This window comes from Rhinoraja longicauda, chromosome 29, assembly GCF_053455715.1.
Source record: "Rhinoraja longicauda isolate Sanriku21f chromosome 29, sRhiLon1.1, whole genome shotgun sequence".
Taxonomy (NCBI): Eukaryota; Metazoa; Chordata; class Chondrichthyes; order Rajiformes; family Arhynchobatidae; genus Rhinoraja; species Rhinoraja longicauda.
Genome location: NC_135981.1, coordinates 16,174,896 through 16,246,984, shown reverse-complemented (window position 1 = coordinate 16,246,984; position 72,089 = coordinate 16,174,896). Strand labels below are relative to the sequence as shown.

The window sequence follows — 72,089 nt, the reverse complement described above, 5'->3', positions numbered from 1 at the left end:
GACGGAGAGAGAGGAAATGCTGGGGTTACTTGAAGTTAGGGAAATTAATATTCATACCACTGGGCTGGAAGCTGCCCAAGCGAAATATGGAGATGCAGGGAATGGAGTGATATGGATCACACGCAGGCAGATGAGAATAGTTTATCTTGACATTCATGTTCAGCACAGACATTGTGGGCTGAAGGGCCTGTTCCACTGCTGTGCCGTTCTATGTTATTAATATTGTTTCTGATTATTTCTCAATCAAGAAAGGAAATCAGAGCTAATTATTGTTAACTGAAATGGCAGTCAATTGACCTGGTCACCCTGAACCATTTGCCTGAGGCTGCTTCTCTGAACCTATCACTGTCTGTAAGTCATGGGGAAAGAGAGGGGGTGTTAAGCAAGATTAGGCTCCAGCACGCAATGCTGTGCAGCCAAGTAACCTGCTAACACTTACTGTCAGGTGCATGCAAGAAGACGGGCCACTTGGGGAAGAAAATAATGTGTCCCAGAACTAACAGTTGCATGAGAGAGATAGTGAGAAGTCTGAAAAGAAATTTTTGGAAGGCCATGTAAATATAACATGGAGGTTAAGTTAGCAAAATAGAAACTTGTAAAAATGTGATCATTTGTTTTAAATTTTTGCCCCCAAGATATACTTTCAAAATAAATTGATGGGGAAATTACTGAAACGAAGGAAATGTTAAGCTGAGTTTGAAGCCAGAAGCAATTAATATCCTTTCTGTTAACTTGAGGAGGTTGGATCACAAAACCCTCAGGAAATCAAACTTCCATTACCTCTTGTTTTCTTAACCTTGACTTGAAATGTAATTCAAAGTATTTTTTCTTTTGAAAACATGTTCTCCATAGTAGCCGCACATGAGAAATGAGCAATTTTCCCAAAATAATTACTTGACAAAATTCAACATTCCTTTGTGAGAATTGTAATCAGATTTTCAGCACAATCCCCAATAACACCTGCATGGTTATTTTTGACCTAGAACTTTTCTGATGTGATGGTTGGTAATCCATTGCCTAGTTTAATGAAGGGCCACATTTGTAACGAACCTCATCACACACACTCCCACAGCTCCTGTCATTCTTTGGTTATTGTCGCTGGCACATTTTGGGCAGGCAATGGGCACTTCCACATGCTCAACCCTGGTAGGAAGCAGCATGACTCCTTAACAGCATTAATGTACAGAGAGATTTTGTTGTGCAAGTCCATAGATCTCTGAAAGTAGCAACACGAGTAGATGGAGCGGTGAAGAAGATGTATGGTATGCTTGCCTTCATGGTACACAAAGGCATTGAGTGTAAGAGTCAGGAAGTTGTGATACAGCTTTGGTTAGATGGCATTTGAAGTATTGTATGAAATTCCATTGTACAAAGGGATGTGGAAACTCGGGAGAGGATGCAGAGGCGGTTTACCAGGATGTTGCCTGGATTAGAGGGTGTTAGCTATAAGGAGGGGCTGGACAAACCTGGATTGTTTTCTCTGGAACCTTTGAGGTTGACAGAAGCCTCATTCCACCTGAACAGTATCTTTTCTACAGCAGCATGACCAAAAGGTCCTTTTAATTTTTTTTGAAAATTATTCTGAGCAATTCATTCACAAATATCGTGACAAATACAAGTATTGAACGTTTAATAATATAAAGAGAACTAAAATACCTTCATGTATGACATGCACATGCCTCTCCAGGTTTCCCAAAGGAATTCTCATCGATCAGCACCTTATGATGTCTGGTAAAGGAGGCAGGGACAGGGCACAGCTGAAAACGTGAAATCTAAATTGTATCTTTAAATAAAAAGTCATTTTCTAATTTGCTTCAACTTGCTGTGCGACCAGATTTAGGTTTTTGGTTTAGGCTTAGGTTTATTGTCATCAAGTGCAGCAAGGTACAGTGAAAACGTTAGTTTGCATGCTTTCCAATCAAATCGAATAATAAAATACATAATTATAATCAAGTCAAACTCAAGTACAATAGGTAGAGCAAAAGATACAGAGTGCAGAATATAGTTCTCAGTATTACAGCGTACCAGAGACTTAGTCCAATGCCCACAATGGGGGTAGAGGTGAATTGGACAGTACCCTAGCTTGTGGAAGGACCGTTCAGAAGCCCGATAACTAAAGATAGATAACCAGTGAGGTAATGTAAAGTTCTACCACCTCTCAAAATATGAAAGCAGTTTATTTTATTTAACATCTGTAGTCACATGATATACAATATATTTTTGTAGCTTAGTGTTTTTTATCAAATAAAGCATCGCAATATTTTTTTGACTAAATGAAAACATTATCTAGAAGGTGTAAAGTGCATTGGTTGTGTAACACACTGAAAACCTTCTAAACTTAATTATATCAGAATCAACGTTTAACTCATAGCGATTCCTTTCAAAAACATAAACTTGCGTAAATCACTGAAGGGTTAGATTTCTTTGTGGTTGGGAACCAAATGGCAGATTTTATATGTATCAGTTAAAAGAATGACTCACAACATCCTGAGGGAACTCACTCCAGCCTGAGAGTGTCCTTGGAAAAAAAGCTATATTTAATACTGTTTACTTCAACATGTAGATTAAGTTTGGATCCGTGTCAAGTGGATAGAATCAAAAATTGTACAAATCTGCAATTAGGAGTCCCTTCACCAGAAGAGTTAAATATTCAATCGAAAAATTGTTGTAACTTTGGTGAGCTGTAACTTGAGTTGGAATTTTTACAATCTTCTGTTAGAAATGCAGCTGCTTGTTTTAAGAAAAGCAGATAATTTTATTGTCACTGTGGAGAGCTTTGAATCCTGCAAAAGGGATATATTTTCCTTTGGTTTCCAGCGATGTTATCAAGGAATCGCATGTTAATTATAATCAATGCAGTGCTCAATAAAATAGAGTCACAAGAACTGCAGATGCTTGAATCATGAGCAACCCACAGTGCTGGAGGAACGCAGGGAGTCAAGAGAGTTGGGAGGGTCTGGAGTGTTTCATTATCATATATGTGCGGTAATGGAACAATGAATTTCTTATTTGCAGCATCTGTGGAAGGAAATGGACAGACAATGTTTTGAGTTGAAATTCTTCTTCAGACTGATGTTGTAGGGGGAGAAAGCTGGAAAAGAGAGTTAGGGATGGGGCAAAGCCTAGCAAGTGATAGGTGGATAGAACACAAAATGCTGGAGTAACTCAGCAGGGACAGGCAGCATCTCTGGAAAGAAGGAATGGGTGACGTTTCGGGTCGAGACCCTTCTTCAGACACCATCAGTCTGAAGGCCTCGACCCGAAACATTACCCAATCCTTCTCTCCAGAGATGCTGCCTGTCCCGCTGAGTTACGCCAGCATTTTGTGTCTATCTTTGGTTTAAACCAGCATCTGCAGTTTCTTCCAACACAAGTGATAGGTGGATACAGGTAAGAGGGGGTTCCCATATCTGCCAATCATACATGCGTTCATATGATTCATAAACCTGACACCAGACCACATAGTAGGTACTTCAGTCCTTGGACTGTCGCAGCGAGACATTTCCAGGAGTACTGAGAAAATACAGCAAAGACATCACCAGGCCTCCTGGAGATGATTCTCCTCACTAGCTATCGTGAATCCCTGACCTGTACCCACTTCAAATGGAGAAGGAACAGGCTGAATGGTCCTGAGAACCACTGTAAACTACTGGAATACAGCAGAATCGGTCCAGGGACCACAGTACTTCCCAAACGTCCCATCAATCTGTCCCATCTCCAGCCCCACCTGTGGAAGACTTTAAAGTCCTAGCCTGCTCAATCTTACCCCATAGCTCAGACCCTCGAGTCCTCATAGCATCCTCATCAATCTTCTCTGGTTAAGGTTAGAGACCTTAACTAACCTTTACAGTTTAATGACATCTTTCATATAGTATTGGGTGGGTAGTTCTACAGAGTTAAACACCTACTCTTGTCCATATTGGCTGCTTTGTTTAGGCAACACCTCCTATAGATCTGTTTGATTGTGGAGAGGACAGTATCTGTGATGGACCAGGAAACATTTACCACTTTCTGCAACCTCCTTCATTCTTAGCAGTTTGAATTGCTGAACCAGGACATGATACCCTAACCAGTCAGTGTGCTCTTCTCAGTACACCTGAGAAGTTTGATAAGAGTATTCGGCAATATTTAAGCACATTTGGCTTTTTGCTACACAAGCAGCTAGTGGAATCAAGGGATGTGGGGAGAAGGAGGCACAGGTTACTGATTGTGGTTGATCAGCCATGATCACAATGAATGGTGGTGCTGGCTCGAAGGGCCAAATGGCCTCCTCCTGCACCTATTTTCTATGTTTCTCAGACAAGTCTTTGGACATAACAGTAAGTCCCTGCCTGGCAGTTTTGCATGAATCCGGCACATGGAAACCTTTCAGCAATGCTTTAACAGAGGTTTCAGCCACATCACAATTTCTGAGCGACTGTTTCTCCAGCTGTAGTAGCCCAGTATCATAAAGTCTTCCTTCCGTGGGACCATTCAAAACTATTGAAGGCCACCTAGTGTCACTGTTGACGTCCAAAATTATTGATGGTCCCGTTATTCACAGATGGGATCACTTTAAATGTTTGGGACCCAATATTTAATTTTCCAAACGTAAAATAGAACAGAGATGAACTGTCCATTGCAACACTGGTGCAAATGAATCCCTTCACGAATTCTTACAGCTTTCCAATACCTTGAAAAACTGATACAGAACAACTTACTGCAGGAAAGCTTTGTGTTTATTGTGAAGGAGGTTTGACAAACAAGGATCTAAAACAAGACTGGGTTCAAATGGGTCCCGCCAAATGGGTTTTAAAGTTTTGTTTACTCTGCTGGGCTGTATCTTTGTCTTGCTGACGCAACTGTCAGGAAGATGCATTAGCAAGCAGTGATAAACACAGAGCTCCCACCGAGCCTAAGACAGACAGCAACAGGTTCTGAAGCAAATCATCCTGCCAGCCTATTGTGCCCATCTGATCCCCACTGACATCTATGACAGCTCCTTGCAACATCACAGTCTGTACACATCGAGGCTCTAGCGTTACGGAGTGAAAGCAAATTCTCAAAGCAATTCAATCTTTTAAGGACTGTGCTATCATTTTCCTGCCAGATAAGGATATGGTCAGTATTCTTTCCACTTTCCTGCTGAACTGTTGAAAGGCAATACATTATTTAGAGGTTCTTTTTTTTGAGGAGATAAAGTGTATAATTATTTAGCATTGCCGATTTGAGATCTGGTATGGTGTCTGAAGAACAATTGTTTGCTTCCTCAAGAGTCAAGGGTGTTTATTGTCACGTGTACCAGCAATGGAACAATGAATTTCTCACTTGCTGCAGCTTAACAGGGCCATTGACACAATAACAACAAATGAATGAACAATAATCAATAATACAATTAATTAATAATCAGTTGTACCAGGTAACCAGGCCACAATAGTGCAAGATTAAAGTCTGTAGTGCAACCAATACAAAGTCCTAAGAAGGTCATAGTTACTGAGGAAGGGTTGAGGTTAGAGTTGTGCACTGTTCAAGATAATTGCAGGTACAAAGCTGCTCTTCAAACCTGGAGGTGATGGTACTCGGGCTCCTGGACCTTCTTCTCGATGGTCGCAACGAGATGAGAGTGTGACCCAGTGTGATGCGTGTCTTTGATGATGTTGGCTGCATTTTTGAGGCAGTGCCTCCTGTCGATCCCTTCGATGGTGGGGAGTATGCTGTTGGACCAGACAATAATACAGTGGATACTTCCTGAGGAGGCGGGAGAGTGACGGTGATGAGGAGTTGATACGAATTTGAGGAGGATTTTTTAAATGGGATCAATGTTGGATGGGGGCAAATGGGAGATTAATAGTCAGCATGGACTATCCCACACACTAGGGACAATTTACAATCTTTTTTACTGAAGCAAATTAACCTTCAAACCTGTACATCTTTGGAGTGTGGGAGGAAACCAGGGATCGTGGAAGAAAACCGCGCGGTCACAGTGAGAATGTTCAAACTCCACACAGACAGCACCCGAGGTCAGGATCGAACCTGGGTTTCTAGCGCTGTGAGACAGCAGCTTTTCACTGTGCCACCCCAACTGAAAACAGAATGAAAAGACCAAAATATTTTTTCCTTGGCTGACTCTGGAAATCAGTCATTGTATCCGCTTAAATCCATTTTCTCCAGAACATGCATTCTTACCATGGTTACTTAAAGCAGCACTATCCCCACAGGTTCCAAGATTATAAATTAACCAGCAACTGAAAATAAATTTATGGATTTGTGTAGACTAGGAGACAAAGGGCATTGGAATATAACCAACCATGAAGAATGTTCAGTGGTAGGACATTAAACAGTCTCAAATGTGGCTGCCTCATTAATCGAATACTGCCTTTTATAGCTTCTGATATAAAGCACATTGCTGATGGTTCACTCCCAATAAAAAAAACTCTGTTTATTTATAGAATAATTCCATATCTTTACATTTTGGAATATGTTCGTAAGCATTCACGAGTAACTCGCTGTTTGTTACCTTATCTTAGCAGCTTCTGTGGAAGAAACCTGATTGAAATTAATTTGCTTTCAACAAGAAAAAAATAAGAAATGGGAAATAGACACAAAATGTCAGAGTAACTGAACGGGTCAGGCAGCATCTCGGAGACAAGGAATAGGTGACGTTTCGGGTCTAGACCCTTCTTCAGACTCTTCAGAAATGGGAGCATCCATGAAAGTATACCTGGCATATCAGAGAGGTGTTGAATGCAGAGATGGATCTTGATGCAAATGGTCAGATTGATTGGGTGGGTGGTTGGTTGGGTGGGTGGGTGGGTGGATGGGTGGGTGGGTGGGTGGGTGGTTGGGTGGGTGGGTGGTTGGGTGTATGGGTGGTTGGGTGGTTGGGTGTATGGGTGGTTGGGTGGGTGGGTAGTTGGGTGGGTGGATGGGTGGGTGGGGAGGTCGTGGGGAAAGAGATGCAGCGTCCCCTTTCATATAACGCCTCATTTCTATCATTTTCTTGTTGAAAACAAATTAATTTCAATGAGGCTTCCCCCACAGACACTGTTGAGATGAGGAAACAAGCAATGTGTTGTCTTGTGTAAAAAGAAAAGGAAAAAAAAGAGATATATTTTTCTGTCTTTGAGGCACAAAATATCGCACACTGCAATTATAGAGTCGCACAGCATGGAATCAGGCCCTTCGTCCCAACTCGTCTAATTCATCCATGCCAACTATGATGTCCTATCTAAGCTAGTCAGCAAACTGGGTTCATCTCATTTGCCTGCATTTGGTCCCTATCCCACAAAACCCTTCCTATCCTTATATTTGTCCAATTGTGTAGGACGGAACTGCAGATGCTGATTTACACTGAAGATAGACACAAAATGCTAGAGTAACTCAGTGGGATAGGTGACATTTCAGGTCTAGACCCTTCTTCAGAGTGAAGGGTCTTGACCCAAAACATCACCTATTCCTTTTCTTCAGAGATGTTGCCTGACCCACTGAGTTACTCAAGCATTTTGTGTCTATCTTCTCTGTCGAAATGTCTTTTGAAAGTCGTTATCTGGGACAAGCTAAGTGTGCCAACTTGGTTGGCAGAGGTGAGGTGAGCTGAAGGGCCTGTTCCTGTGATGTACTTCATGACTCTAAGAATTTTCACATGAGTATAAGAGATAACTAACCTTGTCTTTTGGGACAACAGGTGAAGTTCTGAACCTACAGTCAAGAGAATTGCTTTGCTGGCTCCAAGGGCCTAATGGCCTACTCCTGCATCTATTTTCTATGTATCTATGTTTCTGTGTGATAGATCTAAATCTTTTATGATGCACAGGAGGACAGCATTTTTTTACATTTCTTGATCGGACTTTACTGGCTTTACCTTGCACTGAATGTTATTCCCTTATCATGATGTATCTATACACTGTAAAAGGCTCGATTGTAATTATGTATTGTCTTTCTGCTGACTGGATAGCATGCAACAAAAGCTTTTCACTGTACCTCGGTACACGTGACAATAAACTAAACTGATGTCCTGCAGCTCAAAGTATGACCAAACATTTAAAGTTACCAAAAGATGGGTTTCTTCAACGTTAGAGGACTGCTGCTTGCTTCTATTACCCGATCAAGGAACAACACCAGTGCGCAGGTTTAAGGTTAAGAGGAAGGGGGTTTAAAGGGGATCTGAGTGGCAAGTTCTTTTGCACAGAAAGCGATTCACATCTAGAACTTATTGCCAGAGGAGGTGTTGAACTAAGATACAATTACAACATTTAGGTGGATTCATTAATAGCCAGGCATAGGAGGATATGACCTAATGCAGTCAAATGGGATTACTGTAGATGGTCAAAAAGGGTGGCGTGGGTATGATGGGCCAAATTATCAGCTTCTGCGCTATTATTTAATTAATTGCACATCATAAACAGATTGGGGTGGGAGGAGGGGGCGAGACTCAAGGAACTGCAGATGCTGGAATCTTGAGCAACATACAAAGTGCTGGAGGAACTCAGCGTGCCAGGCAGTATCTGTGGGGAGAATGGGACAGACAATGTTTCTTCAGACGCTGTCTCACTCTGAAGAAGGGTCCCGACACGAAGCGTCGCCTATGCATTCCCTCCACAGATGCTACCTGACCCGCTGAGTCCCTCCAGCACTTTGGTGTTTTGACAATTAAAACGCAAATTAAAAGCCGCTTGACTCACGACAATGCGATCCCAAGGTTCAATGTCAACCCGGGACTTTATCTCAGTCAAATGTGAAAAGTAAGTCAACTCACGTCCATGTTAAAGACATGAAACTCTCGCACAGATGTGTCTCCAAGCAGATGTGACAATGTTTATTTAAAGTAAAATTTCTACAGTCATTTAATAACGAAAAAGAAAGAAAGAAAGAAAGAAAGAAAGAATCACGCAGGCTACAACATAGGTTGGCCCACAAATAAATTAAATGGTCCTGGATATTATCACCTGTAATCTTGCATTTATAACGATAATACCCCACAGACTTGCGGTCAATGTATGTGCTGGATATGTGTCGGCTTCGGCTGTCTTTCGTCAAAGCTTCCCGTCTCCCTGGAGGAACTAACTGCACATGCCAAAGGCGTTGGAAATTTTCTGCCTTCGACTGCCGTTCATTTTCTTTCCATTACATTCATAACTTTATTACAAAGAACTGGAGCCACTGGCTGCACAATGTACAGATCCATTTAAATGGTCGAAAAAATTCCTAACACACACACACACGCATATTTTGAACATATTTTCAAGCCTTGCAATGAATTCTTGACTTCAAAGGTAGGGAACAAGCGCTGTGAAATTAAGATAACTTTGCACAATTGCATATATATGCCGATTGCGGATCAAAAAAAAGCCTGGGTGTTGTTTTAAGACTTGTATTTCTCCAGAAATCTAAACGATTGTTCACATTTTTACTCTGTCGTTTAAAATCAATGTGAAATTATTGGCATTACTCAATCGTTTAAGGCTTTTGTTTCCAGTAATGTCTTTTCCATATGGTTTCTCTGAGTGTATTTATATATTCTAGGAAGTGGGCCTAAGGTTAGAATATACTTTAATTCACTTTTTAGCCCATAAATACTGAATTTCTTTAACAGCTTTGAAAATCCGCACGCTCTCCATCATATTAACGCCGCGAGTGTGTGGAGAGAGGAGGAAAACTCGCGTTCGTTCTGAAGCCCCACTTGCAGAAATGAAAGGAAAGTTGCTCGATTTCGCGTAATCAGTGGGAAATTAACTTCACTTCGGTCAAAGCAAGCCATCTCACAAAGGATAAAATTACAGTTTAGGCTTTCGCCGTGAGAGCTGCCGTAATGTGGTACGTTTATTTCCACTTCACCGAAGACAAAATGGGATGAAGTGGAACTAAAATAAAACATTGCATTAAATAACGATTTTGCCTTTAGTATAAAGCTAAAATAGCCAATACTACGAAGAAAGTCATAAGGCAAAAGGTGAAGCAAAAACAAAAGTTCCATTATAAATTTGGCAGGGCTTTTATTCGCCTGCAAGGTACTCGGGAATATTTTAATGGAAAGCAAAATGGCATTTGGAGTAATTCTTTCTTCATTTAGTCAGAATCTCCGTGAGTCAGCTTCAGAATCCCGCACTCTCGCAATCATTTACAGTCACAAACAGCTGACATCAGTTTGAATTCTGTAACTTGATCTTTCCATAGAAGAAATGCCACATTTTCAGCCCGAAAATCAATCCAATTCCTTTCCCCTTTTAAAAAAAAAATACTGCTGCACACTCCACATGTGGAACTCGGGAGAAGGGAATATTATTGAGCGGTTTGGGGGGGTGGAGAGAGAGCTCTTTTATAGGGGATTATAGTGTGAACTGTTTATGTATGTGTTGTGTTAGTTAGGGTTCGAATCACCTAAAACAAAAACAAAATAGAGTGCAGGAAAACTACAAAAGAAATGTCCACATCTGGAAAGTGAGGCATTTGAGTGAAGGTTTCAAGTTAGGGGTTGTTTGCCAGCACTGGGGAGAGAGGTAGTAGTTGGATTGACTGAAGCAGAATTCTTTGTTTCACTTATCCCAGCTCTGGATTCTTTCTGCCTTGGCTACTTATATAAAAACAAAAGAGGCCGTCACCTGCAATGTTACACTTCTGCAAAAAAAACATCACTGTTCTGCCTCTAGGCTAGCTATAACTCTATGTTTCCAGTACCGTTTTGTGTTAGATTTTGTGCATTTGCACCTTTTTTTTTATTCCTTTGAAATTCCATGTGCAAGACGTTTCCAGTTATTGTCGGTTTTGCACCTCAATATCATTGGCAGTGATGGTAGAGTTCCATGTAAAGGGCTATTGCATCCGTTCCATCCCCTCATCTGTATCCACCCATCACTTGCTAGGCTTTGTCCTCCTCCACCTCCCTTCCAGCTCCCCCCCCCCCCGCCTTTCCCCCATAATCAGTCTGAAGAAGTCCCAGCCCAAATCACCACCTATCCATATTTCCCAGAGATGCTTCCTGACCTGTTGAGTTACTCCAGCATTTTGTGTCTTTATTTTAATGATATCTTCTGTTAGTTTAAGAATTGGTTCCATGATTTATATAGCTTTGCTGAGGGGAAGAAGTTGGTTTAAAACAAATAACTTGGGATCATACGAAATCCTATGAAATTATTTCTTGTTTGACTTTCCTATCTTTCTTCCCCCTACTCCATCAATCTGAAGAAGGATCCCAAAGTGAAACATCGTCTGTTCATTTCCCTCCATGGTTGCTGCCTGGCCCGCTGAGTTCCTCCAGCACTTTGTTTTTCGCTTGACGTTTTTTCTTTAAAAAAATCCGTATTGTTCAAAATAAATCTTATGGCACAACCACGATTAATTTTCTGAGCAGAATATGCCATTCTGCACGTATACAAAATATGTTCAATTTAATAGGAAGTTGAGGAGCAAATGTTTCACACAGAGGGTAAATGCATAAAATCAAGGACACATAATAACATGTAGGAGAATCAAGAACTAGAGGACATAGGTTTAAGGTGAGAGGAGAAAGATTTAATAGGAACCTGAGGGGCAACTTTTTCATACAGTGGGTGGTGGGCATATAGAACAAGCTGCCAGAGGAAGTAGTTGAGGAAGGTCCAATAACAACATTTAAAAGACATTTGGTTAAGTACACAGATAGGAAAGGTTTAAAGGCAAATGGAACTCACTTAGATCGGGCATCTAAGTTGGCATTGATGAGGTGGACCAGTTTCTGTGATGTATGATTCATAGAATAATATACCAAGAGTGTTAATCTGATTTTTGTTGGCCTCACTTTGCGTGGATTTTAGAAAATTTGTAGTTGCTGATTTAAAAAGGCACAATTGGTCCCAGATTGTTTATTGCATGTAACAGAAATGAAGTACGGCGATCCCACTAATCACAATAAACATCTGTAAGAGGGGTCTGTACAAGGCCCCAGACCCGAAACGTCACATATTCATGTTCCCCAGAGATGCTGCCTCAACCGCTGAGTTACTCCAGCACTTTGTGTCTTTTTTTCTCTGCAGAAATGTGACTTTTACTGTAATTCAAAGCAGCCTCCGGTTTAAGGAACATGGGCGTGTCAACATGATGGCCACATATCAATATATGTAGTTCTATTGATGATGCCTCTGTTGCCGTGCATAGAGCACCAAATGATCTTTTATCGTCATTTAACCCATACGCTTTAGAGCACGGGCATCCCAGATTATACAGCGGCATAATCATGTTGCTCATTGGACTTCAGCGCTCTTTTAAATACAAAAATGTGGCAACCCAATCTTCACTCTCTCCACAACCTTGACATTTACTATTGTACTGCACTTTTATCATCCACTTTTACCGGTTCTTGGACCTATACAAGCACAGCAACAGGCATGGCAGTGAACTGATCGTGGCTCCCCACTGTAATGCGTGCAACAACTTTAAAAAAAATTTTTTTTAATTAATTATTAGTCATAGAGTCATACAGCATGGGAACAAGCACTTCGGCCCATTTTTACCATGCCAACCAAGTTGGTGGTATATTGAGATAGTCCCATTGCCTGCATTTGACCCCAACTCTCTTAACTCTTCCTATCCATATATCTGTATATATTGACTTTATATAACAACATTTAAAAGACAATTTGGATACATACATAGATAGGAAAGGTTTAGAGGAATACTAGCACAAGTGTGCCCGTTGGGCCCGTCCTCGTAGGGTTTCCATTGTAACCGGGAGGGGAGTGGGGGAGAGGGAAGGGGGAGGGAGGGAGGAGGGGAGTGGGAGGGAGGGAGGAGGGGAGGGGAGGGGGGAGGGGGAGGGGGAAGGGGGGGACGGGGGAGGGAGGTGGGGGGGAAGGGGAGGGAGGGGGAGGGTGGGAGGGGGAGGGAGAGAGGAGGGAGGGGTGAGGGAGGGGGGAAGGGGGGGAAGGGGGGAGGGGAAGGGGGGAGGGGGAGGGGGGAGGGGGAGGGGTGAAGGGGGGAGGGAGGGGGACCTCCCCTTTTCCCAGTACCCCTCTTTCCCCGTTGGGCTCGTCCTCGTAGGGTTTCCATTGTAACCGGGAGGAGGGGAGGGAGGGAAGGGGGAGGGAGGGAGGAGGGAGGGGGAGGGGGGAGGGGATGGGGGAAGGGGGGGAGGGGGGAGGGAGGGAGGGGGTGAGGGAGGGGGACCTCCCCTTTTCCCAGTACCCCTCTTTCCCCGTTGGGCCCGTCCTCGTAGGGTTTCCATTGTAACCTGGAGGAGGGGAGGGATGGAAGGGGGAGGGAGGAGGGAGGTGTTGATGGAGGAGGGGAGGGGGAGGTGAGGGAGGGGAGGGGGGAAGGGGGGAAGGGGGGGAGGGGGGAGGGAGGGAGGGAGGTAGGGGGGGAGGGAGGGGGACCTCCCCTTTTCCCAGTACCCCTCTTTCCCCGTTGGGCCCGTCCTCGTAGGGTTTCCATTGTAACCGGGAGGGGATTTGGGGGGAGGGAAGGGAGGAGGGAGGTGTGGAGGGGGAGGGGAGGGGGAGGGAGGGGGGAGGGGAGGGGGAGGGAGGGGGGAGGGGAGGGGAGGGGGGAAGGGGGGAGGGAGAGGGGAGGGAGTGGGTAGGGGGGAGGGGGAGGGAGTGGGACCACCCGTTTTCCCAGTACCGCTCTTTCCCCGTTGGGCCCGTCCTCGTAGGGTTTCCATTGTAACCGGGAGGGGAGTGGGGGGAGGGAAGGGAGGAGGGAGGTGTGGAGGGGGGAGGGGAGGGGGGGAGGGGGGAGGGGAGGGGGGAAGGGGGGGAGGGGGCAAGGGGGGGAGGGGGGAAGGGGGGGAAGGGGGAGGGGAGGGAGGGGAGGGAGGGGGGAGGGAGGGGGACCTCCCCTTTTCCCAGTACCCCTCTTTCCCCATTGGGCTCGTCCCCGTAGGGTTTCCATTGTAACTGGGAGGCGGGGAGGGAGGGAGGAGGGGGGATGGAGGGGGGAGGGGAGGGGAGGGGGGAAGGGGTGGGAAACACTTGCCCCGGTGGCCCACGAGCATAGGGGCCCCATGCTGATCTGTGTATGTTAAGTGACTTGCAATAAAAAACACAACTTTAAAAAACAATCAGCTGTCTTTCGCAACAATGTAGCAACCATCTCACACAAGCATTGTGACGTCACAAGCTGAAGACCTTAAAAATAAAAAGATGTAAATTTGTAAAGAGTAGACACCCAATAGCAGCTGCTTGTCTATTGTGACATCACACGCTGAATACCGCTGGGGGGGGGGGGGGGGGGGAAGGGGGGTCAGCTCGAGCTCATCTCACAGGGGCATTGTGACATCACACGCTGAAGACTAAATCTGCACCACAGCGCCCCCCTGAAAGGGGGGGGCAGCGCTTTAAAACCTCTGTAACTTAAAAAACACGCGACCAAATTAAATGAAAATATCACGGCCGAGCGAGCGCGAGATTGACGATTGAGGCGGTGCGAAAACCGTCACGCTACGGTTCGCCGTTTTGCCGCAATCGCTGTTATCTATATACCAGGCCAAACCACAAAAAAAAATATACACAAGATCTGAGTTTTAGTATTATACTAGCACAAGTGTGCCCGTTCAAAGCGGGCCCGTTGGGCCCGTCCCCACACCCCCCATTCTCTCCTCCCCCAGCCCCACTCTTACTCTCCAAGTGTGCCCGTTGGGCCCGTCCTCCTGATCTGTGTATGTCAAGTGACCACTATAACCCTCTTTTTTTTTTTTTTTTCCTAATCAGATGTGCAGCACTTTGGTCAACATGGGTTGTTTTTAAATGTGCTATACATATAATTGACTTGACTTGACTTGCAATAACAAAACAATCAGTGCTTTTCTGGAAACTTTTCGAAACAATGTAGCCGTCACAAGCTGAAAACTAAATCCTTTTCTGGAAACTTTTCAAAACAATGTAGCCGTCACAAGCCACAAGCTGAAAACTAAATCTGCACCGCAGCGCCCCCCTGAAAAAGGGGGGGGGCTGCGCTTTAAAACCTCTGTAACTTAAAAAACACGCGACCAAATTAAATGAAAATATCACGGCCGAGCGAGCGTGAGATTGGCGATTGAGGCGGTGCGAAAACCGTCGCGCTACGGTCCGCCGTTTTGCTGCAATCGCTGTTACGAATATATCAGGCCAAACCACAAAAAAAAATATACACAAGATCTGAGTTTTAGTATTATTTTATATAGATAGATAGATAGATAGATAGATGAGCCAAATGCAGGCAAATGGGACTCGGGTAGATGGTGTATCCTGTTGGAATGTCCCAATATCTTTTAAAAGGTGTAATTGTATTTGCAGTAGAATAATCAGTGTTTATGTTGTTCTCCATCTGGTCAAAACATTACCATTAGAGTGGCATTTTCCTAAGAACTGAGAATGAATATAGAGCATGGAATATGGAGTATAGAATAGGAACAGGCCCTTCGGCCCAAACTGTCTGTGGCAAACATGATTCCAAGATCAATTCTATCTGCACATTATCCATATCCCTCCATTCCCTGCATCTCTATTTACCTATCCAAAAGACTCTTAATGCCACTCTATCTGGCTCCACCACCACCTTCTTTGTGAAACCCGTACATCTCTTTAGTGCAACAATCTGCACTGTTTGAGTTATTTTCATCAAAGTGGCATCGGGAGAGCAAGTGGTAGGATGATGATTTTGACACAACCACGTCACTCTGATAGACATTTAAATCAAACGATGAAATACATGTTGAAAACTCCTTCACGGATACAACCCAACCCATGCTGAAGAAGCTACCTGTGCTTCAATCCACAAAGTGTTACGCTATCATGTTAATCATGTGAGGGCTACAACAGGATTTTGTTAGCCTATGGAATGCAGGGATATTATTCACCCTGCACATATCATTTGTTCTTTTCTACCACGGCAAGTTATAACATTTGAAATGATCTTTCTTCAAATTCCAGTATCATCTGTGCTAGCATCGGGCAAAAACTTGGTAAAAACACAGCATTGGGTTCTTGAAAGTTCTATGACAGTAACTAGCTGGAAATGCAAGATAATACAATTTCCCACTTTCCCCAACCTTCCCCCACACATCTTCTTCCACCTATATCCATCCCTCTCGCTTCACATTTCAATCCTCTTCTCTCCTTACCTCACGCCCTCTTGTCTTGTTTTCACCTCCACTTACTCACTTACTTCCCCCAATCCTCCGCTCCAGAACCAGGGGGCCACAGTCTAAGAATAAACGGGAGACCATTTAAAACTGAGATGAGAAAAAAACTTTTTCACCCAGAGAATTGTGAATTTGTGGAATTCTCTGCCACAGAAGGCAGTGGCGGGCCAATTCACTGGATGAATTTAAAAGAGAGTTAGATAGAGCTCTAGTGGCTAGTTGGAATCAAGGGATATGGGGAGAAGGCAGGCACAGGTTACTGATTGTGGATGATCAGCCATGATCACATTGAATGGCGGTGTTGGCTCGAAGGGCCAAATGGCCTCCTCCTGCACCTATTTTCTATGTTTCCACCCATCTGCCAGTCAACCCTCTCCCCTCACCTGTTTCCACCCATCTCTTACCTGGCTTTATCCGACCCTGTCCTCTTTTACAACTCTCTGTTCCCTATTACAATTAGTCTGAAAAACAATCTGACCAAAAACATGCCTTATCCATGTCCCCCAGCTGTCTGACCCATTGAGTTACAGCAGCACTTTGTGTTCTATGCAAGACTCCATCATGTGCAATTCATTGTCTCTCCAAAAAACAATTAATATTAGTTCTTCTTTATGTTCAACAAAAATCGTGCCTATCATTACATGGAAATTAAAAATTGAACATCATCAGATTTGTATGTTTTGTTTGTGAGATCTGCTGAAGTAGATCAGATTTCAAACCATTCAAAATACAAAGTACTGGAGGAACTTAATGGGTCAGGCAGCGTATGTGAAGGGAATGGACAGATGATGTTTCAACTTGGGACCCTTCTTCACGTGTGGGTCCGAAATGCCCATTCCCTCAAGATTCCAGCATCTGCAGTCTCCTATGTGTCTAGATATAACAATGCACTGGTCAGTGGAGGCAAATACATTATATAGTGGCAAAGACGTATTCTGCCTCTGGAATTCAGTTCCATTGGAACTGCCAAGCAGGGAAGAATTTCCAGGCATGTATGTTTCCTCTTGCTCTGTTGTCTAACCCTCTTAAAGCCCCATTCACCCACATCCCCTCCACCCATTAACTCAGTGACAAGATTCCACAATGCTCATTCTTGTCCTCAAGTCCTCAAGTCCTGCCATGGTCTCATCTCTCCTCACAACAAATTCCAGTCCGAGAACCCTTCAAGGTTCTACCAAGTCGGGCTTTATATCACAATCCACCTTGGTGTTTAATTTTATTATTTTACTGCATCCTAAAATCTGTTTTTTCATTAAGAAGTCCTACCCTAATGACTTACTTACTGCCCTTTACTTAGTTTTATGTAAGGTACATGGATAGGATAAGTTTGGAGGGATATGGGCTAAAAGCAAGCAGGTGGGACTAGTGTAGGTGGGACATGTTGGCCGGTGAGGGCAAGTTGGGCTGAAGGGCCAGTTTCCATGCTGTATGCCTCTATTATTTTTTGTTTGATTATTTTCCTATGGAATACCATAGTATGCTGTTCTAATATAAGATGTCAGTAATATATAAGATGTTGTAATTATCATATCATATCATATCATATATATACAGCCGGAAACAGGCCTTTGTTGATTAGATTCGTATATATCTCCCCTTAAAACAAATAAATAAGGAGCTGGATATGCATTTCACAACGGTTCCTAGATTACACGAATCTTTGCAAGCCCACGAACAACACGGTTGAATTGCCAGTAACATCATTTGAACCGTTACTCTAGCTTTCAGTTCTTTCAGCAATTGCAATAACATCCACACGACACCTTTCCCGCCCACTATCCCAAGTCCTTGACTGCGTGTGTACCTTGTTCCTTGGCTCAAAAAAAAAACATTCTGAAGACTATTCTGTACCATGCATGGCTCGAGAGTTTGCAAGCCGAGATGGTGATTGCTGGAGTGGGGAAGAATCTTTGGGTTGTGTGAATAAAGTGTCCAGTGTGTGTGTGTGTGTGTGTGTGTGTGTGTGTGTGTGTGTGTGTGTGTTTAAAAAAAATTCATGAACAAACTTGATTCAGCAGAACAAAAATATATACAAAACAAAAACTGTGGGGAGAACTCTTCATACATTCGCAATGTCTATACATTCAACAGGAGGTAGACACGAAATGCTGGAGTAACTCAGCGGGGCAGGCAGCATCTCAGGAGAGAAGGAGTGGGTGACGTTTGGGGTCGAGACCCTTCTTCAGAAACAGTCGGTAGAGTTCGCGCCTATCTTTAAAGAAAACACCCTTGCCACTGATGTCCCCCTGCCCCCCGGGGTATCCCTTCCATTGTTTGAGGGGTGTCTCCCACCGGATTCTGCCCCTCAACGTCCACTGTTTGTGTGTGTGTGTGTGTGTGTGTTTTAATTCTTGAACAACCAGGCCAATGCTGTCTGATTTTCAAGGGGTCTGTGATATCTCCCTGGTCTGAAAAAGCCATTAAGGTCGGCGCGTATAAGATTTCTGCTCGTACAGTAAGTAACGCGGGTGATTAATGGCAACAATCCTTTGCTTGGTTGGAGTAATCCAACATGTGGTGACCGACCCCGCCCCTCTCACATTACACACTATAAGCTTGTCACTTTTCCCACCAAGTAGCTCAGAGGCAGGCAGCTTCATTGACTAGCAGGCATGTGAGCATCTATTTATTTATTTATTTATTTGGAGGTTTTTTTTTTTCTGGTGGTGGGAGGGGGAGGGGGAAGAGAAAGAAAGACAGAGGGGAAAAAAAAGTTTTGAAAGGACCTGATCGTTGCAAATTCGCGAGTGGAGAGTGGAGAAGTGTACAAGGGCGGTGCATTTATTTTTTATTTTGCCAGAGGTTTCCAAAGCACTGAGGACTTTGTGCGTGTTCATTGATGGAGCAGGGTGCAGGCAGCTGTATGCGCAATTCGCATTCCGGGGCGGCCGTCTGGAGCTGCATGAGGAATCCACACTCCGGGGCGGGGGTCCCCGGCCTCCACCATTACCCCTCTCCTTTCTCGCTCTACAAGAAATCCGAGGTGGCCGACTTCCCCGCGTACCCCGACTTCCCCGCTCCCTGCCTGGTGGCGGCGGCGGCGGCGGCGGCGGCCCACGGCTTCCCCGCGGACGACAGGGTTTACCTGGAGCATCACCCGGGCCGCTACCCCCGCCCCGACTGGGGGAGGCAGACCTCCTGCCTGTCCGCCGGCTTCGACACTGGGGCTTCTCAGCCTGCGCTGTGCTCGGCCACTGGGGATTACAGCAGCCAGAGAGGCACAGCGCCCACGCAGACAGACAAGAAACCCACCAAAAGGAAACGAGATGTCCTAGGTGAGTGCAACACCAAAAAAAAACCAAAAAACCCCAAAATCAACACTGAAATAAAACATCACAAGCTCAAGTCAAGAGTGTTTCACTGTGTCCTGTGTCCCAGGTAGAACTAGGAGGTTCTTGAGACAGGCACAACATTTCTTTGAGTAACTCAGCAGGACAGGCAGCATCTCTGGAGAGAAGGAATGGGTGACGTTTCGGAGTCGAGACCCTTCTTCAGTTTATAAGAAAAATAAGCAGGTCAGGCAGCATCTCGGGAGAGAAGGAATGGACGACGTTTCGGAGTCGAGACCCCACATCAGACTGAAGAAGGGTCTCGACCCGAAACGTCGCCCATTCCTTCTCTCCCGAGATGCTGCCCGACCTGCTGAGTTACTCCAGCACTTTGTGAATAAACACCTTCGATTTGTACCAGCATCTGCAGTTATTTTCTTATACTGTATATTCACTGTCCTGTGTCCCAGATAGAACTAAGAGGTTCTTGAGATAGGCACAAAAATGCTGGAGTAACTCAGCAGGTCAGGCAGCATCTCTGGAGAGAAGGAATGGGTGACTTTTCGGAGTCGAGACCCTTCTTCGGCTTATAAGAAAATAACTGCAGATGCTGGTACAAATCGAAGGTATTTATTCACAAAATGCCTTCTTCAGCTTGCTTACTCCTCACTCCTCACTTGCTCCTCACTTCTGAAGAAGGGTCTCGACCCGAAACGTCACCAATTCCTTCTCTCCTGAGATGCTGCCTGACCCGCTGAGTTACTCCAGCATTTTGTGAATAAATACCTTCGATTTGTACCAGCATCTGCAGTTATTTTCCTACTCTATTCCAAATGCAACCTATTAAAGTATTTGAGCCTATACGTGTCTGAAGAAGGGTCTCGACTCGAAACCTCAGATATTCCTTCTCTCCAGAAATGCTGCCTGACCTGCTGAGTTACTCCAGCTTTTTGCGCCTATCTTAAACCAGCATCTGCAGTTCCTTCCGACATGTTAAAGTATCCCGTATCTCTGTCAATTAGTTTGTTGCAGAAATATCCCGTTTACAAACAACCTAAATGCCAAATTGTATTTATTTTAAGGTTGCATTTGTTGCTAAATTGTAAATGGGTGTGTTACTTAAAAACGGAATTTGTAATTGTTAAATTGCAATCGTGTTTGTTGCTTACAAAAACCCCGATTGTAATTAGCTAAATTGTAATTCCATTTGTTGCTTTAAAAAAAACTAAATTGTAATTGCTAAATTGTAATTCCATTTGTTGCTTTAAAAAAAACTAAATTGTAATTGCTAAATTGCTATTTGTTGCCAAAAAAACAAATTTAATTTATTTTAAGGTTGCATTTGTTGCAATCTCACAGCAACGGAAAGAAACAAAGCCTCATAAATTACCTGCCGCATTAAAGTTATCTCGTTGTCACTTTCCTTTTGCTAATAAGTACATTCAAAATGAAGCAACGAAAGACCAAACTCCCGTGCAAGAGGGTAGAGAATTCTATACAAGTGCCATTTCCTCGTCTGCACGTTCTCACCCCAAACGAAACTTCAGCAGGCGGAAAAGTTCAGGTCGCAGGTGAATTTGCTAAACCTGTTCCATATTATTGAACACAAATAATTTCAGTCACATGCCCAATACTTATTACAGAACATCGGATAACATTTACACGTTTTGTCAATTTAAAAAAAATCACAATCTGAAGTTTCATTCAGAAGATGAAATTGCACTGAAAAGTTTGGGCCAAAGTTTCGCCAGCGGTTTTGGAACAGCGGTTGTTCCTCTCCAGATACATTGAGCTGACCGTGTAGAGATTGGACACAGAATGCTGGGGTAACTCAATGGGTCAGGCAGCATCTCCAGCATTTTGTGCCCTTCTCCGGCATAAACCAGTACCTGCAGTTCCTCCCTACACGTGTATAGATTGGACCTGCGCTTAGCGAACGAAAGCTGCTTCATTCGATAGCTCGAGTGAATGAAACGGCAGTCATGGGGGACCGAGTTGCCCATAAAACGCAACGGGAACGTAGTGAGTTTGTATCAGAACGAATCATATCTTATCAATGGTCAAACCTTGGACCCTCACTTACTTTTCGGATACTTCTATATACAAAATGCACGTTACACCGTAACTATCTTTCGCAGCCCTTGAAAATATCCTGCGTAGGGGAGTCCTGATATTTTGAAATGCTTACAATAATTAATATAACGAACCTTATCCAGGACTGCAATAGGTGCAGGAGTAGGCCATTCGGCCATTCGAGCCAGCACCGCCATTCAATGTGATCATGGCTGATCATTCTCAATCAGTACCCCGTTCCTGCCTTCTCCCCATACCCCCTGACTTCGCTATCCTTAAGAGCTCTATCAAGCTCTCTCTTGAATGCATTCAGAGAATTGGCCTCCACTGCCTTCTGAGGCAGAGAATTCCACAGATTTACAACTCTGACTGAAAAAGTGTTTCCTCAGATGTGCAGCACTTTGGTCAACGTGGGTTGTTTTTAAATGTGCTTTACAAATAAAATTGACTTGACTTGACTTGACTCTTCTCCGTTCTAAATGGCCTACCCCTTACTCTTAAACTGTGGCCCCTGGTTCTGGACTCCCCCAACATTGGGAACATGTTTCCTGCCTCTGACGTGTCCAACCCCTTAATAATCTTATATGTTTCGATAAGATCCTCAATATAATTATACGCATGGTAACTTTTTAACTCAACTGATGTTTTTTTTTAGTGAGAGATGGGGTTAAATAAATGATGGTTTGCTTTCGTTTTTAACATCAACGATTGTTTGATTGCAAAATAGGACGCAATTCAATATTAATTACATTATTAATTTTTTAAAGCGTGTGTCACAAATTGAGCGCAATTCACATCGGTAGACAAATTATTCCCAAAACTCTTTAATAGAATGTTCATATGTTTTGGATTTTCAAAGTTTAATTCATACTTTAAGAGTCACAGATGCTATTTGTTGCAGCAATTAAGCTTAAATTAACTTCAAATTGAAACAGGGTGGCTATATTAGTGGATCATTTATGAAATCTGGTGCTTTGGAAGTGAATTTTTGAAGCACGATATTAATAATTTGTTCATTTTACAACAATGGCAATCCAAATCTCAGCGGTAACCTCCAATTTTATTACTACAGGTGTGTAATGTGCAGGCTATTATTAATAACAGCACAAGCTTGGAATAAAGAAAGTAGATCAGTATAGCCCCAGGGCAAATCTTAGCCTGATGAAGCAGTTCCTACTTATTTAATTTTACTTTTCAAATAAAAGATTTATTATGTATTGCATTAGGAAGAAAGATACATGTGCAAAAACACACACAAATAAAAGACACATGTGTATTCAGTTCGTCAACGACACGAAACTTGACATTACAATTTGACATTAGGGGGGACCTCATCAGCTATGGTATTTGCAGCTTAAAGTATAAATGCCAAACAGCAGCACTTCAACAGAACACATTTCTAGTACAGCATCTCACAATACACTGAGCACATGTCAAGCCCAGTATCACCGACTCTTTACATCAAAACATAATTTTAAAGACATGTAAATGACCGTTACCTAAAATAAACTTTGGAAAACATGATTCCTGAAAAAGATATTGATTTCTAAGAGAGGTTTTGCAAAATTCACATGAGGGTAAAATAACTATTTTCATGTGTTATGTTCCATCATTTCTTGATGCATCCAATCTATTCCAGAACCTTAAATTAGTTTGTTTCTTTTGTTGGTTTAAATGGTTCTAGAACCAGGAACTTGTATCGTTCTGTACCCTTCTGTTATAGATTTGAATGATTTTACAGTATTTTACCCGACGAACGTCTCGAGCTTAAATGATAATGATAAGTACTGACTTATATGGGCATACATATAAGTGCATAAATAAGAAATATATTTAAAGGGCTTGTTTTCATGACAGTGAAAAATGGTATGGTGTGGTGCTTTATGGTATGGTATGGTATGGTATGGTATGGTATGGTATGGTATGGTATGGTATGGTATGGTATGGTATGGTATGGTGTGGTGCTTTATTTGTCAGTGAAATAAGTGGTCATTGTATTTCTGTGAACATTTAGAGTGATTAGGGTGTAATGTTGCTCATATCTCTTATCGCTCGTAGTTTACTTTTAAATGCTTTATTTGTATCTATACAATCTTTAGCTTTTATACCATTTACCTACCCAGCTTTCTACATTATTTTTTTTTCTTTTCTTTATCTCTTTTTATCTTTGTTTCTCTCCTGCTTAAAATGTCGCTCTTCCTCAGTCTAACCCTCGGGTACAGTAGCACAGCAGTTAAGCTCCGGGAGGGGGGGGGGGGGGGGGGGGGCACAAGATAGATTTTCCCCATTCTATTAATGCACAAACTCAATAATTATATAGACCTGAAATTAAAGGAATTGTGAGCGTTTCATTCTTAAAAGCCCGTGTGGTTTCCTGATGCCTTCACAGGAGAAAATCTGCCATTCTTACCCAGTTTGGACTAAGTGTGAATTCACATACTGTTTGCCTCTGAATTACCTCCTCACTTCAGAGGCTAATAGGGATGGAACATTAAATCCGGACCTTTGCCAATGACATAGCACATCGCATGACTGAATGAACAAAAGTAGATTATTCAACTTTGCATTTGTTCATTGCTTTCAGTCACTCTGTTATCCTTTGTTCTGCTTCTCAATTTAGCCTAGCATAGACATTGCTTTAAGCTCACTATGTCTGATAGAATCAGCCCAGAGCAGATTCATGTTATCATTACTTCATTACTTCATTTTCTTAAATGTCACAATGAGGGATTTGCTGCAACATCATAGAAATTTTCCCACCCAAGTAGTTGCAGAAATTCATACCAACTCAAATGGCTTTTTGTGGGTCAGGCAGCATCTGTGAAGGGAATAGACAATTCACTTTTTTTAAAGATTCAAGATGGAAACTGTCCCTTCAGCCCACCAAGTCCATGTTGACCCTTGATCACCTGTTCACACTGGTACTATGATATCCCACTTTCACATCCACTTCCCACACACGAGAGGCAATTTACATTTCCGCATATCTTTGGGATAAAGTAGCTCTGTAGTAGATACACAGGCAAAAGGGGAAATTCACGATGATTGTTATTTCATTGTGTTGAATCACGGGAAGCAACTATTGCCTTTCTCACTAGACATGGAATTTTAGAACATGGATCCTCTGAAAGGGCACTTCCTTCAAATAAAATGTCTCTCTGAACAAACTGGATGTCTTTAGGTCAATCCCAATGTTATCTCTCAGAAAAGCTGATTACATATAACAGCATATTTATACATGGAACAGCTCCTGAATTTGGAGACACAAGAGGCCACAGATGCTGGAATCTTGAATAAAAATCCGAGTGCTGGAGAAACTCAGTGTGTCAGGCAGCATCTGTGGAGGGAATGGCCAGACCACATTTCAAATTAGGAGCCTCCTTCAGACTGAAAATGGGTCCTGACCCGATACGCCTTCTGAGTTCCTTGATCAGTTTTGATTTATAACTCCTGGATTTGTCTGTTTCCGAATATTGGTTATATACTAAGCTTTTAAAAGTCATATGAAATAAGCTAGACATATTTGGCTGCATATTATTAATGACATAATTATACTGTGCACACAATATTGTGTACAATAGAAACCTTGTAAAAAATACTGATTGCAAGCAAAATAAAGTGAATTGTAATAACTATATCAAATGTCTCCAAACCTTCAGATTTATAGCATTATATTTCTGACAATCATTACTGTTGATTGGATTACACTTGAGTAAATAACGAAGTAAATCAATGTGATGTGTTTATTAACAACAAAAGAGCTTTCATTTAGACTAAAATAGCAACATCTGGATAAAATCAATTGGACCCAATCCAAACTTTGTTTAGCGGTAGAGTTGCTGCCTTACAGCGAATGCAGCGCCGGAGACCCGGGTTCGATCCTGACCCCGGGTGCTGTCCGTACAAAGTTTGTAAGTTCTCCCCATGACCTGCGTGGGTTTTCTCCGAGATCTTCGGTTTCCTCCCACAAGACGTACAGGTATGTAGGTTAATTGGCTTGGTAAATGTAAAAATTGTCCCGAGTGTGTGTAGGGTAGTGTTAATATGCAGGGATCGCTGGTTGGCGTGGACACGGTGGGCTGAAGTGCCTGTTTCCGCGCTGTATCTCTAAACTAAACTAAACTAAACTAATTAGTCTTTAGTGGGGAGATCTGGAAAGTTGATGGGGTCCTTATATTTTGTGTAGTTTAAAGACAATTGTCAGTATAATTACTTCATATAATGCTTCCATCTACCATTACAATCATAAGCCACTGGCGGACATATGGAGTTCAAATGCTTTGTTCAAATGATAATCTGACGGTGTACTCAAAGGGAGATCAAAACATTTGATACGATATGCATAAAGCATCAAATCTGGAAAAATATGCATAAATGCATCGTGCACACTCTAAGCAAAGCATGGTTTTATTAGCGTTTCTATCTGTAGAGTTAGTTAGTTAGATAATAGTAGTAGTTCTAGTCTTTTCTTGACACTGGGTTTCAAACAAATTCAATAGTTGTGGCATCATCGAAAGCAAAGAATAATCAGGATGTCAGTGGGATTGTCTTAGCTGTGGAGTTGTTAATTTAAAGAAATATGCAAAACACTTTCACTGTATTCATTATAAACTTCACAAGTGTAATATATTATGCTTACATACCCATGTAAGAAACTTACTGTGTGTTAAATTTGTAACTTTGATGCAGCAAAATATCACTTGCCGACGTGGCTTTGCATTCGATAAATACCTCTGCCTGGACACACTATGGAAATGTTATGTATCCAAAATTCACAGGGCACAAAAGTCACAACATATGAAAATCCCTGATTGCAAGATGACTTGAAATAATAATCTCACTTTAACATCCGATTTAAACATTGTATCGAGACGATAACGTGTGTTTTATCAAAAAACATCTCCAATATAACACGATTCTGCTTGAACATGAGACTTATGAGAAACCGCCCTGACCTTTCCTTTTAATATTTCCATATCTCAGTCTGAAGAAAGGGCTCGACCCAAAACGTCACCTATTATTTTTGTGATGCTGCCTGACCCACTAACTCCAGCATTTTGTATCTATTATGAAGACATCTGAGGGATTTCATAGCATAAAATCTTAAAGGTGACTTTTTGTACATTTGTGCTGACAATGACATAGAAATCCGGCTGGGAAGGTTGTACTAAATCACAGTCTGCTTTGTTTATGGATCAATTTGTGCGAGTCTTTCCTGGCTGTGTGCAACTGAGAAACTCTCTGTGCCAACATTAGTGGAGGAGATGCTAATTGTACCGAGGAAGTGCTATTGTTGCAGACTAGCCTTTCAATATATCAATGCACTGTCTCCTTTGTTTCCTCAATTACTGTTTCTAGAATAAAAACATGACATTTTCCATAAAGGTGAGAACCCAAGGTGCTATAAAACGATTTTCCGGCTATAATTTTTGTACTCGGTGTCAGCGCTCCTAAGACAGACTGAATTACAGATTTTACAGCACAGACACAGATCCTCTGGCACAACTGGTCTAATCTGTTTGGTTACACCATAGGCAGCCTAGTTAGATGTTAATAAGCAAAGTGAACACAAACTAAAGCTCCTAACGGGCTAAAATTTCAAAATGCTGAATCTAATGTACAGTTTGCTAAAATTTTGTAAATGAGTGAGATCATTTCTTGAGTTTAGTTTAGAGATACAACAAGGAAACGGGCTCTTCAACCCACCATGCCCACACCGACCATCGATCATCCTGGTTCTAGGTTCGCACTGGTTCTATGTTATCCCACTTTTGCATCCACTCCCTACAAATTGGGGGCAATTTTACAGAGGCGATTTAAACAACAGACACGCACGTCTTTGGGATGTGGGAGGAAACCGGAGCACACAGAGGAAACCCATGGAGTCACAGGGGGAATATGCAAACTCCACACGGTCAGAACCCGGGGCTTAAATGTGAAGTAACTGGATGATTAAAATTACGAAGAAATACAGCAAAAAATGGTAACATTTATTTAGATTATTTCCAAGACGCAAGGTAGTGTAAGAAAATAACTGCAGATGCTGGTAAAAATCGAGGGTATATTTCACAAAATGCTGGAGTAACTCAGCGGGTCAGGCAGCATCTCAGGAGAGAAGGAATGGGTGACGTTTCGGGTCGAGACCCTTCTTCAGACTCAAGATGCAAGGAGTCTAGTTGAAACAATAAACTCCATCACAAGCTGCCTTTGAGAAGAATTTGTTGGAGATATCTTTGAGAAAATATCCCACTATATAAAGGCCAAACATTTTTGTTATGGGCCTGGAAATGGATAGATGAATTTTCAGGTCAGACTGAAGAAGGGTGTGGACCCAAAACATAGTTTGTCCATTCTCTTCACGGATGCTGTAAGACCCGCTAAGTTTCTCCAGGAGTTTATTTTACTGCTCAATTTTTAATTTTGGAAGTAGAGATCGTATTAACATTTAAAAATAGCTTAGGCCTATTAAAAAGATATTTAAGACCAGAATGGACTCAATTAAAAAAGAAAGTGCCAGACAGTGTGGGTAGCCTGTTTTAGAATTATAAACTTTTATGTCACCTGACTTCAGGCAAGTGCTTCCAGTTTGAAGATCTGAATAAAAACAGAAAATGTTTGAGATACTGGTTGAGCCAGGAGCCGTCTGCAGAGAGAGAGCGAGAGAGAGAGAGAGAGAGAGAGAGAGAGAGAGAGAGAGAGAGAGAGAGAGAGAGAGTGGATGGAGCTAACTCGCAATTTCCTCTGTTTCTCCACATGCTCCTGATTTGTGCTTTCTAGCATTAAAAAAAAATCACATTTTCCAGTATTTGCAGTTTTTTGCCATTTATTCATGAATATTAATCCTTTGTGATAACTGATAATGATAATTTCACCTTTATTAATGAAAAAGAACATAGAATTTTTGTATAGCAGAGTGGCACAGCGGTAGAGCGGTAGAGTTGCTGCCTTACAGTGCCAGAAACTCGTGTCCGGTCCGGAGCATGGGTGCTGTCTGTTGGGAGTTTGCACATTCTCCCTGTGACCGCACATACATGTATAACACCCATATCCCTCCCTCTGGCTTTACAGTTCATTCCTCTTCTCTCATTATCTTACACCCTTTGTCTTCTGTTTACCTCTAGACTTTGTCACTTACTCCACCCATCTGCCAACCAAACCCCCCTCATCTGAATCCAACAACCACCTTCCAGGATAGATACAAAATGCTGGAGTAACTCAAGCAGCATCTCTGGAGAAAAGGAATAGGTGATGTTTTGGATCGAGACCCTTCTTCAGAGTCTGTTCCTATTCCTTTTCTGCAGAAATGCTGCCTGATCCGCTGAGTTACTCCAGCATTTTGTATCTATCTTCAGTATAAAGGGCGGCACGGTGGCACAATGGTAGAGATTCTGCCTTACAGCGCCAGAGACCCAGATTTGTTCCTGACTACGGGTGCTGTCTGTACAGAGTTTATACGTTCTCCCCAAGGCCGCGTGGGATTTTCTCCGAGATCTTTGATTTCCTCCCACACTCAAAGTCGTACAGGTTTGAAGGTTAATTGCCTTGGTATAAGTGTAATTTGTCTCTGGTGTGTGTAGGGATTGCTGGTAGGTGCGGACTCAGTGGGCCAAAGGGCCTGTTTCTGCAATGTATCTCTAAATAAAATTAAAGCAGCATCTGCAGTTCCTTATCACTTCCCAGGCTTTGCCCCACCCCCCCCCCTCTCTTTTCCAGCTTTCTTCTCCTATTCCATCAGCCTGAAGGAAGGTCCTGACCCAAAACATCACCAGTCCATTCCCTCCACAGACGCAGCCTCGCCTTTTGAGTTCCTCCAACAATTTGTGTTTTGCTCGAAATTACAGCATCTGCAGTTTCCTATGTCTCCAATGTATCATTTTGACAGTTCTTATATTCCAAGCTTCAGACGATCTTGTGTCTTCTGGACAGACCTTAAACTTTTAATTTTATGATGAAAGTGGGCACTGATTCTGACCCAGAGATTGTGTTAAGACACGTTTGCTTGTCACTTCTTCATTTTTACAGCGTAAATAAAAATACACATTATCCAGATGCATTTCTGTATGTGTTGATATCAAAGCGCTCCTGAAATTACATTAGCAAACCATGAGGCGAAGAAGTGTTTGCATTGTGCAGTTAAGTTATCCTGGGTGTGAATTGTATTTGGTTTAGTTATTTTGGTGTCTTTCAAAGTTTCCACTCGATGCCTTGAAAAAGAAAGGAGACATTTACCTCAGCACATCCCAAATAACCATTCCTTAAGTGTGGTTGCTTGTATGATTATTGCACCTAATTCAAGTGAAGCAAAGTTCTCAAAGTGATAATGGCCAGATAGCCTTTTTTTTAGGTGGTGCTTGAGGGATACATATTGCCCAAAACACCAGGAAAAATGCTGCCGTTCTTCTTTGAAACAGTGCCATGGGAAATGACGAAGGTCCCTGATCTGAAACGTCACCTGTCCCTTCCCCCCAGAGATGCTCCCTGAATGCTGAGTACCTCCAGCACTTGGTTTTATGTCTTGGGATGTCCACTGGCTAGCAACCAGGAATCTTCGGTCAACATCTGGCAGGTGGTTTGTTTTAAGGGTGAAATTTACATGTCATAAACCGCAGATATGTAAACCCCATATCTGGGGTTTACATCTAGTTGGCTTAGAAACAATTGGAGATGTCCAATAAATGTACAGTAAATGTACAGTAATGCTGGTATGCTAACCATATACAGTGAATGTATAAACGATACATAACTAGAATGTCCTTGATTCTCTGGATAAGGATCCTGATTTTGACCTGCCTAAAAATGAAAAACTAAGCAGCAATGATTTTATGATATATTTGTATTATGGCATTGTTTCCGGTTACTTTTAGACAAAATTATGCCTTGATTATAGGGTATTGGTTACAAGGAGAGGTTGGGCAGTCTTGGACTGTTTTCTCTGGAATGTCAGAGGTTGAGGGAAGACCTGATAGAAATATAAAAAATTATGAGAGGCGTCGGCAAGGTAGACAGTCAGAAGCTTTTTTCCAGGGTGGAAATGTCAAAGACTAAAGGGCACAGCTTTAAGGTGAGAGGGGAGAGGTGAGAGGGGAAAAGTTTAAAGGAGCAATGCGGGGCAAGTTATTTTACACGGAGGGTAGAGAGTGCCAGTAATGTCCTTTTGGGGTTGGTGGTGGAGGCAGATATGATAGAGGTGTTTCATAGACTTTTAGATAGGCAAGCAGATATGCAGGGAATGGAGGGATATGGATTATGTGCAGGCAGGTAAGAGTTGGTCTTGGCATCATATTCGGCATAGACATTGTGGACCGAAGGGACTGTTCCTGTGCTGTACTGTTCTATGTTTTATATAAGTTGCTTCTGACAAAATTATTCTTTTAATAGAAGAAGGGTCCAAGCCAAAAAGGCACCTATCCATGTTCTTCAGAGATGCTGCCTGACCCACTGAGTTGCACCAGCACTTTGTGTCCTTTTGTGTAAACCAGCATCTGCAGTACCTTGCTGCTACATCTTTTTATTCATGTTCAGTGGAGGGAGAGGTTCAATGGCCTTTTCTTGCTTGATGTTTGGCTATTGCTACTTTTGAAGAACAACAGACAGGAGACAGTCTCTTGCTCCAATTATGACAATTTAAACAAAGACTCATAAAACAGTCCATGAGTGGCGCAATGGTAGAGTTGCTACTTTACAGCGCCTGAGACCCGGGTTCGATCCTGACTACGGGTGCTTCTGTACAGAGTTTGTACATTCCCCCTGTGACCATGTGGGTTTTTTCCAGGTGCTCCGGTTTCCTCCCACACTCCAAACATGTGCAGGTTTGTGAGGTAATTGGCTTCTGTAAATTGTCTCTAGTGTGCAGGATAGTCCTAGTGTATGGGTGATCATTAGTCGTTGCGGACCCGATGGGCCGAAGGGCCTGTTTCCACGTTGTATCTCTAAGCTAAACTAAATGTACTGTATAATTGAAAATGTCAGCCTAGGAAATAACGCCGTTTCCTTTCCACACACAGTAGCAGTGGATTAATTCCCAACATTTCAAATTATTATCTCCAGCTGGAAAAACTGCTGTGAGATGTCGGTAGAATTCTTTTTCATGAAAATGTGTTCAGTGAGAATCCTTCTTGTGAGAATCCTTCTCACTGTAGTTCCCTTTGTCTCTAAGAATCCTTAAAAAAAATAAAAAAATTGTTGTTTCTTCCTCAGTCTTCATTTTTAATTTTTCCCCCTCTTTTCTCCTCCTGAATCCGAAATGGACCCGTTCCATGGGACCTGATAGCCCTGTTTCATCTTGGCTGTTTGTTCGATGAACAGTTCTATTATCTGAGGTCCATATGGGCTTGATACCAGGATCACCTGCAGGAGACCTTGAGAGGGAATGATTTTATCCCTAATAAAACAGAAAATGGTGGGGTATTTGTCAAATCTGGGAGGGTTTCAGGATAGAGAAACAAAGTTAATGTTTCAGATCAGTGGTCCTTAATCTGTTCCTTGGTTCAGCGAGTGTTCTTGATCTAGATCGTTCTAGATCTCAATCAGCTCCAGAGACCCGTGTTCCATCCCGACCTCAGTTGCTGTCTGTGTGGAGTTTGCACGTTCTCACTGTGACTGGGTGGACTTCCTCTGGGAGGTTTGATTTCATCCCACATCTCAAAGACGTGCAGGATTGTTGGTTGATTGGCCTCTAAATTGTTCCTCGTGTGCAGGGAGTGGATGAGAAAGTGGAATAACATAGAACTAGTGTGAACAGGTCGGCATTGACTCGGTGGGCTGAAGGGCCTAATTCCATGATGTATCTAAACTAAACTTAACTGAACAGGGGCTTCAAGGGGTATGGGAAGAGAATGGGAATTTGGTATTGAGATAGAAGGTCAGCCATGATCATATTGAGTGGGAGAGTGGCCTCGAAGGGCCGAATGGCCTGTACCTGCTGCTTTCTTTCTATATTTCTATACCTTCATCATTGGCGGGTGTAGAGGACAGCAGACTGCCTACTTCCTTCCTTCAGCCTGCAATGTTTCGAGCAGAACAATAACAAGGTGAACACCCAGAGTCATGCACTTGCTCCTCCACCTCCCACATAATCATTACAATCATTAAGTATATTCGATGTTGGACCAACCACATCGAAAATACAGCCAGAAAGCACACCAATGTCTCTACTTCCTCAAGTGTCTAGGGAGGTTCGGCATGTCTCCAACGACTCTTACTAATGTCTACAGATGCTCCATAATAGGCATACAGACATGTTGCATCACAGTTTGGTTTGGGAACGGCTCTGCCCAAGAATGCAAGAAATTGCAGAGAGTTGTGGATGTAGCCCAGTTCATTACACAGACCAAACACCCCACCATCGGCCCCATCTACACGTTACGCTGCCTCTGGAAAGCAGCCAAAATAATCAAGGATCTTTCCCTAGTCATTTGAATGAATGAATGAATGAATGAATGAATGAATGAATGAATAAATAAGTTTATTGGCCAAGTATGTGCATATACTAGGAATGTGCCTTGATGCTCCGCTCACAAATGACAATACAAACATACAGTTAACAATTAAGAATAAAGCATAACCACATCAAAACAATAAGGATACAACATTACAGTCTAAACATGTGGGTGAAATTAAACCTCTTTTTGCCTCTTCTCTCTGCCCCCATTGGGCAGAATATACAAGAGCTTGAAAGCACATACCATCAGGCTGAGGAACAGCTTTTCCCCCGCTGTTATCAGGTTACTCTCATAAGATGGGGTGTAATCCCAATCTTCCAACCTACCGCATTGTGGATATTGGACTTTTTCCTCTGGAACTGTAATGTTAAAATGCTGTAACACTATATTCTGCACTCTAGTGTTTTTATCTTTGCACTACCTTTTGTCTTGTGTAAAGCCTGAACATGCTCATGTATAAATACGACCTGATTTAATTGGATAGCATGCAAACAAAAGCTTTTCACTGTACCTCGGTGCGTGTGACAATAATGTATCAATATTAATACAATGCTAGTGTTGTGTTAGAGTAGCGCAAGCTGCACTTGGAGTATTGTGTTCAGTTTGGGTTACCTGCTATAGGGAAGATGCTATCAAGAAAGAAAGAGTGCAGGGAAGATGTTACAAGGATGTTTTCAGGACTGGAGGGCTGGAGTTATAGGGAGATGTTGGGCAAGGTTTATTCCTTGGAGTGCAAGAGGCTGAGGGGTGATTATATAGAGGTGTATAAAATCGTGAGGGACATGGATAATGTGAATGCATAAAGTCTTTCGCCCAGGGTAGGGGAATCACAGACTAGATGTCATAGGTTTAAGGTGAAACATAGAAGGAGGAGGCCATTTGGCCCTACGAGACAGCACCACCATTCATTGTGATCACGGCTGATCACCCACAATCAGTAACCCGTGCCTGTCTTCTCCCTATATCCCTTGGTTCCACTAGCCCCTAGAAATCTATCTAACTCTTTTAAATTTATCCAGTGTATTGGCCTCTACTGCCTTCTGTGGCAGAGAATTCCACAAATTCACAACTCTGGGTGAAAAAGGTTTTTCTCACCTCAGTTTTAAATGACCTCCCCTTTATTTTTAGACTGTGGCCCCTGGTTCTGGACTCCCCAACATTGGGACCATTTTTCCTGCATCTAGCTTGTCCAGTCCTTTTATGATTTTATACGTTTCTATAAGATCCCCTCTCCGTCTAAATTCCAGTGAATACAAGCCCAGTCTTTCCAAACTTTACTCATATGACAGTCCCGCCATCCCGGGGATTAACCTCGTGAACCTATGATGCACTGCCTCAATAGCAAGGGTGTCCATTGGGAGACCAAAACTGCACCCAATACTCCAGATGTGGTCTCAACAGGGCCCTGTACAACTGCAGAAGGACTTCTTTACTCCTATACTCAAATCCTCTCATTATGAAGGCCAACATGCCATTAGCTTTCTTCACTGCCTGCTGTACCTGCAAGTTTACTTTTAAAGACTGGTGTACAAGGACACCTGGATCTGGTTGCACTTCTCTTTTCCCTAATCTGACACCATTGAGATAATAATCTGTCTCCTTGTTCTTGCCACCAAAGTGGATAACCTCACATTTATCTATATTATACTGCATCTGCCTTGCATCTGCCCACTCATTCAACCTGTCTAAGTCACCCTCCTAGTATCCTCTTCGCAGTTCACACTGCCACCCAGCTTTGTGTCATCTGCAAATTTGCTAGTGTTACTCTTAATTCCATCATCTAAATCATTAATATATATCGTAAATAGTTGCGGCCCCAGCACCGAGCCTTGTGGCACTCCTCTCGCCACTGCCTGCCATTCTGACAGGGACCCATTTATTCCTACTCTTTGTTTTCTGTCTGCCAACCAATTCTCTATTCGTCAATACCCTATCCCCAATACCATGTGCTCTAATTTTGCCCACTAATCTCCTGTGTGGGACCTTATCAAAGGCTTTCTGAAAGTACAGATATTCTACATCCACTGGCTCTCCTACATCCACTTTACTTATCACATCCTCAAAAAATTCCAGAAGATTAGTCAAGCAGGATTTCCCTTTTATAAATCCATGCTGACTTGGACCAATCCTTTTACTGCTATCCAAATGCGCCGTTATTACTTCTTTAATAATTGACCCCAGCACTTCCCCACCACCGATGTCAGGCTAACTGTTCTATAATTCCCTGTTTTCTCTCTCGCTCCTTTCTTGAAAAGTGGGATAACATTAGCTACCCTCCAATCCACAGGAACTGATCCTGAATCTATAGAACATTGGAAAATGATCACCAATGCGTTCACGATTTCTAGAGCCATCTCCTTGAGTACCCTAGGATGCAGACCATCAGGCCCTGGGGATTTATCAGCCTTCAGTCCCATCAGTCTACCCAATATTATTTCTCGCCTAATGCAAATTCCTTTCAGTTCCTTTGTCTCTCTAGGTCCTCTGTCCTCTAGTACATCTGGGAGATTGTTTGTGTCTTCCTCAGCGAAGACAGAACCAAAGTACCTGTTCAACTCTTCTGCCATTTCCTTGTTCCCCATAATAATTTCACCTGTTTCTGCCTTCAAGGGACCCAGAGACATGGCTACAAGAGGACCAGGGCTGGGAACTGAATATTCAGGGGTACACAACGTATAGAAAAGACAGACAGGTGGGCAGAGGGAGTGGGGTCACTCTGTTGGTAAGGAATGATATTCACTCCCTTGCAAGGGGTGACATAGAATCAGGAGATGTAGAATCAGTATGGATAGAAATGAGGAATTGTAAGGGTAAAAAGACCCTAATGGGAGTTATCTACAGGCCCCCAAACAGTAGCCACGACATAGGGTGCAAGTTGAATCAAGAGCTAAAATTGGCATGTCGCAAATGTAATGCTACGGTGGTTATGGGAGATTTCAACATGCAGTAGACTGGGAAAATCAGGTTGGTAATGGACCCCAGGAAAGAGAGTTTGTGGAGTGCCTCCGAGATGAATTCTTAGAACAGCTTGTACTGGAGCCTACCAGGGAGAAGGCAATTCTGGATTTAGTGTTGTGTAATGAACCTGATCTGATAAGGGGACTCAAGGTAAAAGTGCCATTAGGAGGCAGTGATCATAATATGATACGTTTTACTCTACAAATTGAGAGGGAGAAGGGAAAATCGGAAGTGTCAGTATTACAGAAGAGCAAAGATTACAGAGGCATGAGGCAGGAGCTGGCCAGATTTGACTGGAAGGAGGCCCTAGCAGGGAAGACGGTGGAACAGCAATGGCAGGTATTCCTGGGAATAATTCAGAAGTTGCAGGATCAATTTATCCCAAAGAGGAGGAAAGATTCTAAGGGAAGTAAGAGGCACCCGTGGCTGACAAGGGCAGTCAAGGACAGCATAAAAATAAAAGAGAAGAAGTATAACATAGCAAAGAAGAGTGGGAAGCCAGAGGATTGGGGCTCTTTTAAAGAGCAACAGAAGATAACTAAAAAGGCAATATGGGGAGAAAAGATGAGGTACGAGGGTAAGCCAGCCAATAATATAAAGGAGGATAGTAAAAGCTTTTTTAGGTATGTGAAGAGGAAAAAAATAGTCAAGGCAAATGTGGGTCCCTTGAAGACAGAAGCAGGGGAATTTATTATGGGGAACAAGGAAATGGCAGACGAGTTGAACCGGTACTTTGGATCTATCTTCACTAAGGAAGATACAAACAATCTCCCAGATGTTCTAGTGGCCAGAGATCCTAGGGTGACGGAGGAACTGAAGGAAATTCACATTAGGCAGGAAATGGTGTTGGGTAGACTGATGGGACTGAAGGCTGATAAATCCCCAGGGCCTGATGGCCTGCATCCCAGGGTACTTAAGGAGGTGGCTCTAGAAATTGTGGACGCATTGGTGATCATTTTCCAGTTCTATAGATTCAGGATCAGTTCCTGTGGAATGGTGGGTAGCTAATGTTATCCCACTTTTTAAGAAAGGAGGGAGAGAGAAAACGGAAAATTATAGACCAGTTAGTCTGACATCAGTGATGGGGAAGATGTTGGAGTCAATTATAAAAGCCGAAATTGCGGAGCATTTGGATAGCAGTAACAGGATCGTTCCAAGTCAACATGGATTTACGAAGGGGAAATCATGCTTGACTAATCTTCTGGAATTTTTTGAGGATATAACTAGGAAAATTGAAAGGGGAGAGCTGGTGGATGTGGTGTACCTCGACTTTCAGAAAGCCTTCGACAAGGTCCCACATAGGAGATTAGTGGGCAAAATTAGAACACATGGTATTGGGGGTAGGGTACTGACATGGATAGAAAATTGGTTGGCAGACAGAAAGCAAAGAGTGGGGATAAATGGGTCCCTTTCAGAATGGCAGGCAGTAACTAGTGGGGTACCGCAAGGCTCTGTGCTGGGACCGCAGCTATTTACAATATACATTAATGACTTGGATGAAGGGATTAAAAGTACCATTAGCAAATTTGCAGATGATACAAACCTGGGCGGTAGTGTGAACTGTGAGGAAGATGCTATGAGGTTGCAGGGTGACTTGGACAGGTTGTGTGAGTGGGCAGATGCATGGCAGATGGAGTTTAATGTGGATAAATGTGAGGTTATCCACTTTGGTGGTAAGAATAGGAAGGCAGATTATCTGAATGGTGTCAAGTTAGGGAAAGGGGACGTAAAACGAGATCTGGGTGTCCTAGTACATCAGTGACTGAAAGGAAGCATGGAGGTACAACAGGCAGTGAAGAAAGCCAATGGAATGTTGGCCTTCATAACAAGAGGAGTTGAGTATAGGAGCAAAGAGATCCTGCAGTTGTACAGGGCCCTAATGAGACCGCACCTGGAGTACTGTGTGCAGTTTTGGTCTCCAAATTTGAGGAAGGATATTCTTGCTATTGAGGGCGTGCAGCGTAGGTTTACTAGGTTAATTCCCAGAATGGCGGGACTGTCATATGTTGATAGACTGGAGCGACTAGGCTTGTACACACTGGAATTTAGAAGGATGAGAGGGGATCTTATTGAAACATATAAGATTATTAAGGGGTTGGACACGTTAGAGGCAGGAAACATGTTCCCAATGTCGGGGGAGTCCAGAACCAGGGGCCACAGTTGAAGAATAAGGGGTAGGCCATTTAGAACGGAGATGAGGAAATACATTTTCAGTCAGAGTTGTAAATCTGTGGAATTCTCTGCCTCAGAAGGCAGTAGAGGCCAATTCTCTGAATGCATTCAAGAGAGAGCTAGATAGAGCTCTTAAGGATAGTGGAGTCAGGGGGTATGAGGAGAAGGCAGGAACGGGGTACTGATTGAGAATGATCAGCCATGATCACATTGAATGGTGGTGCTGGCTCAAAGGGCCGAATGGCCTACTCCTGCACCTATTGTCTTTTGTCTATTGTCTATTGACCCACATTTGCCTTTCCTGATCTTTCTCTCTTAACATACCTAAAGAAGCTTTTACTATCTTTCTTTATATTCTCGTACTTCATCTTTTCACCCCGTATTGCCCTTTTTGTTACCTTCCGCTGTCTTTTGAAAGTTTCCCAATCCTCTGGCTTCCCGCTACTCTTTGCTATGTTATACACCTTATTCTTTTAGTTTTATGCCATCCCTAACTTCCTTTGTCAGCCACGGTTGCCTCTTACTCCGCTTGGAATGAAATGATCCTGCATCTTCTGAATTATGCCCTGAAATTCCTGCCATTGCTGTTCCACTGTCATTCCTGCTAGGATCTTTTTCCAGTCGACCTTGGCCAGCTCCTCTCTCATGCCTTCATAGTCCCCTTTGTTCAACTGAGTCCCCTTTGTGAGATGGGAAATATTTAATGGGAACCTGACGGTGGCAGGTACATAGATTGAGCCGCCAGATTAAATAATTGAGGCAGGTGCAAAGCAACATTTAAAATACATTTGGATAGGTACAAAGCTAGAAAAGGTTTACAGGGATATGGGCTAAATGTGGCCAAGTGGGACTAGCTCAGTTCAGTTTGGTTTAGTTTATTGTCACATGTACCGAGGTACAGTGAAAAGCTTTTGTTGCCTGCTATACAGTCAGCAGAAGGAAAATACATGGTTAGAATCAAGTGCAGGAGTAGAGATTTAAGAGTGTGGAGCAATTGTAATATGTGATTGCAGATCTACTTCTGTGGCTAGCACGCAAATAGTCGCCTGGGATGGGCGCCATCTTGCAAGCACTAAGATGGGGCATCATGGTTGGCGAGGATGAATTGGGCTGAGAGGCTTGTTTCCATGCTGTATGACTGTATGACTTGTGTGTAACTGTGCTATTACATGTAATATGTGTGAGTTTAATTGCCCTTCCTGAAAGTGGTTACGTTTACATTGTGCACACGTCCACAAAAGAGTGATTGTCCAATTTTTTCCTATTCCATTGCAAGAGGAAGCCTGGCTTTCACTTGGTGCTGCTCTTGCCAAATTTGTATTGTTGCAATCAGAGTTCCTTTTCCATCTGGGAGATTTAGTAAAGCTTACAATAAAAGCTCTTGCTTGAAGGTGGATTTCCTCTTTAACAGGTCAATGAGTCAAAGTGTTGATGGTTCAGTTCGCCAGAGCCATGCTGTACCTTTTAGCTCTGTGTTTTATTTGTGCTGGAGATGTGTAGCTTGGAGTGTGGATTTCAAAAAGGAAATAGCGTGATGGCATTTGGAAATCTGCCCTGGTGAGGTCATCGCAATTAAGATAAATTTCTTCCTTGCTATGTTTGGCATTGCAAGTCTATTGTTTTTACACCTTCTAGATACAGATGCCTTCCTTAATCATTGCCATTCTTTCGCAAGCCCCATGCAAAATGTTCCTTATTTTAGTTTAGAGTTTAGGGATACAGCATGGAAACAGGCCCTTCGGCCCACCAAGTCCATCATTGATCACCTGTTCATGCTTATTCACAAAATGCTGGAGTAACTCAGCAGGTCAGGCAGCATCTCAGGAGAGAAGGAATGGGTGACGTTTCGGGTCGAGACCCTTCCTCAGACTGATGTCAGGGGGGCGGGACAAAGGAAGGATATAGGTGGAGACAGGAAGATAGAGGGAGATCTGGGAATCTAGTTCTTTGCTATCCCATCCTACACACTAGGGGCAATTTACAGAAGCCCATTAACTTACAAGCCTGCACGTCTTTGGGAACTGGCAGGATACAAGATCACCTGGAGAAAATCCTACGTGGTCACAGGGATTCTGTACAGACACAGTGTTCAAGGTTAGGATTGAATCCTGGTCTTTGACACTGTGAGGCAGCAGCTCTACAGCGACGCCACTGTGCCGTCCAATAATTGTAGATCCTGTTTAGCTTTTAGCTCACAATACTGAACCTGTGCCTTAGAACGTCTGCTACTTTATGGATTTCAATATTTAACACCTGGCCTATTTGTATAACTTTAGTGGCAAGAAAGAAGGAAGTTGCATTTATGCCTTGCCTATAATGACCATGAGAGGGTCCAGAGGAGGTTTGCGAGAATGATCCCAGGGATGATCCAGTTAATGTACGAGGAGTGGCTGATGGCTCTGGGCCTGTACTCGCTGGAGTTTAGAAGGATGAGGAGGGGGATTTCATTGAAAGACCTAGATAGAGTGGATGTGGAGAGGATGTTTCCAGTAGTGTGAGAGTCTCGGACCAGAGGGTACACCCTCAGAATAAGAGGACGTACCTTTAGAATGGAGATGATGAGGAACTTCTTTGAATCTGTGAAATTCGTTACCACTGATGTCTGTGGAGGCTGTCATTAGATATTTTTATAGCTGAGATTGATAGGTTCTTGATTGGAAACAAGAACGTCACTCCATCCCCTCAACAGATGGCAGAGATAGACGAGTTCTTGATTAGAACTGGTATCAAGTGTTTTTGGGAGAAGGCAGGAAAATGGGATTAGGTGGCAGAGATCGGCCATGATTGAATGGCAGAGTAGACTCGATGAGCTGAATGGCCTAATTCTACTCCTATAACTTGTGAACTTGAGATGCTGCCTGGCCTCCTGAGTTCCTCCAGCACTTTGTGTTTTGCCCAAGATTCCAGCATCTGCAGTTCCTTGTATCTCCACGAAACATCTTGAAATGTAGTCAAAGTGTAGTGCAACCAATCTCAGCATTCCTCTCAGGCAGCAAGGCGCTGAAGACCAGATAATATTGTATATCCTTTATAATATCCTTTGTGAGGAAGTACATTGTCCAGGGCATTAGAAAGAATTCTGAATAGGATCTTGAGACAAAATATGCCCATTTTAAAATCTAGATGGAACTGGCAGTGAATTAGTTCTGTAGAATTACATTAGATTTTAGATATACAGCGTGGAAACAGGCCCTTCGACCCACCGAGCCTGCACTGACCAGCGATCACCCCGCACACTAGTTCTCTCCTAAACATTCGGGTTAATTGACAATTTACAGAAGTCAATTAACCTACAAACCTGTCCGTCTTTGGAATGTGGGAGGAAACCGGAGCACCTGGAGAAGACCCACGCAGGTCACAAGGTGAACGTACAAACTCCGTACAGACAGCACCCGTAGTCAGGATCGAACCCGGAACTCTGGCGCTCTACGGAAGCGCTGCGGTGCCACGCAAAGACGCTAAAGCGTTTGCTTCGAACCTCTGAAGCTTTATTGAAATCACAGATCTCTGAGTCAGAGGCAAGAGTGCTACCGCGTGATCTAAGACGTTTTTGAAACGTGAAAGGTTAGTCAGACTCTCCAACTTGATGCTGCTCTTTACAAATCAGAAGAGCCCTTGTTACAGTTTGTGCTTAATTCACTGGTCTATTAAGCAGCAGATGATGGGGTTAAAAGAATTAGTCTCGGCACACTTGGACTAGAAAAGGGTCAAATCATCAAAAACCCAAAAAACAACTCCTGATGCTGGAAATATGAATGAAAAAAAGGAATATGCAGAGGCTACTCAGCAGATCAGGCAGCCTGAGGAGAGACATTTTGGGTCAATTTGTTTTGGCACCTAGGTTCTAATGAAGGATCATTGGCCTGAAATGTGAAGTGTTTCTCTCTCCCACTGTATCGCCTGATCTTCTGAACGTTTTTAGCATTTTCTGCGGTTTGTTTTAAGAGTAAAATGAAAACCACCTCCTAATGTTCCTGATGCAAGGAGCATGGACCTTGTATAAGGACAACCGCCATCTGCAGTCAAATAGCCAGTCAAACAGCCATGGAGTGCGGTGAAGCAATGCGATACGACCCACTTAACTGTTTCCGTAAATATTCCAGAAGTGACAAGTACTATAAATGCAGATCAGTGGATAATGGGAGAATTGCCCCAGCATTGTGAAATTATGTTAGAGTTTCACTAGTAATACTAAATGACGTCAAGTGTGTTTAGTTGTCACACGTATCGACAAGGGAACAATGAATTTCTTCTCGCTGCAGCTTAACGGGCCCATAAACACTATGGCACACAGATAAGATATAATTATTTAGGAGCCATTTGTGTTTACTAGCTTAGCATATTATATTATTTTGTATCCTGCTGTGTTATATTTGGGCACGTGGGGGTTGTCGTGAGATGAGTACATATATGGGCATATGTGCATATATGGACTGGGAGGAGGCAGAGTTATGAGTATTCTTGAGAATGCACTGACGTGATGCTTCAGACACGAAGGAGCCATGGCTAGAAACGAATTCTTACCAGATCTATGACTAGAGATATACTAATCTGTTTGTATTACTACTTCAATAAACGACTAATTAAACTGACATTTTTAACACTAATTAACACTATGGAACACAGATAAGATATAATTATTTAGGAGCCATTTGTGTTTACTAGCTGTCTTAGCATATTATATCATTTTGTATCCTGCTGTGTTATATTTGGGCACGTGGGGGTTGTCGTGAGATGAGTACATATATGGGCATATGTGCATATATGGACTGGGAGGCGGCAGAGTTATGAGTATTATTGAGAACGCACTGAGGTGATGCTTCAGACACGAAGGAGTCATGGCTAGATACAAATTCTTACCAGATCTATGACTAGAGATATACTAATCTGTTTGTATTACTACTTCAATTACTAATTAAACTGAAATGTCGTGAAGATCTCTCTGTTGTTGTTTGCGTCAAGAATGATCACTCCACTCCTTTCGTGAAAGTGGTAAGCTTAAGGACTTTATTGGGAAGGACTAAGTTGCCGTTACAATCATAAAAAAATACAATGATTTAATAACTGTAATACCAGGCAACCATAATCATGCAAAAACAGAAGTGCAACAGACACAGTCCACAGAGGGTCGAGTTGCTGAGGTTAGTGTTGTGTAATGTTCAAGAACCTGTTGGTTGTTGCAAAGAAGCTGTTCTGGAGGCCACTGTTTTTAGGCTCCTGTACCTTCTTTCCGAAGGTGGCAGCGAAATAAGAGCATGGCCAGGCTTGTGTGGGTCTTTGATGATATCTGCTGCCTTTTTGAGGTTGTGTCTCCTATAGATCCCTTTGATGGTGGGGAAAGTCAGTACCTGCAATTGGCCGGGCAGTGTCTACCACTTTCTTTAGTGTAGAACGCAAAGTGCTGGAGTAACTCAACAGGACAGGCATTTCTCGAGGGCATGATGTTACTCCAGCATGAAGTTACTCCAGCACTTTATGTTCTACGCAAAGTTCCAGCATCTGCAATTCCTTGTGTCTCCTCCCTGTAGTTTATGGGCATTCTAGTTGTCGAATCGGGACATGATGCAACCAGTCAGCATGCTCTCCATTTACACCCACAGAGGTTTGATAGAATATAAATAAAATAATTTTGAGTGTTATAAAGACTAAAACTTTAAATTGTCTTCAGTATCGAATAAAGTTGCTGTGAAGTAAACCGAGGCATCCTAAAGATGTGAACTCTAAATTAATGCAGATTATTCCCCTGTTGCTATCCTGAATATAATCAGAATGACATTGCCCTTTTATATTGGTCGGTGAAACCAGAGATCTCCCACTGCTGTCAGAATGTTACCATCTGCTCATTAATTGCAATTAGGACAAAGTGAATAAAAATCACAAAAAAACCATAGATCCTAGAAGTAGGCCTTTTGGCCCATGATGTCTGTGCTGGGTCATTGTCAAAGCAATCCCGAACTTAATTGCAGTATAATTCAAAAATGAGTCCCACATTGCAATCAAATGCTGAACATCATTTGGCAAGTCCCCAGGGTCAGCTGTGGAATCCCATCAACATCTGCCATGGACTTCAGTGCCAAGAGATGTACATTCCCCGTACAGGGTGATCTTCAATGTCAACCGACGAGGCGATTCACTAATTAAAATTATCATTATAAAATTATGATTGCAGATTAAACAGGAAAAAGCCTCAGTTATTTGTTGGCATCACCTTTACCAGAGCATCTCGAGTACCTTATAGCCAATTAAGTGTAAGAAAATAACTGCAGATGCTGGTACAAATCGAAGGTATTTATTCACAAAATGCTGGAGTAACTCAGCAGGTCAGGCAGCATCTCAGGAGAGAAGGAATGGGCGACATTTCGGGTCGAGACCCTTATTCAGACTGATGTCAGGGGGGCGGGACAAAGGAAGGATATAGGTGGAGACAGGAAGACAGTGGGAGATCTGGGAAGGGGAGGGGAAGAGAGGGACAGAGGAACTATCTAAAGTTGTCAATTAAGTAGCCAATTAAGTTCTTTTAAAGTGTGGTCACTTTGACATTGTATGGAGCATCAATTTGAATATAACAAAATTCCCACAAGCCGTGATAATGATTAGATCATTTATTTCAGTAATAGTTGAGCAATAAATACTGAGCAGGGCACCAGGCATGCCACCTTTGCAAGCACCTGGAAAGGTACATGTTGGTTTATCAGAAAAGACACAGTGTGCTGGAGTAATTCAGAGGATTCAGGCAGCAACTCTGGAGAACATGGAAAGGTGATGTTTCGGGTCGGAACCTTTATACTGAAAGCCTGAAGAAGGGTCCCGACCCGAAACATAACCCATCCATGTTCATTAGGGATGCTGTCTGGGCCGTGTGGCATGGTGGCGCAGCAGTAGAGTTGCTGCCTTGCAGTGCCAGAGACCCGGATTTGATCCTGATCCTGCTGTCTTTAAGGAGTTGGTACGTTCTCCCCATGACCTGTGTGTGGTGTTTTCTGGGTGCTCTGGTTTCCTCCCACACTTGAAAGACATAGTTATGTAGGATAATTGGCTTGGTAAAATTTCAAAATTGTTCCTAATGTGTGCAGGAAAGTGTTGGTGTGCGGGGATCGCTGGTCAGCACAGACGCAGTGGGCTGAAGGGCCTGTTTCCGTGCTGTATCGCTAAACTAAACTCAACTAAACTAAACTGAACAGCACTCATCCCATGTTCTCTTGGGATGCTGCCCGACCCGCTGAGTTACGCCACACGTTATGCCACCTCAAGACATTCCAATATGTGATCCACACCAGACAGAGTACTGGTTCAACATCTCCCATGGTGCACCACCTCTGCAGCATTGCACTGGGGCATCCATTGAGAAATTCTCCTTCAGCCTGAGTAGTGGAATTTAACCCATGATTACCTGGTTGAGTGCCACCAACTGAAGCACTTCAAGTAACAGTTTTACTCATTCTTAGCTTTGCGTTATAAAGCTTTGAGATCAAGCTCCATTCTAGTGCAGAATTGTTGGAGTTAGTTTAGTTTCATTTAGAGATACAGCATGAAAATAGGCCCTTCGGCCCACCCTGTCTACGCGTCCATTGTTCACCCATTCACACTAGTTCTATGTTATCCTAATTTCACCATCCACTCCCTACACACTGGGGGCAATTTACAGAAGGCCAATTAACCCAAAAACCCGCAGGTATTTAGGATGTGGGAGGAAGCCGGAGCACCCGGAGGAAACCCACACAGTCACAGGGAGAACGTGTAAACTCCACATAGACAGCACCAAGGTCAGGATGGAACCCGAGCCTCTAGTGCTGTGAGGCAGCAGCTCTACCAGCTTCTGAGTTCAGTATGCTGGATGAACACTATGAAAATCCCATATGCAGGTGGACGTCAAAGAAACCCCATCAAAACAGTTGAAGGAGAGCAATTCTTCCCCCAATTTGCAGAGCAACATTTATCCTTCAACAAATAATTTCCAAATGGATTGCCCTGAGTCTATTGTTTGGTTCCCACTGAGCACAATCTGCTTGATGCCCTATTTCCTCAGGGTTTCAGTTTATAAATAAGTTGATGACTTTAACATAACTGGACATCTTGAGGAAGCAAAAAAAAATCCCGCATAAATGCAAATGTCCTTTTATTGTGGTTATTTGAATGTTCAGACTAATATAAATCTTTGTATATCATCCAATCTATAGTCTTGAATCACGATTTATCATTTAACATCGATTTGGCCACTTATAAGATCAGATCACCTTGCCAGACACCTGGGTTTGATCCTGCTCTCGGCTACTGTCTGTATGAAGTTTGTATGTTCTCCTCGCGGCCACGTAGGTTTCCTCTGGGTGCCCAACTTTCTTCCCACATCTCTAAGACGTGCAGGTTTGTAGGTTAATTGGCCTCTAACGTGTAGTGAGAGGATGCGAAAGTGGGACCATATGGAACTAATGTGGACAGGTGATCAAAGTCAGCATGGACTAGGTGGGCCGAAGGGCCTGTTTGCATGCTGTATCTCTAAACTAAACCAAAATAATTTTCAAAGATTTCAGATAATGCACCGAAACAAGGAACTGCAGATGCTGGTTTCCAAAAACAAAATGTGCTGGAGTGACTCAGCAGGTCAGGCAGCATCCGTGGAGAACATAGGTGATAGGTGACATTTCGAGACCCTTCGTCAGACTGATTGCAGCAAGAATCACTGAGGGGGAGCAGTGAGAGAGGGTCTCACAGAACCTGAGGAGATTTCACAGTGGACCGTTAAAATATAGAAACAAGCAACAGGAATCACAGAAGGAGACAATCCGTCTGAAGAAGGGTCCCGACACGAAAATTCACCTATGCATGTTCTTCAGACATGCTGCCTGACCCGCTGAGTTACTCCAATACTTTGTTTCATTTCAGACAATGCATTGCTTATGATGTGTAGGAGTGTTGCGTGTAAAAAGAAATGAGCCTGTACCAACACAGTCTCACAAACAGCAGGTAATCTCTATTACAGCGGTGAAAGTGGAATGTTGTCCAGAAGACCCTGATGCTTTCCTGCTGTTCTTTTATGTTTTGTTGCAGGGAACTTCACAACTTAAACAGGCATAGCAAACCTTGTTTTAACACTTACAAAGCTGAATTTTCATATTTTGCCCTTACAAGGGGCGGCACAGTGGCTCAACGGCCGAGCTACTGCCTCACACGACCTGGATCCGATCCTGACTACGGATGGGCCTGTGCGGAGTTTGTACGTTCTCCCTGTGGCCACGTGGGGTTTCTTTGGGTGCTCCAGTTTCCTCCCACATTCCAAAGGTGTGCAGGTTTGTAGGTTAATTGGCCTCTATAAATTGTCCCCAGTGTATTGGATGCAAAAATGGGATAACACAGAACTAGTGTTTGAATTAGTTTAGAGATACGGCGTAGAAACATCGGTCCATCGAGTCCTCGCCGACCTGCGATCCCGGAACATTAACACTACCCTACACACACTAGGGCCAATTTTACATTTATACCAAGCCGACAAACCTGCACGTCTTTGGAGTGTGGGAGGAAACCGGAGATCCCGGAGAAAACCCACGCGGGTCTTGGGGAGAACGTACTAACTCTGTACAAACAAGCGCCTGTAGCCAGGATCGAACCTGGGTCTCTGGTGCTGTAAGGCAGCAGCTCTATCTCTACACCACCACAGTGCATGGGTGATCGATGGCCGGCTTGGACTCGGGGGGGGCTGAAGGGAATGTCTCCATGCAGTATCTCTAAACTAACCTAAAACTAATCTAAACATGCGACACTGCAAAACTCAAGGAAGCACGGATATCATTTGTAACCATACGCTGTTGTAACTTGTTGCAGAAACTCAAGATTCAAATTACAAGTCGGAGTCTAACAACAAGGCCAGGAAAGAACGGACAGCATTCACTAAAGAACAAATTCGAGAGCTGGAGGCTGAATTCGCGCACCATAATTATCTGACCAGACTCCGACGATATGAGATCGCAGTTAACTTGGATCTCACAGAAAGACAGGTAATTATTGCATTTCATTGGCTATTCATTTATCCGGTCATTTGGTTTTTATTATTGTCTTCTGCTCTTTAATATACATTCAAACCTCATGCTTTATCTATTGACAAAATCATTGTTACTGATGCTGAAATCATTGTTACTGACTGCTGCAGTAAATAAAGGGCTTGGATATGAGAGACACAAGAAACTGCAGGTGCTGGAATCCTGAGCAAAAAAAAAAGGCTGGAGGAACTCAGTCATTTTATCTCCCTCTTCCCCCTCTCCCCCCTTTCCCCTATTCCCTCCCTCCAACTTTACGTCACATCTCTTCTCTTCTCTCCTTTTGTCTCTTTTTCATCTTCAGCCTTTGTGACTTATTTCACCCCGTCTACCAAATAACCACAGGCACCCCGCTTCCCCCCCTCACCTGTATCCACCTATCACTTGCCAGGACTTGCCCCTCCCCCACCTCTCTTTTCCAGCTTTCTCCCCAGTCTCGACTCGAAACATCGTCTGTCCATTTCCCACCACAGATGCTGCCCGACCCGTTGAGTTCCGCCAGCAATTGGTGTTTTGTGCCTGGAACATGAGCCTTGGAACATGAGCCTTGTCTCTGTCTAGAGAACCTCTGATTAGAGTTAAACAAGTGGGCAAGAATTGTGTTCTCCTGCAGGGAAGGCGATGAGCTTGAAATCTTCGTTAACCAAGATGGCATGACAGAGCAAGTTCTTGTTAACAAAAAGGGGAAAATGTCAGAGCTGTAGAACATGGCTGATCTATCTTTCCCTCTCAACCCCATTCTCCTGCCTTCGCCCCATAATCCCTGACACCCTTCTTAATCAAAAATCTGTCAATCTCCACTATAAATATATCCATTGACTTGGCCTCCACAGCCAATGAATTCCAGAGATTCACCACCCTCAGACTAAATAAATTCCTTCTTATCTCCTTTCTAAAGGTACGTCCTTTTATTCTGAGGCTGCGGCCTCTGGTCCTAGTGGAGACATCTGTCTATGACCGCCAAGTAGTTCTGAATGATGTGCCCTACAGTGAGTGTCCATGCCCACAAAGACCTTGCTCAAGGCTGCCTAGATTTAATGTGTAGGAAGGAACTGCAGATGCTGGTTTAAACCAAAGATAGGCACAAAAAGCTGGAGTAACTCAGTGGGTCAGACAGCACCTCTGGAGAAAAGGAACAGATGACGTTTTGGGTCGAGAACCGTCTTCAAACATCAGTCTGAAGAAGGGTCTCGACCCAAAACGTCACCTATTCCTTTTCTTCAGAGATGCTGTCTGACCCGCTGAGTTACTCCAGCTTTTTGTGACTATCTTCTGCCTAAATTTAATTTTGAGTGGAACTGTTGGAGTTAAGAGTGAAGGAAAATTGGTTGCGTTTCACAAGAAGGGGCAGTTCAAATCCAGTTCCTGAAGCTGGCTATCGAATGTTCTACCATATTATTCTCATGATGAGATTAAGCAACATGTTGTATGCCAAGCCCAGTAATCATGCAGTGTGTCAAATGTTATTATTTTTGGGCTTCACGTTGAGGATTGGTAATGGAAATTTTTGAAGTGCTGAACTACATTCCTTGGAACAGCGCTAGCGGGTTACTTTTTTCTGAATATAACCCAGGAAACGCTGAAACAGCAAGTAGACTGAAGATAGGTTCATGGTCAAGAAAGTAGGATAACCAGCAGAACGTGTCCTCCATATCAGCACAAGCCATGGTGTCCAGGACACCAGCAAAGAGAGGAAAATGCACGCAGAATGCCAAAAGAAATGTGAGGCTACTTTGTTTTAAGTAACAGAGTGATTGAGACATTCGTTCTTCTTGAGGAAGGACATTTGTGAAAAATGTTTGCATCCAAACACTCAGCCAATCCAACAACAGGCAGCAGTAAAAGTGCTAAAACAACATAAAACCTGCTGTGCCTCATTTGAGTGGCATCTGGTTACAATTGATTCCTCTTAAAACAGGCCATAACCTTCTGCCCATTTTAAGAGCAATAGCTCTTTTATTTTCGAATGCTGGTTGTGATTTGCAGTTAAATCGTTTGAATGAGTGAATAGCGCTGTGTGAGTGAGACCCAGCTGGAATGGAGGAACAGAACTAAAAAAAAAAACCTGGATCTCAAGAACTGCATTCCTTCTCTTAAAAATATGGTTTCTTTGACAGCAAGTCCTGGTTTCATGTGGGATCAGTGAAGAGCAGAGTCACTCTACAGAGAAATCATGAACAAAACACAGTGTGGTGTATTTATCCACAAGAGAACTTCCCTTTGACACGTCACATGGTATTTTCAGAACCATTTTCACCACCTGCTATTGCACTATAATGGCAAGAATCTTATGGAAATTCCTTGGGGGGAAAAAAACATGTTTAAGAACCCTTTGTGAATCACAGCCTATTAAAATTAATATTATCCAAATTATGGGGATCCTGCAGTTCACAATAACAATAGTGAACGTCGGGAAAAGAGAGATTTTAGGATTCTTGCAGTTTCCAAAAAAGATCAACAAAACATAATAAAAGATGTCAAAACTTTAAACTTGAGATGCAATTTCCAAATTGAAAACAACATAATCAATCACAAAATATATTAACATAGATGTTAAACAAAGTGACTCAGCGGGTTAGGCAGCATCTCTGGAGAAATCCTGTCTATCTTTGGTATAAACCAGCATTTGCAATTCATTCCTACATATATTAACTTCGACTTGTTCAAACAGTGGACCAATCCATATTTATTTTGAATGAATTGGAGAGTGGGGACAGTTTCCTGGCTCTGTTTATTCCTGTAAGTGCAAATTCCTATTAATTGAGTCTACTTTTTCCTGCTGCATTGCTCTCTGCTTTTACTGCATCTTTTGACTTGGCTGCGGGCATTATCATTTGCCAGTCCAATAATTCTGAAGGTACCATAGAGCTCTTTGTTGCACTTCCATTTATAGCAACAAGCTGGGCAGGAGATGCCACATTGATATTAGTTCCACAGAAAGTCCATGAATTTCTGGTAAGTGAAGAGTTTTGTGGAAAAGTAGTTATTCATGAATTAGGAATTTGGTTTTATAAATACGCTATTGTGCAAACTACAGATTAATCACTTCACAAAACCTCGAGCTGCTGGTAATGGCATTTGTTGTTCCAGTGCTCTGTAGACCCTATGTGGTCACAGAGGCAAGAATTAACCTGTTAAATTACAAATTTGAACTCATAATTTGAGGGCAGTTCATCTCTTTGTTGTCGTTTATTTTCGTAAATAGGGAAAGATTTCTCAGTTTAGTTTAGATTGGTGTTGCTGTTGCAGGAACACAGTGCTTTAGTTATCAAAAGATGAAGTACTAAATGAAATATTAGAGACAAAAGGCTCTAAAAGCACAGCGGTAGAGTTGCGATAGAGGTGCCACCGTGGCACAGCGGTTAGAGTCGCTAGAGCACCAGAGACCCAGGTTCGATCCTGACAACAGGCGCTCTCTGTATAGAGTTTGTACGTTCTCCATGTGACCGCGTGGGTTTTTTTCTGGGTGCTCTGGTTCCTTCCCACACTCCAAAGGCATACAGGTTTGTAGGTTAATTGGCTGTGGTAAAATTATAAATTCTCCATAGTGTGTATGATAGTGCTAGTGAACGGGGTGATCACTGGTTGGCACAGACTTGGTGGGCAAAGAGCCCGTTTCCGCACTGTATCTCTAGTCTAAAGGACCTTCAGCACATCTCGTCCGTGACAACCAAGGTGTTAATCTCAGAGAGTCTCATTTGCCCACATTTAGCCCACATTTAGCGCTTTTCTATTCATGTACCTGTCCTAATATCTCTAGTGTTCTCATTGAACCTGCCTTACCACTTTCTCCGGCAGCTTGTTCCACACACCCACCACCCTCTGTGAAGTTGCCCCTCAGGTCCCTTTTAAATCTTTCCTCCCTCACCTTAAGCTCATGCCCCTGAGCTCTTGTTTTCGATTCCCTGCCCTGTGAAAAAAGACATTCATCCTATCTATTCCCCTCACAATTTTATACCCCCCTATCAGATCACCTCTCAGCTCCCTGTACTTCAAGGAATAAAGTCGCAGTCTGGCCAACCTCTCCCTGTAGCCAACGCACTCCTAAATCTCTGCCAAGCTATCTTGAAACTGGAATGCAATCTATTTTTTTTATTGCATCTACACGCCAAAGCACAGTGTAACTATAGTATATTCATACACTGCCTTGATGAATTTTAATGCTTTTATGGTTTTTATTGATTGCCTTCTCTACTTAAAGCTGAGACACTGGGCTGATACAAACTCACAAAGTAATCAAAATTCCTGTGGTCATCCACATTTTTCTCAACCCACCCCCATCTTTCTCAACCCACCCCTGTGCTTGTTAATGAGATAAGGTCCTTCAGCCCAGCAGGTCCACTCTGACCACAATCACCTGTTTACACAATTCCTACGTTCATTCAATGTGAGTTATTTTTAAATGTCCCCACATTTCCATCAACTCTCCTCAGCTTTTACTACTCATCTGCCACTAGGGCCAATGAATTTGTACATCTTAGGGATGTGGGAGGAAGCCAGGGCGTCCAGAGCTAACTCACGCAGTCACAGGGAGAACGTGCAAACCCCACGCACACAGCATCCGGGGTGGGGAATGAACCTGGCTCTGGCACTGTGAGGCAACGGCTCCACTAGCTGAACTCATTACAGCAACTAAGAAGTAAACCATCAAGGATGCTGCTACCCACATTTCATTCCTGTGCTTGCTGTTACTGGGGCAGAGATTTTCTGAGCAGCGTTCAGCAGGAATTTGTCAGATTCTCAATAGCTGCGCTTGGATTAGGCTCGAATGTCCAACTGGCTTGGATAGAGTGGATGTGGAGAGGATGTTTCCACTAGTGGGAGAGTCTCGGACTAGAGGTCATAGCCTCAGAATTAAAGGACGTTCTTTTAGGAAGGAGATGAGGAGAAATTTCTTGAGTCAGAGGGTGGTGAATCTGTGGAATTCTTTGCCACAGAAGGGTGTGGAAGCCAAGACAGTGGATATATTTAAGGCAGAGATAGATAGATTATTGATTAGTAGAGGTGTCAGAGGTTATGGGGAGGCAGGAGAATGGGGTTAGGAGGGAGAGATAGATCAGCCATGATTGAATGGCGGAGTAGACTTGATGGGCCGAATGGCTTAATTGTACTCCTATCACTTCTGATCTTATGATCTGTTAACTAATGTTTGGAAGGGATTGGTGATGGCACCTAAATTGGATATATTGGAGTAGAATAGAGGTAGAATTCAGGCAATCTTTCCACTCCATATCCTTACACTCATGATCTTTTAATCATATTTGAACCATGGACAACATGACAAGCTCTTGTGTACCTGTGGCCCTGTGTTAACACCATGACTTTAAGAAGAAAGTTTAACCATAGATGTTAAAGCAAGAACCTCTGAGGACTGGGATCAAGAGTCAAGAAAGAGATAAGAGTCAAGAGTGTTTTATTGTCATATGTCCTGAAATGGAACAATTAAATTCTTACCTGCAGCAACTCCACACGTTTGTAAACACATTACTCAATGGATAGCACATCAAAACGAACAAAGAACGGTTCAATTAATAAAAGAACAACATAATGCAAAAACATAACAACGTCCAAAGTCCCTCGTGCAACTGTTGTTTGGAGTTTAGTTGTTTAGTTGGAGATAGTAGTATTCATTGGACTGAAGTTGATTCTGATGTTACAGTTTTCAGACTCCAATACCTTCTCAACTTCACCAGAACCATTACAGTTCTGAAAATTTTATTATCACTGTCCGATTGTTCACCCACATATGTGGTGATTACCCCATCGACTCAGGGGAATTTTGATGAACTGTCATTTGGTGGGGTTCGCGAGGAGATGTATTGAGGGGTTGTGGGGTGATGGTGGGGGAAGCAAGAGTAACACCTGGAACAGCTGTGAATTGTGACCCTTTGTTCCTTTAGGTGAAAGTCTGGTTCCAGAACAGAAGAATGAAGTGGAAGCGTGTCAAAGGTGGACAACCAATTTCACCACAGAGTCAAGAACAAGATGACGTGGACTGCGTGACTCCTGACACAAATCTCAGGAACACTGATGGAAAGAGCCAAATGGAGGGCTTAGTGGACAGCAAAGAAACAATGCAGGACAGTATTAGATAAAGCCATTGGCCATACCCATCAGATTTGGATTATATAGTGGCCTTAAATTTGATGAGATCTCCTATTCAACATCAGGTGTCAACTTGACCAACCTCAGAGGAAAATGGGAACATCATCTCCTTGGACTCATTCAGCTTTGAAACCAAAGTTCATTGAGCACCATTTATTGATCATGAACATTTTGTTTTTTGTATTATAGCAAAAAAAATCAGATTTCAAATCTATGGATTCATTAACCATTTCAACAAAATGTCATTTACTTTGCTTTGTTAAGAAAACTAAGCTTGCAGTTTTGTTGCGTAAATAATGAGAAAAAATAACATTGGTTCAAACCGTGTAAATTAATACATTATGGAGATAAAGCCAGAAAATGGAAGTGGATAGTCCTGTAGTGGCAAGTTTTCCATCGTATATTAGGCATATGTAAAATAAACCGATTCAGTAAAACACTATGTTAAATACTCATTTATTATCATTAAAGATTTTGTCAAAATGATTTATAAAGCATATGTTTTCAAAGGATTTATTTTGAGTGGCATTTTAAGCCAATAATATATGGGTTTTGAAATGACAACATTACCATTTGTTTCATGTCTTTATATGAAATTCTTCTTTTGCCAATGTCAATTAACTTAAGGGTCAATTGCCTAGACATTGGATTTCACAATTTTTGGCTATGTTAAACCAGAGCTGCATACGGTACTAATGCTTATTTCTGCAAAACAAAAATCGGGCAGTACGGTGGCACAGCGGTAGAGTTGCTGCCTTACAGCGCCAGAGACCCGTGTTTGATCCTGACTACGGGTGCTTGTCTGAACGGAGTTTGTACGTTCTCCCCCGAGATCTTCGGTTTCCTCCCACGCTCCAAAGACGTCCAGGTTTGTAGGTGAATTGGCTTGGTATAAAAGTAAACCGTCTCTAGTGTGTGTAGGACAGTGTTAGTGTGCAGGGATTGCTGGCTGGTGTGGACTTGGTGGGCTGAAGGGCCAGTTTCCGCACTGTATCTCTAAACTAAATATAGTTAGATATTCAAAGCAGCATTATATATGCAGTGTATTATACATGCATTCAACTGGGACCTAATCCAATTCACAGCTGTAATTTACCCAGTACAATCATGGCTGATGTTTCACCTCAGCACTGCTTTCTGAACTAACCCCACATCCCCAATTCCCTTCATAATCAAAAACCTATCAATCCCTATCATGATTACAGTCAGCAAATGAGCCTGAACTGGTTGTCTTGGGCAAAGTTTTCCTAATGAATTCTCTAAGTGAAGAAATTGTCTCTCATCTCAATTGTCCAATCCCTTATTTCACTCTGAAGCCTGGCTCCTGACATCCAGCCAAGGGAAGCAACATTACAGCACCTACTCTATTGTTCTTAGTTAGAGTTTTGTACATTTCAGTGAGTTAACCCCTTATTCTTTTAAACGGTGGTGACTATAGGCCAGTCTTCTTAACCTCTTAAAGAATAGATCCACCTCATCCATAGAATTAATTTACTGACGATAGGTACAATTTGCTGGAGTAACTCAGCAGGACAGGCAGCATCCCTGGAGAGAAGGAATAATGGGTGATGTTTTGGGTCGGGACCCTTCTTTAGACCTCTTCAGAATTTATTGACGCTGTTTTGCATTCCCTCTATTGCAAGTTGACCTTCCTTGGGTGGTGAGACCAGACCGGGACATGTTATTCCAAATGTCTCACCAGGGACCTGTATAAAATCAGTATGATATCTTTACTCTTCTACTAAAATTCTCTTTCAATTTAAAAAAAAATAGTTTGCCCTCATAAATGCAAATATATAGAGACCTGGACATTCTTATCAATGATTTAAATATGATTTTTTTTAAACTGCAGATGCTGAAAATTTGCAATTAAAGACAGAACAATTTTCTATGCTCAGATGGTCAGGCAGTATCGCTCTCAAAGATTAAATTTGTCAATAATTGCCTTCAGGGATCAACATCAGAATGATTCACCAGGACATGGTTCCATTTGTCTCTACCCACTGTGAGAATTCTCACTTCTTTGAGCAAGCACTAAAATCATCCTACCACAACCGGAGAACAGTGTTGAACTACTATCTATCTCTTTGGTGACCCTCAGACTATCCTTGATCGGACTTTGCTGGCTTTACCTTGCACTAAACATTATTCCCTTAATCATGTATTTATAAACGGCTCGATTGTAATCATGTATTGTCTTTCTGCTGACTAAATAGCATGCAACAAAAGCTTTTCACTGTACCTCGGTACACGTGACATAAACTAAACTGTAAACTGGAGAGCCAGTCAGCATTTAGAGCCATCTTGCACAAAAACAGGCCCTTCAGCCCAACTTGTCCATGCTGACCAAAGTGTCTAAGCGACGTACTCTTGCTTGCCTGCATCTGGCTCATATTCCTCCAAACTTCTTCAAAACTTGTATCTGTCCAAGGGTCTTTTAAGTGTCCTAATTGTACCCACCGCCATTTGCTTGAAAAAGTTCCCCCTTAGGTTCCTATTAAATCTCCACTCCCCCCCCCCCCCCCCACCTCACAAATGTATGTCCTCTTATTATTGATTCCATTATTGTCTAGTTTATTTATAGTGATACAAAATGCAAACAGGCCTTCAGCTCACCCAGTCCATGCTGACAATCAATCACTCGCTCGTACAACTTGAATAAGTTGTGTGTTATTCCACTTTTGCATCCGCTCTCTGCACATGAGGGGCACTTTTTTACAGAGGCCAATTAACCTACAAACCTGCACGTTTTTAGGGTGTGTGAGGAAACTTGAGCACCCGGTAGAAGCCCACAGGGTCAAAGGGAGCACGTGCAAACTCCACACAAACAGAACCAAGGTCAGGGTCGAACTCAGGTCTCTTGCATCAGCTCTACCAGCCATTCCATTATTGCCAAAAAAAATGTTCCTCTCAGCGATTAATAAATTAAATGATTTTGTCATTTGTCCCTATTCCACAATCAATTCGAAATTTGCCATTAAATTTATTTCCACTATTTCTTCAGTGAGTAGAATCAAGATTAGAGCAACATCTAACGGTGATTTACAGCTAAATTTGAAAGCACCTTCCAAAAACGTCAGCATGGTCTTCAATCAATCTGTTATCCCATAGTCATTTCTACAACAGGAGAACACTTGACCCAGTTGGGTATGTGTTTAGACCAACATGCCTGAAATTCCAGATTGACTTCAGTAGAATTTCCGAAGCAGAGTACACTGCGCATTCACTGCCATGTTGCAAGCTAAGGCAAAGGCAAATTTCACCTGCACCGTCTTTAGTAGAAAATGAATCCCATGGTACAACACAGAAGATAAACAGATAAAAATCGATGTTGAGCCAGCAATTGTTTTTCGGGTAAAAGTCACATGGAAGCGAGAGATCAGAGATGTTCTTGTGAAAGATCTCCATCTCTACAAGAATACAAATTTTAGTGGAAGACCCACAGGATTTTGTTTTAACATTCCAATAACCCCAACTATTATCCACCATGAAGTGGATAAGATGCACTGTCTTTTGGTCACGCAAGATAAAATCAAAATTCCAATTCAAATTCCAATGAGCGGTAGCAAAGATTTTCAACGCTGCCAAGGCCATTCCGGCAGTTAATTTTGATTCCCAGGTGATCTAATTAGGAGATCTGTCTTGCAACTAATCTTATAGCTCTGTTATTGTAACGTATCCTGTTCAGCTGTGGTATAATAAGGGCAGCACACTGCAATCTTGGAGAAAGCAAAGTCTTTGTTTCAGACTAATTAATCTGATTAATAAGGTAGCACAAAGCAGGGGGTACAAAGAGGCAGAAGGGAAGTATAACAGCGCTGCTATTTTAGCTCTGAGGCTGAAAGTCAGGGCAGACTGGAGGTTTTGAAAGGCTCCTCTATCTAAAGGTGTTTTGATCCACAGGTGAAATGAGCTTTGGCAGGTTAATTATGTTTCACACAGACCGAACACTGGAGCAACCCAGAGCTAGAAAATAATTGGTGCCAAGCAAACAGGTTATTTTGGACACATGTGAGTGAAATGGAAATTTTACCATCGGCCTGCAGGAGGATCCCAACCTGAAACATTGTTCGTGCATTCCCTCCACAGATGCACCTGACCCATTCAGTTCTTCCAGCATTTTGTGTTTTGCTCAAGATTCCGGCATCTGCAGTTTCTTGTGTCTCAGAAGTTTTACCTCATCAATTTGGAGTTTCTGCTGCCTGAACGGTCTCCTCAGTGCCGACATATTGCCATGTAACAATACTCTGTAATGAAGAGTCATTTGAGAATCAATCGTATCAGTGGGCCCAGAGCCACCTTTACATTAGTAGATTTGGAAGGATGAGAGGGGATCTTATTAAGGGATTGGTCATGTTAGAGGCAGGAAACATGTTCCCAATGTTGGGGGAGTCCAGCACCAGGGGCCACAGTTTGAGAATAAGGGGTAGGTCATTTAGAATGGAGATGAGGAAAACCTTTTTCAGTCAGTGAGTTGTAAATCTGTGGAATTCTCTGCCTCAGAAGGCAGTGGAGGCCAATTCTCTGGATGCTTTCAAGAGAGAGCTAGATAGAGCTCTTAAAGATAGCGGAGTCTGGGGGTATGGGGAGAAGGCAGGAACTGATTGTGAATGATCAGCCATGATCATATTGAATGGCGGTGCTGGCTCGAAGGGCCGATTGGCCTACTCCTGCACCTATTGTCTATTGTTTATTGTCTATTGTCTATTGATTTGGGCCCCATATCTGAGGAAGGATGTGCTTGTGTTGGATAGGGTCCAGAGGAGGCTAACAAGAATGATCCCAGGGATGATTATCCCAGGGTCAACATATGAGGAGCATTTGATGGCTCTGGGCTTGCACATATTCGAGTTTAGAACGACAAGCGGGAGTCTCATTGAAACATACCAAATAATGAAAAGCCTAGAGTGGATGTGGAGAAGATGTTTTCAGTTGTGGGAGAGTCTAGGGCCAGAGGGCACAGCCTCAAAATAAAAGGCCGTACCTTTAGAATGGAGATGAGGAGGGATTTCTTTAGCCAGAGGATGGTGAATCTGTGGAATTCATTGCCTTAGACGACGGTGGAGGCCAAGTCATTGGGTATTTCTAAAGCGGAGATTGATAGGTTCTTGATTAGTAAGGGCATCAAAGGCCACAGGGGGAAGGCAGGAGAATTGGGTTGAGCGGGAAAAATAGATTGGCCATGATGGAATGGCGGACAGATGATGGACCAAATGACTAATTTCCGCTCCTATATCTTACGATCATATGATCTTCCCTCCAAATGTTCATTAGAGAACATCACTTGTGCTTATCACAATCCAGTGTGTTCATGATTACCATAATCTAGAGCAGTTTTTAAATTTTAAATTGTCCCAATGCCTTGGAAAAGTGGTCTCAGGTCAATAATCCAATACTCTGGCAGCCTGTCCAGTAACTGAAACATTCCACACCACCAAGGTAATTGACAATGGGTATTAAATACTGGCCAAGCCACAATGCCAAGATCCCATAAAGAATTTAAAAAAATAAATGTATTGATTTATTATGGTCACATTTACTGAGATGCAGAGAAAACCTTTAAGATGCACAAGATCCAGTCAAATCAAATCATATTATACATGAATACAATTAAACCATACAGAAGTACCACAGAACGAGCACAGAGAGAGTGCAGAATATAATGTTACAGCAGTTGATCTTATAGAGGAGTACAAAACCATGAAAGGATTAGATTGGGTAGACGCACAGAGTCTCTTGCCCAGAGTAGGGGAATCGAGAACCAGAGGACATAAGTTTAAGGTGAGGGGGGAAAGATTTAATAGGAACCTGAGGGATAGCTTTTTCACACACAGGACAGTAGGTGTATGGGACGAGCTGCCGGAGGACGTAGCTGAGGCAGGTACTATTGCAATGTTTAAGAAACATTAAGACAGGTACATGGATATGACAGGTTTAGAGGGATATGGGCCAAATGCAGGCAAGTGGGACTAGTGGAGACTTCATGTATGACTTCATACACTTCATACACTTCATACACTTCACCTCCAATTTCCATCCTGCCCTTAAATATACCTGGACTATCTCTGACATCTCCCTCCCGTTTCTGGACTTCACCATCTCCATCACAGGAGACAGACTAGTGACGGACATTTACTACAAACCCACCGACTCGCACAGCTATCTGGACTACACTTCTTCCCACCCGGTCCCCTGCAAAAAGTCTATCCCCTACTCCCAATTCCTCCGTCTACGCCGCATCTGCGCCCGGGATGAGGTGTTTCACACTAGGGCTTCCGAGATGTCCTCGTTCTTCAGAAAACGGGGCTTCCCCTCCTCCATTATAGATGAGGCTCTCACTAGGGTCTCTTCTACATCCCGCAGCTCCGCTCTTGCTCCCCCTCCCCCCACTCGCAACAAGGACAGGATCCCCCTCGTTCTCACCTTCCACCCCACCAGCCAGCGGATCCAACATATCATCCACCAACATTTCCGTCACCTACAACGGGACCCCACCACTGGCCATATCTTCCCATCCCCTCCCCTCTCTGCGTTCCGCAGAGACCGTTCCCTCCGTAACTCCCTGGTCCATTCGTCCCTTCCTACCCAAACCACCCCAACCCCGGGCACTTTCCCCTGCAACTGCACGAGATGCAACACCTGTCCCTTTACCTCCCCCCTCAACTCCATCAAAGGACCCAAACAGTCTTTCCAGGTGAGACAGAGGTTCACCTGCACCTCCTCCAACCTCATCTATTGCATCCGCTGCTCTAGATGTCAACTTATTTATATCGGCGAAACCAAGCGCAGGCTCGGCGATCGCTTCGCTGAACACCTGCGCTCGGTCCGCATTAACAAAACTGATCTCCCGGTGGCCCAGCACTTTAACTCCCCCTCCCATTCCCAGTCTGACCTTTCTGTCATGGGCCTCCTCCAGTGCCATAGTGAGGCCCGCCGGAAATTGGAGGAGCAGCACCTCATATTTCGCCTGGGCAGTTTGCAGCCCGGTGGTATGAACGTCGACTTCTCCAACTTCAGATAGCTCCTCTGTCCCTCCCTTCCCCTCCTCCTTCCCAGATCTCCCTCTATCTTCCTGTCTCCACCTATATCCTTCCTTTGTCCCGCCCCCCTGACATCAGTCTGAAGAAGGGTCTCGGCCCGAAACGTCACCCATTCCTTCTCTCCCGAGATGCTGCCTGACCTGCTGAGTTACTCCAGCATTTTGTGAATAAATCGATTTGTACCAGCATCTGCAGTTTTTTTCTTATAGGACTAGTGGAGATGTTGGCTGGTGTGAACAAGTTGAGCTGAAGGGCCTGTTTCCACACTGTAAGACTCTATGACTCTATTACAACATTACAGTTACAAGGAAAATGTCGAAGGATGGGAATGATGTAGGTTGGAAGATAAAGACTGCATTTTAGCTCATGGGAGGGCTGTTTAGTAGTCTGGTTTGGGAACAGCTCTGCCCAGGGCAGGATGACCCTGCAGAGAGTAGTGCATTCGGCAGAACGCACCATGGGAACTACACTCGCCCCCCTGCAGGACCTATACATCAGGAGGTGCAGATCCAGAGCAAGCAAGATTATGAGGGACCCCTGCCACCCCAGTAATGGACTGTTCCAGATGCTACGGTCAGGCAAACGCCTCCGCTGTCACGCTGTGAAAACGGAGAGGATGAGACGGAGTTTCTTCGCACAGGCCATCAGGACTGACAACTATTATAACTCCAGAGACTAAATTTTTGTCGACACTATAGTAACTTATTAACTTTATTTATATGCTGTAACTGTAATTCTTTTTTGTGCACAATCCGCAGGCATTGCCACTTTCATTTCACTGCACATCGTGTATGTGTATGTGACAAATAAACTTGACTTGACTTGACTTGACTTGATAACAGTGCAGAAGAAGCTGTCCCTCAGTCTGGTGGTACGTGCTTTCAAGTTTTTATATCTGCCCATTGAGAGAGGGCAGAAGAGGGGATGGCCAGGGTATGAGTGGTCCATGATTATGTTGGTTGCTGTGTGAAGTGTATGTAGATGGAGTTGATAAAGTTTAAATGTATAATCATGTTTTATAAAAAAATGATTTAATGCCCAGAATATTCCTCTATCTGTCATTCTGCCCCCGTTGCGCAGGTGGAAATGGAACAGAAATCCGATTGGCATGTTTTAAGGAGATTCGGTATCTAATGAAGAAACTCCACTTTCCAGGGAACACTCCTTCTCCATAGGCCTCGCTTCATTGGGTTGAGTTTAGTTTATTGTCACGTGTGCCGATGTACAGAGAACAGCTTTTGTTCCATGCTAACCTGTCAGCGGAAAGACAATACATGATGACAATCGAGCCATCCAAATGTTTTCTATATCAATGGAATATTTGGATAGCCCACAATTGCTGACTTTTGTGGTGTAGCAGAGACTGGCAAGTTAAACCCCTGTCCCACTCAAGTGATTTTTTAGGCGCACAATGTTGGAACTCATGTCCAGGTCTCATCACAAGCAAAGTATGAGCCAAAACATTATGTATAAGAAAATAACTGCAGATGCTGGTACAAATCGAAGGTATTTATTCACAAAATGCTGGAGTAACTCAGCAGGTCAGGCAGCATCTCAGGAGAGAAGGAATGGGTGACGTTTCGGGTCGAGACCCTTCTTCAGACTGATGTCAGGGGGGTGGGACAAAGGAAGGATATAGGTGGAGACAGGAAGATAGAGGGAGATCTGGGAAGGGGGAGGGGAAGAGAGGGACAGAGGAACAAAACATTATGATCACTGATAGGTGAAATGAATAACATTGATTATCTTGTTACAACGGCACCTGTCAAGGGGTGGGATATATTAGGCAGCAAGTGAACAGTCAGTTCTTGAAGTTGATGTGTTGGATGCAGGAGAAATGGGCAGGAGTAAAGACCTGAGCGAATTTGACAAGGGCCAAATTGTTATGGCCAGACGACTGGGTCAGAGCATCTCTGAAACGGTAAAGCTTGTGGGGTGCTCCCAGTCAGCAGTGGTGAGTACCTACCGACAGTGGTCCGAGGAAGGACAAACCACAAACCGGTGACAGTGTGTTGGGCGCCCAAGGCTCATCGATGCGAATGGGCAACGAAGGCGAACCCATCTGGTCCGAACCGCCAGAAGGTATTCTGTGGCACGTCACAGAAAATTTTAGTGGTGGTCACAGGAGGAATGTGTCACAATACACAGTGCATCGCACCCTGCTGCGTATGGGGCTGCACACGGAGGACCAACAGCATATTAGGCAGGTGGTCATAATGTTTTGGCTCATCAGGTCATAATGTTTCGGTTGATCGGTGTTTATTGGGACATTCTTGTGCATCCTTGATGGTGTGTATTATAGTTGAAGAGCAGCTTCATTCATTGGTTCGTAGCTACAAACTAGAATTGCCTGCAAAACTTAAGGCAATAAGAATGGTCTAAGGAGGATGATACACCCCGAAATAAGAATTATATTTGGGGAGGGGGGGAGAAGAGTGAAAGTGTCCACTGGAATTTCTGGTCAGTAAGAAACTTTTAAAAATGTTTTTTCTACATTTTACTCAGGAAAAGGATAAATTTTCAATTACGCTGATAAAAACATTTTTTCCAGAAATTTGATTATTTTCCTGAGCATATTGAGTACTGTATTTACAAACCTGTTATGTTGCTGTTCCAAGAATTTCATTGTTCTGTTTCATTTCTATGACAATAAAACACTTTTGACTCTTGTGTAAATATGACCGGAGTGTCCTCCAACCTAATTGTACTGAACATTTCAGTGACCTGAATCCATTATGTATAAAGTCCATTTGAGATTTATAAAATAAATTTTGGTTTTCAGGAAATCCTTGTTCTTATATATACCCTTATTTCTTTTTTTTGTTGGTTATATTGTTTACAGAGTACTATGTTTACATATTCTGTTGTGCTGCTGCAAGTAAGTATTTCATTGTTCTGGACATATGAGAATAAAGCACTCTTGATTCTTGACTCTTGAAACTTCAGGTGAGACTTGAAGTAAGACCTGACATACCATGGGCCAGGGTGCCTGAGAAGGCAGGAACATTTACATTCCGCTCAACGAGAAACAGTGTCTGCACTTTCAATGTAAGTGGCTGCGTGAAATTAATCTGAGCTGAGCCAACCTTGATCATGGTTGAAAGGAAAGGCTGTGACCGCTGGGATTAATTAATGCTTTAAAAAATCTAGTTTCAATCATCATAATAGCTGTACAGGGAGATACAAGAAACTGCAGATGCTGGAATCTTGAGCAAAAGCAAAGTGTTGGAGGGAGGCCTTGACCCAAAACATTACCGGTCTATTTTCCTCCTTAGATGCTGCCTGACCCGTTGAGTTCCCCCAACACTTTGTTTTTGTTGCATTGGGAGCTGTTTTAACTTTGAAAATTAATGCACAAACACTTCTGATTAGTCTTCGTATCAGATCTCATCACGCAGAGTTTTCAAACCTTGGTTTAGGTTTTAGGTTTAGGTTTAAGTTTCTTATTGTTGGACGCACAGAGATACAGTTCAAAGCTTTGTTTTGCATGCTATTCAGTCGGCTCACACATACCGTACATAGATACAATAGGGAAAAAGGGGAAGATACAGAGTGCAGAATATAGTTCTCAGCATTGTAGCGCAACAGTGGCATAGACCAAGTCCAATGTCTACAATGAGGGAGGGGTGAATCGGATAGTACCGTAGGTTACGGGAGGACCATTCAGAAGTCTGATAACAAAGGGAAAGTAGCTGTTCCTGAGTCTGGTGGTGTGCACTGCACCTTCAATGTGGGTATCTTTAATATAAACATAGCACAAAAAGTAAGGACATTTGTGTTTGGTAGATTATTTCTTTGTTGTAACAATGCTTCTTGGCAATAAATCTTATACCGTTGGAAAGCCTGTTTATTTCCCTTTTAAATGGTGCCACATTTGTAAGGAACATGCATTTGTGGGATGAGCAGCAGAGCTGAGTATATGGGTTGCGCCCATGAAAAATTTGCCAAATCTTCTCTGCCAATGCCAAACAGCTTATTCTGCCATTGACTCTTGTTCGGTGTTGTTTGGTGGATTGGATGATTGAAGTCTGAAGAAACAAGACATATTGGCAATTTAACAATTTATTCATTTAATAAACAGGAGCCACAGTAGCGTGTGGAAGAACCATACACAGCCATAACAGCCTGGCACCTCCTCCTCATGCTGGTCACCAGCCTGGTCACACACTGTTGTGGGATGGCATCCCATTCTTGTCAGCACCTGGGGGTACCAGAAGCTCAAAACAAGAGTCAATAGCAACAGCAGAATAAGCTGTTTGGCATTGGCAGAGAAGATTTGGCAAATTTTTCATGGGCGCAACCCATATACTCAGCTCTGCAGCTCATCCCACAAATGCATGTTCCTTACAAATGTGGCACCATTTAAAAGGGAAATTAACAGGCTTTCCAACGGTGTAAGATTTATTGCCAAGAAGCATTGTTACAACAAAGAAATAATCTACCAAACACAAATTTCCTTACTTTTTGTGCTATGTTTAGGAAGGTTTTTTTTGTCTTACCAATTATTTTTGATTTTTACAGTTGGAAAGATACAAAAATATTTAACAGCTAACCTAGTGTTCTGTAAGTTCTGGCAAAATCTTTTGGAAAAGGCGAGAATGCCCCACAGAACCTTATGAGGACTTATAAAGATAGTTATAACTAAATGCACGTTATTTTGACTGAATTGGTAATATTGCATCGAATTCTACACACGTGAAAATATACGTCCAGAAGTCAAACTATAACAATGCCACATAGGGTCAAAGGTAGTGTCCATGGAAAGTAGACTCTCTCTAAAGTGCTGCCTTTGAGACCAATAAAGGCATACTATACTGAAGGTTGTGTTATGGAAAGGCTGTTTTACATGTGTTCCCCATTAGTTAGGACACTATAAACAATGTTCACACAGTTCCTCTGCTATACTTTGCAGAAAACATTTGTTCCTCCGCAGTGGAGGCACTGAGCACTTAATCAAAGACTGATTAGACTTTGCTTACCACGATGCCTTGGTATGTGAGTGTAAATGTATCTGGGATGGGGAATAGCCAGGTTGTGATTTCGATGGCATTTTATTTTCCAAATTGTACATTTTTTACTCAAGTTCAACTTCAGACATAGTTTGATAGTCTGCCTCGTTTATTGCACATATTTTAGATTTCTTTCCGAAGAATATCTCAGCGACAAGGAAAGGCAGCTTTCTTTTTCCATAAAAATCAAAAAGCAAAAAAAATGTAGCTGATGAAAATCTGAAGTCAAAATAGGAAATACTGGAAAGACTAAGCAGAAAGAATAATTGGGAAAAGAAAAAAAGTGATGGTTTCAGCAAACTTTCATCAGAATTAGCCAAAGTTAGAAAGCAGTAGCAAAGAGAGGGAGGAGAGTACAAAGAGAATGTGTCTTCAATGGAAGAATGAATGAATGAATAATGAATATAACTTTATTGTCATTCAAAACTATACACCAGACGAGTGCATATTTGAATGAAATTCCGTTGCAACTGGCTCTCAATGTAACACAAATAATAAAAATTGATTAAAAAAATAAATAAGTAACTCGCACATAAAATAATGGCGGCTGATTATTGTGAATTCAAGAGTCTGATGGCTCGGGGGAAGAAGCTATTGCAGAACCTGGCTGTTCTGCTCCGTGTCTTAAGGCAATGTGTCTTAGGTGCAAGAATAGGGTCTTTCACTTAAGAAGACAAGACAGGAGCCTGTAAGACTTTGCCTCAAAGGATCGTACTCTTTCAATGCTTTATTTGATTTTTGCATGGCATCCGATCGCCTCAATGCAAGAAGGATGTGGACACTTTGGAGAGGGTGTAGAAGAAATTTACCAGAGTGCTACCTAGATAAGAGGGTGTTAGCTCGAAGGCGAGGTTGGACAAACTCGTATTGTTTTCTCTGGAGTGTCTGAGAATGAGGGAAGAGTTGGTAGAAGTATATACAATTATGAGAAGCATAGATTTAGTAGACAGTCAGAACCTTTTTCCCAGTGTTGAAATGTCATAGACGACAGGGCACAGCTTTAAGGTGAGAGGGGCAAAGTTTAAAGGAGATATGCGGGAAAGTTTTTTACATGAGAGTGGTAGATACCTGGAATGCGCTGCCATGGGTGGTGATGGAGGCGGATATGATTGTGGTGTATAAAAGGAATTTGGATAGACACGTGGACATGCAGGAAATGGAGGGATAAGGATCATGTGCAGGCAGAGGAGATTAGTTGAACCTGGCATCATGTTTGACACAGACATTGCATAGAAACATAGAAACATAGAAAATAGGTGCAGGAGGAGGCCATTCGGCCCTTCGAGCCTGCACCGCCATTCAATATGATCATGGCTGATCATCCAACTCAGTATCCTGTACCTGCCTTCTCTCCATACCCCCTGATCCCTTTAGCCACAAGGGCCACATCTAACTCCTTCTTAAATATAGCCAATGAACTGGCCTCAACTACCTTCTGTGGCAGAGAATTCCACAGACTCACCACTCTCTGTGTGAAGAAATGTTTTCTCATCTAAAAGACTTCCCCCTTATCCTTAAACTGTGACCCCTTGTTCTGGACTTCCCCAACATCGGGAACAATCTTCCCGCATCTAGCCTGTCCAACCCCTTAAGAATTTTATATGTTTCAATAAGATCCCCCCTCAGTCTTCTAAATTCCAGTTGTGGGCCAAAGGTCCTGTTCTTGTGCAGTACTATTCTAAGTTCTATGTTCTATGTTCTATGTTATATGCTCCAATAGAGTAGCAGCTTAAAAATTATGTTTATGACGAGGGATTGAGTTTAAAACCCACAAAGTTTCCTTTCAAAAGTGAGAATTTGATCAATTGTAGTGTTTATTTCACAAAATGCTGGAGTAACTCAGCAGGTCAGGCAGCATCTCAGGAGAGAAGGAATGGGTGACGTTTCGGGTCGAGACCCCTCTTCAGACTGTGTGCTGAGTTACTCCAGCATTTTGTGAAATAAATACCTTCGATTTGTACCAGCATCTGCAGTTATTTTCTTACACTATCAATTGTAGTGTAGCTGTTTCTTGGAACATTAATTGCACAATGACAGAAATATGAAGAGAAAAGTAGAGATGAATAAAGAGGTGTGTGTGTATATATAGTTAAACTTAAATTATCTCTATATATACATATAGTGATGATTTAAATTTAAGTTTAAAGATACAGCATGGAACCAGGCCCTTTAGCCCACTGGGTCCTCATCGACCATCAATCACCCGTTCATATTAGTTCTATGTTATCCCACGTTTGCATCCTCTCCCAACATACTCATGGAAATTTACGGAGGGGGAATTAACCGACAACCCTGTACATCTTTGGTATGGGGATGAAACCCACGCAGTTACAGGGTCCACACAGATCTTTGTGGATGCTGGTGGCTTTTCTGAGGCATCGTGTGTTGTAGATGCCCTCCAAGGCTGGTAGCTGTGTTCCGATGGTCCTCTGAGCTCTATGGACTACCTACTAGCTGCTCTCTTCAATATCAGAACAAAGCTGTAGCACTCATGTAGTTTTGAGTCTTCACACCATGAGGCAGCGGCTCCACTGTGCTACCCCTATTTATTTGGTCTCCCATGCTGGCTGGGGGTTGAGGGGAATGGCAAGAGGGATGGTTTGCTGTTCTTATAATTGCCCGGCGGAAGGAACAGTTATAATGGCACATCAGTGTATCTCACTGACCCAATGTGTGTTTTGTCAAAGGTCATGGCATGAAGTGTTTAGGCAAGAGGTTGATACACAGAGGGTGTCTGGAGGAATTTCATTGGAAATATTACCAAGGTGTCAAGAGGTTCTCTTAGGTTAAAGGATTGAAATTGCCATATCAACAGCTGCTCGCCCAGGTTTTGTACATCGGTACTAGCGTTTGATAAATGGGTGCCTTTAACAAGCTACAGGTTAAATCCAGATTGAACAATGTCTGTTTAAATTAAAGCGTGTCCCAACGAAGGCTGTTTGGACCATCTGTCCGTGCTGAAGTTGTATGTTATTGTTTTGTGAGGAAACATCTCGTGCTTAACATCAAACAGGGCGACCTTTGACCATGCAAATGCTGTGGTAACTGTGAAAAAAAGGTCATTATTACTGCATGTGGGAAAGACAGCAGTGAAACCTCCATACTGAAACATATGGTCTGCCTGTACTGTACCTCCAATGTCTGCAACCTATCTATAAACACGTAAGAATAAAGGTCATGCAACTTATTAAAAATATTTTATCACAGATTCATTGGGTTAATGAGGCCAGAGAAATATTATATCCTACTGATTGAAGGAAAAGGAACAATTTTATATTTTCTCCCTGATAGAGATCATGCAAATTAAATTCCACATGTGAAAAATAACTAGTCACTGATATGCAAGGAACCAATGTTTGCAAACATCATGAAAGGTTTATAAGATTCTCCTTTCATTTATTGGCTAATGGAAAATGATCAATCATAAATCATGCATCGTACATTATTAATTAAATTTGAATTAGCAATGATGTTTATTTTGGACATATTTCAGAAGGCTATCTGTATAATTCTCCACTTTACATTTAGAATGAGGTCCAGAAGCAAATGGAAAGTGCGACAAGGTGGTGCAGCGGTAGAGTTGTTGCTTACAGCGCCAGAGACTTGGGTTTGATCCTGACGACATTTGCTGTCTGTACAGCATTTGTATGTTCTCCCTGTGACTACATGGGTTTTCTCTCCAGCTCCAGTTTCCTCCCACATCCCAAAGACGTACAAGTTTGTAGGTTAATTGGCTTCTGTAAAAATTATAAATTGTCCTTAGTGTATAGGATAGTGCTAGTGTATAGGGTGATCGCTGGTTGGCATGGACTCAGTGGGCAGGACAAGTTTATCATTGAGCAGGACAAGATGGCAGAAGTTCTGCTTAATACGTTCACACTGTAAGGCCCCTTCCTATTTCCACTTCCATAGGTATTAAGGATGCTGATGATCTGAAACCCAGTTCATAGTAAGGCCATAATATGCTCTTCCTGGCCTGGATCCTCACCAACTGAGCGCAATTCAAAAATGTTTAACTTGGGAGGAACTTATGGAAGTTTCCCATTGAGAACTACCATCCCTTTAGCTGAATGTGAGTGGATTCACAGCGTGGAATTGTCAGCTGTTTTTTAAAACCACTCAATAATATCCTCATCCCCACCATCGCTTCCACTTGTACCGACAAAGAGTCATGATTTTAATTGCTCATTTGGTTCTGATAAATGGAAGTATTGCCCAGGCTATTTAAGACTTTCCTTTCTTTGTTAAAGAGTTTGTGTCACAGTTTTGACTGTGAACTTTAGACCCGAGCAAATTCTCCAGCAAGTACAGGATTGAATTTTGTACACATACTGTTTAAATGCTTTTTGCATGGAGAAAATTGCCTTGTTGACCTTATACTCCAATTTATTAGGATATAATTTACATTTAAATTTCTGTTCTGATCGATATCTCATTGATTATTTCCAGTGTTCGAGTGTATGTTTGCTCTGATCTGGTATACATTCTTGTGCATGTTAAAAGTGACCGCATTCATTTGTTGTAAATGGATAGCTTTGCCAATTGCACTATTTGTGAAGAAAACCTTTCCTTTGATTATACTTTCTGTGTTAATATTTCCTGGTTGTTATGGTTCACATTGAACCTGGCAGCAACTATTGGCAGGTTTATAATGGTCGGGGGCCGTGGTGTTGGCGGAATCAACCACGGGAGGCCCTACAGCAGCCAGGGGGGCGAACGGATCGAGCGCAGCCTGTGACAAGTGCACAGAGCAGCGATGGAAGGAGCTGACGGCATCGCGCTGGGCCCGGCCCACCCCATCGACTTCATCGATTCAATGCCGCCAGGACACTGGGCCTGAAAGTGAGAAAATAAGAAACTGCATATCTTCTTCAGACAGGATCGGACTTTTCAGAGACTTAAAGGTTGCAAGATGGCACCGGAATGTGGCGACTCTCTGTGTGCTGTTCCAGAAGAGGATCTATTGTACTCATGTATAGTATGATTTGACTGGATAGCATGGAGAACAAACATTTCACTCTAACCCTGTACACATGACAATAAACTAACTAACTAACTAACTGACTGACTGACCGACTGACTGACCGACCGACCGACCGACCGACCGACCGACCGACCGACCGACCGACCGACCGACCGACCGACTAACTAACTAACCTTCATTTCCTGTACTATAAATACAGAAGTACGCTGGTAATGTTACTGGATTAATAATTCAGACACTTGAGCAAATGGGGAATTTAAATTTGACTATTTAACTAAATGTGGAATAAAAAGCTAGTATCACGCAAGTATCAGACTTTCATAAAAGTCCAAAGATAGACACAAAGTGCTGGAGTAACTCAGCGGGTCAGGCAGCATCTCTGGAGAAAAAGGATGGGTGATGTTTCGGATCGGGACCCTTCTTCCAACCACAGATGCAGCTTGAGCCACTGTTTTCTCAGCATTTTGTGTTGATCTTTGGTATAAACCGGCATCTGCAGTTTCTTGTTTCCACACTCTCTAAAAATTCATTTGGTTCATTAATGTCCTTCGCAGAAGTGAAAATGTGACTGCAAATGCCCTTCTAATTCTCTGAGTTGGGTCAGGAAACTTCCTTGTGGTAACGAAGGATGGGAAATATTCTTGCCTTCCCACTGTCAAATGGAAATGCCTGGGATCATTCCCTGTTATCTGTAAAACAAGTTAAAAGCCTTACTTTCACCATTTTGCATTAGCAATTATATCCCTTCCATCTCCAGAAGAGAAGAACAAATTAAAAGTCAATCTTTAAACTAGACATTTATAGCAAATAATTTTTTTAAAAGCACACCCATGTTCCTACTATGTACAGTAACTGAATCCAGGTTTGACCAATTGAAAGATTGGGTGTAAACAAGTCCTTGGGCCCACCAAGTCCATGACAACCATCGAACACCCATT

The 72,089-nt window shown here is 42.8% G+C and overlaps 1 protein-coding gene across 1 annotated transcript; it reads left to right on the top strand.

Annotated features, from left to right (window-relative positions):
* Positions 1-18,911: 18,911 nt before the first annotated feature.
* meox1 (mesenchyme homeobox 1) lies at positions 18,912-54,327 on the top strand. Its single transcript, XM_078424732.1, has 3 exons — positions 18,912-19,347; positions 47,802-47,974; positions 53,914-54,327. Exons 1-3 carry the CDS (start codon positions 18,912-18,914, stop codon positions 54,106-54,108), a joined length of 804 nt encoding a protein of 267 aa, XP_078280858.1. The 3' UTR covers positions 54,109-54,327.
* The last annotated feature ends 17,762 nt before the right edge of the window (positions 54,328-72,089 follow it).

What these genes read in the sequence shown, in the direction of transcription:
- meox1 (XM_078424732.1), top strand. Translation starts at nt 18,912, where the DNA reads ATGGAGCAGGGTGCAGGCAGCTGTATGCGCAATTCGCATTCCGGGGCG. An exon ending in AAGGAAACGAGATGTCCTAG is followed by an intron (nt 19,348 to 47,801) that starts GTGAGTGCAACA and finishes AACTTGTTGCAG; the next exon opens with AAACTCAAGATTCAAATTAC. An exon ending in TGGATCTCACAGAAAGACAG is followed by an intron (nt 47,975 to 53,913) that starts GTAATTATTGCA and finishes TTGTTCCTTTAG; the next exon opens with GTGAAAGTCTGGTTCCAGAA.